Here is a 72,089-nt window from a genome sequence, read left to right as displayed (position 1 = left end):
CACTTCGGCCGCCCCTCCCACGACGATGGCCAGCGCCTGACCGCCCTTCGGGTGCGACTTCAGGTGCCACTCCACGCTCTCCTTGGCAACGTCCACGGCGCCTTCAAGGTCAAGGTCAAAAGTCAAGGTCAAAGGTCAAGGTCAAGTTACAGGTTGATGTTATACTACAATAACTATAACTTTGGATGCTTATTCAGTGACATTTGCAAGCTCACCTCGGCAATGGTCATGATGTATGACAAGGTCAAGGTCAAAAGTCGGGGTCAAGCATAATGCCATGCATTTTGCAAGTCAATTGGTCCTAAGACAGTAAAGTTGAAAGGAAGCTTTGGTAAGCTTCTTGAGTCAGTGCATTTAAGTGACCGGCAGTTACTTTCACGAACCCAGTGACTGGTAACTCTCTATTGAGATATTGGTTGTTTGCTTTTGACGTCCTTTCAACCGGAGTGGCTATGCGGAACTGCTTTATTGAGAGAACAGATTAAGCTGCTTCTGATGCAGAAGACTGATCAACACTCCACCGTAATGAAATAGAAAAGTCCCCATACTCACCAGAACACATCATGTACTCTCTGAACAGAGGGTACTTGTACTGAATGCTCAGCGTCATCAGATGGGGCTCAAGGCCGGGGAAAGTCTTGGAGAAGCCACTGGCTTCCGTGGAAAAGTTGAGGAATGGCGCGAAGCACATGATCCCGTGGGGGTGACACGGGAAAATGTAGTTCCGGTTGGGGTCAAGGTCGCAGGTCTTGACGAGCTTGACGGGGAAGTAGTCTCGGTAATAGTCCCAGATCCTCCACCTCCTGACTGAGTCTTTGCCGCGACCGCCCTGTTGGAATATTGAAAAACAATTGTGTTTTTTATGAGTCCAAGAACATTGTCTTTTTGAGTAAAAAAACAAACGACCTTTCTCTCTTTGAGTCTAAGAAGATTGTTGTTTCTGTCCATCACCCCTTCTCTCGCTCCCTCGTCCCCTCGCCCCTCCCCCAGTCTCTCTCACACTCCAAACACCACCCCCAGTCTCTCGCTCCCTCGTCCCCTCGCCCCACCCCCCCCCCCAGTCTCTCTCACACTCCAAACACCACCCCCAGTCTCTCGCTCCCTCGTCCCCTCGCCCCCCCCCCCCCAGTCTCTCTCACACTCCAAACACCACCCCCAGTCTCTCGCTCCCTCGTCCCCTCGCCCCCCCCCCCCCCCCAGTCTCTCTCACACTCCAAACACCACCCCCAGTCTCTCGCTCCCTCGTCCCCTCGCCCCCCCCCCCCCCGCCCCCCAGTCTCTCTCACACTCCAAACACCACCCCCAGTCTCTCGCTCCCTCGTCCCCTCGCCCCTCCCCCCCCCGCCCCCCAGTCTCTCTCACACTCCAAACACCACCCCCAGTCTCTCGCTCCCTCGTCCCCTCGCCCCCCCCCCCCCGCCCCCCAGTCTCTCTCACACTCCAAACACCACCCCCAGTCTCTCGCTCCCTCGTCCCCTCGCCCCCCCCCCCCCCCGCCCCCCAGTCTCTCTCACACTCCAAACACCACCCCCAGTCTCTCGCTCCCTCGTCCCCTCGCCCCCCCCCCCCCCAGTCTCTCTCACACTCCAAACACCACCCCCAGTCTCTCGCTCCCTCGTCCCCTCGCCCCCCCCCCCCCCCCCGCCCCCCAGTCTCTCTCACACTCCAAACACCACCCCCAGTCTCTCGCTCCCTCGTCCCCTCGCCCCCCCCCCCCCCCCAGTCTCTCTCACACTCCAAACACCACCCCCAGTCTCTCTCACACTCCAAACACCACCCCCAGTCTCTCGCTCCCTCGTCCCCTCGCCCCTCCCCCAGTCTCTCTCACACTCCAAACACCACCCCCACCCCTACTCAACCTACCGTCAGGTGAGTCTTCCTGTCGTAGTAGTACCAGGCGCCGTAGAGCAGCGAGAGGTACCAGTACTCGGTGAAGAGCAGGTAGAGGATGAGGAAGACGCCGGTCCAGCCGCCGAACATGAAGAGAATGGAGAAGTGACTGACTCCCACCGTCTGTTTCACCGCACTGCCGTAGTCACCCAGCAGCTGCTTCCTTATCATTATGGTCGTCATCTGAAAGTGGAAGAAAACGTTTTGTTCTTCAGTATACTGGTGATCAGAAAGGGGGGAGACTGGTCAAAATTCAAATCTCTAGTTTTGTTTTTGAAATATAGCTTTTCATAAAGCAGAAATACTGTAGTATCTGATTTACAAAAGAAAAAATCACTGGTTCACATGGTTCTTACATAATCTAACTTTTAAAGCTTGTTCCTGTGTGTGTGTGTGTGTGTGTGTGTGTGTGTATGATGACGATAGGATCCGAAATGGCTGCACGGACTGAGACGGGAATTGCAGAGAATGTTCTTTGCCACTGACTCGAGTCGTGTCATTGGGTACTTTTGGAATAGCAAATTTGAAAGGATTCTTTAAAAAAACGGCGGAAAACATTATTTATTCTATGAGCCATCGAAGATCCTCCCCGTTTGGGCTGTCGAGCTGACCCCCACTTGTCACCAGTAGCCGAGAACAACTCAAATATATCAATTTATGTTTTAGATCGAAAGACTGCTCTGGCTAATTCATTTATTTAAGCACAAAGTGACCGTCCAACCTAAATAATGTAGGAGTTACGCTCCGATGTTATTATACATGTAACTCTACCTAAACTTAACTGGGTAAAGTCAATTTCGCCACTGCTCTGATTGTACCGATAGCGCAACTGACCGACCTACAGCCAATCGTCAGCCAGTCAACTTTCACCTAATGTAAGATTTCATTCAGTAGTCTGCAAGTAATTTCCGCGTCCCGTTTTGGCATTTGTTTTAAAAGTGAACAGGTCGACTAGATTATGATAGCAGATGGAAGATATAGCACATGTGTGCCCTAATAAAGTTTCACGGTCAATAGGTTATATCAGATAAATAGACTTTAACACTACAAAGACCAAGACTAAACACTCTCTGTTTAGAATCTTTGGTGCAACAGGAGTGGTAAAACGAGAGAAATACTGTTTATACGATACACTCGGTCTCACATTCGAATATTAAAACCCCAGGATAGATACTTCGACGCATGGTTAAAATCGGGCTTACTCTACCATCAGAGCAACACTTACAAAACACTATAACGTCATTCTGGAAAAGTCGGTCACTTCAAGCATTTTACCGACTTCCTGTCAGACAACTTGTTTTGATCATCATAATTAAACAAACTAGTACAAATAAAAGTCGCGTGAAGCGATATGAAAGTATTCAGTAAACCTCAGTGTCGGCCTAAAGAATTTTAAGCCCTTGGCTTGCCAAACCCGAGACGACGCTGATTGGTTTCAGCAACAGCAGCAAACAGTGAACCTAATTGGCATAAAACGACAGACAGACCCGAAAAACAGAAAGGGAAACTAGTGCGAGCACACGTATGTGTGTATGTGTATGTGTGTGTGTGTGTGTGTGTGTGTGTGCCAGTGTGCCGCGGTGTATGTGTGTGTGTACCAGTGTGCGTGTGTGTGCGTGTGTGTGTGTGTGTGTGTGTGTGCGCGCGAGAAAATCAGTGAGTGAAAGAAACAGCAAAACAGAACTTTTGGTCTGATATGGTTTTTAAATATGTGGGGTCTAAACGAAATTTTAATAATTCAAGTTATCACCATCACTCCCAAGCAAGGTTCGACTAATCTTTCTAGTTTTTACACCCCCGGTATAGGGGTGTGTATAGGTTTCGCTCGATGTGTTTGTTTGTTTGTTTGTTTGTTTGTTTGTTTGTTTGTGTTCGCATATAGATCTCAAGAATGAACGGACCGATCGTCACCAAACTTGGTGAACAGGTTCTATACATTCCTGAGACGGTCCTTACAAAAATTGGGACCAGTCAAACACACGGTTAGGGAGTTATTGGTGGATTAAGATTATACAAGGACTTATAGAGGGACATCTTCATGGTCAAAGGGAAATAACCATTCTCACTCAGTCACTGCCACCAACTGAGAAGGTTATTTCCCTTTGACGGGGGTGTTTTTCCTACCTCGGAGGAATTTCTTGTTGTTACTGACCTCGCATCTCAAACCTAGAGCTTTTCGGTCCCATACGGTTGTCACGTTATGATCTTGAATTTCAAGAATACGGAACGCGGATCGTATCAACTGATGCATCAAATTGATGCATCCAAAACCAAGAATTTGATGCATCATTTTCACAATTTGATGCATCGTTTGGATGCATCAGAATTTTCGGGTTTTCCCGTAAAGTGCCGGGCAAAAAGCAAAAATTGAACCGGAATACGAAGCGAAACGAACGTCGGAAAACGAAAGTTTGAGTCGAAGGTCAAGGGCGTCGAAACTTCGTGTGCACAGAAAACAAACCACAAACAAAACAAAAAATGCATTAAAATGCATAATGCCGTGACTTTGACTTGTTCCCTATTTAATGGTATGTTGAAGGGGAAGGGCTGCTAATATGGACCACTTTTTGTTTTTTGCTGATAACTAGCTTGTTTCTTTGCGAAGAAGTTTCATTTTGTGTTTGGTAGTCCTTCTCTCTTAGGTTAACTGTTAGGCCTACTTAGAGTGAAATAGCTTTGATAGGCATTCAGCAAAAATTAAATACAGACAAAATCACAAATGGTCCATATTAGGAGCCTGGGCGCCCAATGTGGACCGGTGAAGAGGCCTTCGCGAATTACTGTAAAAAGGACCCTATACTTCAAAATAACATGATAAAACTTAGTGTGCAAGTCAGACTAATTAAAATATGCTTTAGATTTATCTGTTTTGGGTTGATGAGAGCATTATTTGAAGCACACCAGGAAACTAAAGAAGCTTATCAAAAACAGAGCGAAAATAAGTGAAATTATCAACTACCACGAAAATGAGACAATTTGATATATTTTTTTGAAATTTTGAGGGCTAGTTAAGTTTTTTTCAGCAAGCTTCTGAATAAATTAATGAAAATAGCCTTTAGATTTGATTTTCTTCGATTTTTTTAAGGCGGTCCATATTAGGGGACACACACATACTTTGATATGTTGCTATTATTTTTTGTTTGCAGTAGAAACTCGGGGTCAACACTGCTAAAATGTAACAAATACGGTCTTAGCTGTCAAATATAACAATTTTTGTGTGATAACAGCTTTGGCTGTGGACAGAAACGAGTCCGTTTTAGGCGGCAAATTTAGAGTGAACGCTGCCAAAAGTGAAAAAAAGAGAAAAAGCCTAACGGGTTTGAGGTTTGTGTTTCTACAACTGTTTTGACATGTGCAAGTTATCCAGAGAGGGTGAATACAACGAACGAAATTTTTTTGAGCGCTCTAGCGCCGTTAGTTTGTCAGAACAGGAGGTGGTCCATATTAGGAGCCGGTCCATATTAGGAGCCCTTCCCCTACGTTTATTTTTGTTATATCTAACCAATCTGTTTATATTCGTCAAAATGTCATTTCAAGTTTTTCCGTGCTCAGGCATTTCTTACGGAAAGACCGGAAATGAATGATCTTTCGCATGCACACAAAACCGAAAGTGATGCATCAAAATGATGCATCGAAAGTGATGCATCAAAATGATCATTTTCTAAAAGGATGCATCAGTTTGTATCGGATGCATCAGTTTTGGAAAATGATGCATCCTTTTTGAAAATGATGCATCAAATTGTGAAAATGATGCATCAAATTGTGAAAATGATGCATCAAATCTTGGTTTTGGATGCATCAATTTGATGCATCAGTTGATACGATCCGCGTTCCGTACAAGAATCCCCCGAAGCGATCGGGCAAACCATAGCAAGTCTCGACTAACCTTTGTAGTTTATTTTTGTCGCGTCCCGCCTTTTCGCAGCCGCAGTCTTGGAGACGGTTTTGGTTGAAGACGCGATGAAACAATTCTAGAAAATGTCCAGTCTTCTTCCTCTCTCTTGCAGCTTCACTTGCAAATCGGGGCGGGGATGTAGCTCAGGCGGTAGCGCGCTGGATTTGTATCCAGTTGGCCGCTGTCAGCGTGAGTTCGTCCCCACGTTCGGCGAGAGATTTATTTCTGAGTCAACTTTGTGTGCAGACTCTCCTCGGTGTCCGAACACTGACCCCCGTGTGTACACGCAAGCACAAGACCAAGTGCGCACGAACAAATCCTGTAATCCATGTCAGAGTTCGGTGGGTTATAGAAACACGAAAATACCCAGCATGCTTCCTCCGAAAGCGGCGTATGGCTGCCTAAATGGCGGGGTAAAAACGGTCATACACGTAAAAGCCGTGGGATAATCAGCCCATGAACGAACAAACAAAAAATTTGCAAATCGAATTACCACGTGCGCAGTTGGCTATCCACTGGTCATAATTATGGCTGCCTGGCAAACTGAAATTAGGAGAAATTAACTTGTATACATATATTCAGTTTTTATCGCTGTACGATAGTTTTTGTCGGTCATACGGAGATAGATAGATAGCCTAGATAGAGAGAGATAGAGAGCGAGAGAGAGAACAACTGACTTGAAGGGAGAGACAGAGAGAGAGAGATAGGGGGAGAGGGAATATTACCGTTGACACACACACATACACACACACACATCAATAGTCCATATTATCACCACTTTCCCAAACACAGCCACGAAACGGCTGACCAACGTATTTCAACTGAAACGACTCCAGCGATCACTATGAAATCAAACTTACTGATCACCCAAATCTCCCAATGTGACAAGCTTAACCACACCCCTCAACAAATCCAAAACAACAACAGAAGCAGCAGTAACAGCTTAGTGACCACAACTGACAACAACAACAACAACAACAACAACAAAGCACTTACGTGTAAGAGGCTAAATCACACACAGATGGTACTGTAAACCACAGACACACGTTTTCACTGGACCATCTGGTTCCAGCTTCCACAGTGGCTTGGCATGACCTAGAGACTGAGAGACAGAGTCGATATAGTCAGAAAGATCATCAGGTACATGTTTGTGTCAATGTGTGTGCGCGCCGAGAGAGAGAGAGAGAGAGAGAGAGAGAGAGAGAGAGAGAGAGAGAGAGAGAGCGAGTGGGGGACCTAGAGAGATGGTCAAAAAGATCAGAGATACGTGTTTGTTTTAGTGTGAATGTGTGTGTGCCGGTGTACCGGCCTTGTGTGTGTGTGTGGGTGTATGTGTGTGTCTGTGTGTGTGTGTATGTGTGTGTGTTTGCCGGTGTGTGTTTGTGAGAGAGAGAGCGAGCGAGAGCGGAGAGGGGGGGGGGGGTGGATAGGCAGAGCCTACGGTGAGAGACTCAGACAAAAAACAAAAAAGGAAGAGAGACAGACGGACACAATACAGGACGCGGTAACAAACTCAAGCATGAATTTATACAAGGGGAGCGAAAGATTGGAAGGAAATGTATTCCCTTGCCTGTAGTCTGGTCACTAGTGGAACTTGACCCCGACCCGGAACTTGACGTTTAAGGCCGTTTTATAGGGAGTTAAAACTCACGACGCGCGTAGACTAACCGGATTGTCACTCTTCACCCGATGACTGATGGTTCACGAGAGAGAGAGAGCGAGAGAGAGAGAGAGAGAGAGAGAGAGAGAGAGAGAGAGAGAGAGAGAGAAAGAGGAAGAGTGTGAGAAAGAGAGAGAGAGGGAGAGAAAGAGACTGAGAGAGAGAGATACTGCCGCACGTCAATCAATGTCCACTCCAAATCAATCATCCCCGGGTTCGATTTAATCATCGAAGTCTCACTGAGTAGTGGCCGTAGAGTTAACTTCAAGTTCTGGTGGTAGCCGTACTTCGTCTTGGGTCTGGGCCTGGGGGTGTCGGGTGTCGGGGCAATTTTCCTGGGAAATCCTAGGAACAACCACACCAAAAGTTTCACTGGGAGTATTTAGAAACATGCAGTGCTATATTCAGTACTGCAGTGGCTTTGGGCTGTACAGACCAGTGTTTTCAGCCTGCAAAAAAACTAAACAAAACAGAACAACCACAGACCTTTAAAAAGTGATCTCGGGTGCAGGTTGTGTCTTTGCTACATTTCTGTGGCTGTTTTTTTTTTTAAACGATCGTTTCACCAGAATGCATATTTTTACCGACGCTGCAAGGAAGCAAAACACAGCAGCGACAATCGACAGATTACGTTTTATAACAGGCCAAAAAAATAGTCCAGTCTTTAATACGTACTTGCATGCCTGGATGACTTGAAGCCCTATATGATGATCCACATAACGTTCAAGTTCGCTGCGAACGAATAGAGACAACAACATGGAATGCACAAGTCAATGGCGAACGCCAAATAAAATATCACATTGATAAAAACACTTGCACCCACAGACACACAAACCTCAACATGTTGAACAATTTCCAAATCTTTTTACAAAAAGAGAACACGACAGCAACTAGGTTTGGTACATTCTTAATCAATAGTTTGACAGCTTTCCGCTGCCTTCTTCAGGATGGTAAAAAGTAAGGAGTGACGGCACGTGATGTACAGCCAGCGTATTGTCAAGATGGGTATTACCAAATCGTCAGAAACTGCTCAAACGTCCCAAATTAGCCTTGTGACTATTAGGCCTACATTTTGAGGACAAAATGGACTACAGGCCGGCTGCCTATACCACAGCATCCATTCCAACACGGGCTAGTTCTTGTGAAGCTTGTACAAGAGATATCCAGGTTCCTTGGTGTGACCGGAGCATTCGGCCGTCGACATGAATAATTCACACCGGGTCATTATCGAGCCTTTCTGGGGTTTGTAGCCTACGAAGGCGCAGAGGCTCTCTTTAAAACACTCGTTGTGACAAGCCACGCGAGATTTCAGGAGCCTCTCGGCGGGCAAGGTCATAGGTCGTTGGTCACGTGCCACCAGATACGCTTTGCCGTCCTTGATTGGCCGCTCTGGAAAAATATTGTTGAAACATGTGGAATAAGTGAGAGGAAGCGAAAGAAAGAAAACGCGGAGTGTGTGAATGTGTATCAAATTATAATATGCTTGATTGGATTAGTGCCGCGTGCGCGTGCGCATGTGTGTGTGTATTTGTGTGTGTGTGTATGTGTGTGTGTGTGTGTGTGTGTGTGTGTGTGTGTGGATGAGACAGAGAGTGCGAGACAGACAGACACAGACGGAGACAGAGCCCAGAAAGACAAACAGGCCTGACAGTGCGTTCGAGTGTTGCCAGGTTTAAGACTGCAGCAATTTTGCAAGAATATATAATGTGACCTTCTTTTCCGTAAAACTGGTTATTTACACTGAATACAACTGAGTCCTACCTTCAGTGCTGGTCGTGGTGGGTAGAGTCCACTGCATGGTCTGTATGGACACAAATTCGCTATTATTTTGCATAGAGCTATACGGAGGTAACCATGCCAACATATCAGCAAAAGCCTCACTATGTTTCTCTCAGTCTCGGTCTCAGTGTCTATCTCCCTCTGACACACACACACTCACACACTGTGACACACACACAGATAAGCGCGCCGAACGCACGCACATACACACGAACGCACGTACACACATGTGCATTCAAGCACACAGACACAAGCATACATACAAACACACACACACATGTACAATCATGAATAGACATAATGAAGACAGCATACGCATGCACATAACAACACAGCTACAAACATCCTCATCCACTTACACTCACACATATCCGAGTCCAGTCGCAACCATACAAAATAAGCATGAACACAACTTGGGGATTCGAACCCACCGATTTCCCGCTTGTCCACTGAAGCCCCAAGGGAGCAGCGTAGGCCTGGTTGGGACCCATCCCGAAGAAGAACCCACCCACGGTGACATTCGCATCGTCCTTCACCTCTCCCGAACTCAGCATGGCTATGGTGACGAAGCCGGTGTTGACCTTGACCTCTGTAGTCACGTAGCTGCTGCTGCCAACGCGTTTCCATCGCGATAGTGAGGTCACAAACTGGTGGCGGCGAGGGTCAAGGTCACTCTCAAGGACGACGCGGTCAGCATAGCAGACGTGTGTGATGAGAACGATGTAGTTTTCAAAACCTGGATTGGCCTGAAATGGTATTGCCATACGTGAGCAAAACATAATCAGGCAATTTGTGCTCTATGATTTTTACTGAACCTTTAAACAAACGTAACACTTAATATGACGCATTTATGAGTTGGCTTTTCTTCCTTTTCTCTTCAAAGTATGCGGTAAATACATTTTAGTTTACTTGCACACCCTCAAGTGCTACCAATAAGATTCAATGGCAATTAGCTCAGCCTGCCGCATGGAAAAAAACAAGCGGAGTCACGCCAAGTTTGTTTACAAGAGGGGAGGGGTAATGTCTTTTCAATGTAGTGCAAGTGTTCCTTGCAGCTGCCTGGTTTGGCTTCTTCCAACGCTGGATACTGTGATATTTTAAACTCTTAGAAATTAAAGTTTCAGATAACGCCGATTTAACGCGCGATTTGGCGGTTCTCGCCTATTGTGTAAGTCAGCAGTCGGGCGGCTACCGGACCACCCCATAACAGACCTTTCTCAGCCCAGCTAATCACAGGACTTAGACGGGGGTTGAAGATGGTGGGCACAGTGCATCAATCAATCAACCAATATGAGGCTTATATCGCGCGTATTCCGTGGGTACAGTTCTAAGCGCAGGGATTTATTTATTTTTATTTTAAATTTTTTATTTTTTTAATTTTTTTTTATTTTTATGCAATTTTTATCGCGCACATATTCAAGGCGCAGGGAATTATTTATGCTGTGTGAGATGGCATTTTTTTTTACACAATACATCACGCATTCACATCGGCCAGCAGATCGCAGCCATTTCGGCGCATATCCTACTTTTCACGGCCTATTATTCCAAGTCACACGGGTATTTTGGTGGACATTTTTATCAATGCCTATACAATTTTGTCAATCGTGGGATCTTTAACGTGCACACCCCAATGTAGTGTACACGAAGGGACCTCAGTTTTTCGTCTCATCCGAAAGACTAGCACTTGAATCCACCACCTAGGTTAAGAAAGGGGGCAGAAAATTGGTAACGCCCTGACCCAGGGTTGAACTCGCAACCTCTCGCTTCCGAGCGCAAGTGCGTTACCACTCGGCCACCCAGCCGTTACCACTCGGCCACCGAGTCCGTTACCACTCGGCCACCCAGTCGTTACCACTCGGCCACCCAGTCCGTTACCACTCGGCCACCCAGTCCGTTACCACTCGGCCACCCAGTCCGTTACCACTCGGCCACCCAGTCCGTTACCACTCGGCCACCCAGTCCGTTACCACTCGGCCACCCAGTACGTTACCACTCGGCCACCCAGTCCATTACCACTCGGCCACCCAGTCCGTTACCTCTCGCCTACACGGGGGTTGAAGATGGTGGGCACAGTGTAGATTCTATCATTCCAGTGTATCATATTATGACTTAGACGGGGGTTGAAGATGATGGGAACTCTATCATTCCAGTTAATCAAATGACTCACACGGGGGTTGAAGATGACGGGCACAGTGTTGACTCTATCATTCCAGTGTATCACATGACTTAGACGGGGGTTGAAGATGATGGGAACTCTATCATTCCAGTTAATCAAATGGCTCACACGGGGGTTGAACGGATGGTGGGCAGAGTGTAGATTCTATCATTCCAGTGTATCACATGACTTAGACGGGGGTTGAAGATGATGGGAACTCTATCATTCCAGTTAATCACATGACTTACACGGGGGTTGAAGATGACGGGCACAATGTAGACTCTATCAGTCCAGCTAATCACATGACTTACACGGGGGTTGAAGATGACGGGCACAATGTAGACTCTATCAGTCCAGCTAATCACATGACTTACACGGGGGTTGAAGATGGTGGGCACAGTGTAGACTGACTCTATCAGTCCAGCTAATCACATGACTTACACGGGGGGGGGGGGGGGGGGGGTTTGAAGATGATGGGCACAGTGTAGACCCTATCAGTCTAGTTTATCAATTGACTCACATCGGGGTTGAAGATAATGGGCACAGTGTAGATGTTGTCGTAACTCTCCACAGCAGGCACGTGAAACATGAAGGGAGCAGAGTCGGCCATGAACTGGTAACGATACTGGATCACCTGAAATTTAAATAACTTTCACTTGCTGTTGTTTTCAATAGTTAGAGCGCTTGCTAATCTTTGTTTCTTACGCCACGAGTTTAAAGAAAAATCAGCGGTTACAGATTTGGGTTTTAGCTTGTATTTGCCTTCTTTGTTGACATTTATCAAGCGCAGAGGGCATGCAAGGACTTTGTCATGCCGAACTGCGAACACGCCAGTACAGCCGGTAACACTTTTCTGATAATCTGACTGTACAATGTGAACAGAATTTTATATAACAAGATAACAATGAAAATGTACTCACCAGAAAACAGCAACATGAACAAATAATCTATCTTATAATATCTAAGCAGGGCCGGACTAGGCTAAGAGGAGGGGGGGGGGTTGCCAGTGGGGGTCAGGGGGCGAAGCCCCCTGAAGCTGATGGGTAGGTCATATTCTGAGATAGCAAAATGGTCGCTCCTTGCATGAAACGGCATAAAATAAACAATAATAAAAAATGTTTTAAATAAGTGAGGTACATGTTTAGGCTAGGGGGGGGGCGCAACCCCCATAACCCCCCCGGTAGTCCGGCCCTGCTAAGCCTCAAGTATCATTGTTCCATTTCCATTTCAGAATGTTATATGTCACGTTACGCGAAGGAAACATAACAGAAAGCCAAAAGCGGACCACACAAAAAGAAGTGTTTTTTTCACTGTAACAACCACACAGGCGTCATTTTCGAAGCCAGGCGTCATTTTCACAGCTCCCACCTGGATTGGTTTGTCAGCCTGGAGAAGAACGCTCGATTTAGGCAGAAGCTCATCCTCGACGAAGTCACCGATATTTTGCAGATTGCGAACAACGCCGAGGGAGGACCAAATGTTGGTGTTGGCTTGTGCGGCCATGACACGTATGTAGTCTCCCCTCGATGTAGAGGGCGTTGCTGTCACCACGAAGGTTCTGCCCCAGGACCTGGTTTATACAATAGACACAGGGTCATGGTGTACTACAGTTGCACCTGTCTGTAACGACCACTCAAGAGACCGACTACAAATGGTCGCAAAAGACAGGTTGCGGCCTCGGCCAATAGAGACGAAACAGAAGACGATATGCTCCCCTCGGAGCGCCAACAAAAACTGGTCTGACAACACAGCAAGCCATCAAATATGTTATAATGTCGATACGATTGAAAGAAACAGCAACTGTCAAATCAGTGCACTTAAAACTTGCAGAATTAACCGTCTAGTGATTTTTCTTTTCGGGTGGGTGGGGGGGGTGGGGGGGTGGGGGGATAATTTAAAATAAAACAAAACGGAACAGGGAAGTTCTGGTGTCTGTTTTTATGAAACCTCACTATGATCAAGGCCTTCAAGTCACTGGTTAATCTTGATTAAGGCGTCGTATTGTTTTTGTGTGAAAACTAGCTTTAATTCAGATAAAGTAATGAACAGCCTGGGCCACAAAATCCTTAGGAAAGTTTAAAGCAGCCTTCCCGAATGAATTTAATGCTACAATAACAAATGTGAGAAACTATCTTTCATTGGTCTATCCTCACGCATCAGTCGAGCTACTTTAAAACAGTTTCCTAGAACAAAATGATATCCAGACACCAAAGAAATTGTGACAATGCCATGGCCTACCCGACGGGTGGGATGTTTTCAATAGTGATGTCCTTGTTCTCCCTGAACGCGGGTGGAATTCCGTTAAAGGGTGGCGGGTAGAAGACGGAAGCGCTGAACACTGCAATGGGCTTCTGTGACATGATCTGGGTACCCGTCAAATCCCCCGTGCCTTTCCTGCAAAAACAAACTGTGCTGATAGCTTTGTACTTCGAGAAAGCGACCCGAATTTCACAGCAATGGGATAATCCACAAGCCGGTCAACTTATTTTATTGATGACTTTCTCGATCATTAAGTAACGAAAATGAACACTTGTTTCCAAAGTCTTCGCCCCAACTCACCCATCCTGCTGTCGGATGTCGGCCACCTCGTTGTGGTTCATGATTATCTTGAAGGTCTGGCCAGGTCCGTGGTCCGAGTGCTTCCACCGCAGGCTAGGGGATCCGCCGGATCCCGCACTGCGCGGCAAGGTCACCACGATCTCATTCCGCCCAGGCGCTGGATTCCCGATCAGGATGGAGGACTGGGTATGTGAGACAGAGGGCTGAGGTTAAAAAAGAAAAAACAATCTAGATCTATGTATGTGAGACAGAGGGCTGAGGTTAAAAAGGAAAACAATCTAGATCTATGTATGTGAGACAGAGGGCTGAGGTTAAAAAGGAAAACAATCTAGATCTATGTATGTGAGACAGAGGGCTGAGGTTAAAAATGAAAAACAATCTAGATCTATGTATGTGAGACAGAGGGCTGAGGTTAAAAATGAAAAACAATCTAGATCTATGTATGTGAGACAGAGGGCTGAGGTTAAAAAGGAAAAACAATCTAGATCTATGTATGTGAGACAGAGGGCTGAGGTTAAAAAGGAAAAACAATCTAGATCTATGTATGTGAGACAGAGGGCTGAGGTTAAAAATGAAAAACAATCTAGATCTATGTATGTGAGACAGAGGGCTGAGGTTAAAAAGGAAAAACAATCTAGATCTATGTATGTGAGACAGAGGGCTGAGGTTAAAAAGGAAAACAATCTAGATCTATGTATGTGAGACAGAGGGCTGAGGTTAAAAAGGGAAACAATCTAGATCTATGTATGTGAGACAGAGGGCTGAGGTTAAAAATGAAAAACAATCTAGATCTATGTATGTGAGACAGAGGGCTGAGGTTGAAAAGGGAAACAATCTAGATCTATGTATGTGAGACAGAGGGCTGAGGTTAAAAAGGGAAACAATCTAGATCTATGTATGTGAGACAGAGGGCTGAGGTTAAAAAGGAAAAACAATCTAGATCTATGTATGTGAGACAGAAGGCTGAGGTTAAAAATGAAAAACAATCTAGATCTATGTATGTGAGACAGAGTGCTGAGGTTAAAAATGAAAAACAATCTAGATCTATGTATGTGAGACAGGGCTGAGGTTAAAAAGGAAAAACAATCTAGATCTATGTATGTGAGACAGAGGGCTGAAGTTAAAAAGGAAAAACAATCTAGATCTATGTATGTGAGACAGAGGGCTGAGGTTAAAAAGGAAAAACAATCTAGATCTATGTATGTGAGACAGAGGGCTGAGGTTAAAAAGGAAAAACAATCTAGATCTATGTATGTGAGACAGAGGGCTGAGGTTAAAAATGAAAAACAATCTAGATCTATGTATGTGAGACAGAGGGCTGAGATTGAAAAGGAAAAGTCTAGATCTATGGGTTTTCGTTATAAGAGGAATAAACTGCAAAATGGTATGAACTAACTATAACCCGCTGAGGTTCTTCTTCTTCTTCTTCTTCTTCTTCTTCTTCTTCTTCTTCTGCTTCTTCTTCTTCTTCTTCTTCTTCTTCTTCTTCTTCTTCGTTCATGGGCTGACACTCCCACGTTCACTAACGGTTTTGCATGAGTGGGGTTTTACGTGTATGACCGTTTTTACCGCCGAGGGGAAGAAAACCCTCATATGACCCGCTAAAGTTGAAAAAGGAAAAGTCTACGTGTATGGGTTTTCGTTGAAGAGGAATAGGTTGCAAAATGACATGAACGTACTATGACCCGCTGGGGTTGATACTGAAAAGTCTAGAGCTATGGGTTTTCGTAGAGGAAGAGATTGCATAATGACATGAACTCATATGACCTGAAGCTGATAAATGACAAGTCTACATGTATGGGTTTTCGTTGAAGAGGAATATGTTGGACTTACTATGAAGTCCCAAGTGTACATTTGACATAGTCAGTCTTGAAGTCAGTCATGAAGGTTAGGAAATGGAGACAGTCAACCTGGATTTATTACCCTGAAGAAACCTCCGACAACTAGTATTTAGCAGTCACCCAACATACGACAAATCATACAGGTGAAGTCAATCTCACAACACCTATCTCACCTGGGCATCGTACGTTCTCTCAATGCTGGGGAACAGGTAGGCGGTGCTCAATGAATCGTAGGACAGGATTGACGTCACACCGGAAGCGTTGGAGCTGGGGTTGTTGACGAAGACGGAAATGTCGTAACTAGCCATGACGTTGATTCCGTCATGTAGGATGTCGATCTGTGAGCTGATGACCCCAATCACTTCTTGCGTCACGGGGTGGGAGCGGTTGACAGTCAGAGAGATTTTCACCCCTGCAGGCGCTGTGGCGCCACCCAGCATTGGGGTGATGATTTTCACCTGGTGTGGAAACACAGGTAGAAGTTTTACTTAATATGTATCTTCTTCTTCTTGTCGATCACTACTTAATATGTATGAACCGCTGCTTTAAAACATTTGATGGATTTTATAGATTTGAGACTCTGGGGAAGAGAATTCCAGACTGAAGTTCCAGAAAACGAAAAACTTGACTTGTAGAGGTCTTCTTCTTCTTCTGCGTTCCCGGACTTGTAGAGGTGAATGCGAGGAATATCTACACACTTTGATTTATGGAAAACAAAGGGCGGTAATTGCTCTAAATACTATAGATATTGAATGGCAAGAGCTCAAGGGGGAGGGGGTGGGGGGAGGGTGGGGGTCCTACCACGTTGAATGGCAAGAGTTCTACTCTTCTTCTTCTTCTTCTGCGTTCGTGGGTTGAAACTCCCACGTACACTCGTGTTTTTTGCACGAGTGGAATTTTACGTGTATGACCGTTTTTTACCCCGCCAAGAGTTCTACTAATTAATGACTGCTTCTGTCACAGTGTAAGTCATACAAGTGTAATAAAATAACGGAAATAAAATATTACTCCCCCCCCCCCCCCGCCCTAAGGTCAAACTAGGCAATTACAGAGAACAGGACAATAGATCAGCTGTCCTGGCATGAACGAAAAATAATTGTTTCCCTTGCATCTTTATCAGGTCTTATGGAGGTCAAACGGAACTTTGTTTTATACAATACAAGATGACACAAAGAAGATGATGTGAAAACGAATTTGACCTGAAAAACGGAACTTTGTTTTATAAAACACACAGCATGACACAAAGAAGATGGAGTGGAAACAAAATTGACCTGAAAAAAACGGAATTTTGCTTTATAAAAACACACAAGATGGCACAAAGAAGATGGAGTGGAAACAAAATTGACCTGAAAAAAACGGAATTTTGCTTTATAAAAACACACAAGATGGCACAAAGAAGATGAAGTGGAAACAAAATTGACCTGAACATTTGTGAGACACTGCGTGGTGATATAGAGCGTGATCCTGTCCCATAGACTGTCCAGTCTCGCAGGATACACAATGAATTTCTTGCCAGACGTCTTCAGCACGCTCACCGTGACCTGTGGGTACACAACACACACAACATTACAACACACACAACATTACAACACACACAACATTACAACAAGTCGCGTAAAGCGAAAGTAATTCATTAAGCTACTCAAGTCAAAGCAAAATCAATTTAACTTTATTAACAAATCCAAAACCAAAGAGACTGCCAACGTTCCAAAATTCAGAATCAAAAAACAAGAAAACAAACAAACGTTCCAACAACCTACCTTTCTTGTTGTTTGATTCTAACTTTATTAACTACAATCTGAGAAATTACATCTGTGTTCACTTATGGATGCGCTGTCACTCTGATTTTGACTGTTTGTAGAACTTTGGATTATTTTCATTTCGAAAAAAATTAATGTGACGGCCGTTGGAAGATTTTGCCCGTTCTTGACGTCACCTTTTCGCGCCGTAAAAAAGTTCGGCAGTTCTGCCGAAAAGACAGCCACATTTTTATCAATTTGAAATAATTTCCGGCGTTTCGTAGACTACAGACGGCTTGGAAAAAAAACCTGAGCAAAAAGCTTAGTTGTAAATGATTCAGTTGATATGAGGTCACCCAGACTAACAGACACGCATTAACACTTTCTACCCCACCTATGTTGACCAAGTTTTTTTTTAGCCGCGACCTGCTGTGCTGCAGCAGGTCACTCAGAATTGTAGTAACTGTGTAGAAACTGTGTATCAACACGCTGGAATGCAGACGTTAGATGGACGTTACAGGATGCGACAGAAGCTAACAGTCTGAGCGGATATATCCATACGTGGTCAGACATAGCCATATGAGTGGGTACGGATATATCCGTACCTGGGAGACAATGAGTTAAGACAATAATTGTTTTCAATATACTCTACCTGATTCATGGCAGGCGGGAGGTCAGCACAAATGAGCACCTGTCGAGATGTAACGAGAAATATTCAATAGGAATAAAGGCAATGAGCACCTGTCGAGATGTAACGAGACATATGCAATAGGAATAATAAAGGCAATGATGAGACTATCGTGCTGAAGTAGGTTGTGTGAATGAAATGCATGTTAGTGTGTAGAATGTGCTTGATACAAGACATGTCTTCATCTTTTTTTCTCAGTAAAACAGAAAACAATTTCATAAAAGAATATTATTCCTTTTGAGTGTGTGCGTGTGTTTGTGTTGGTTGGAGGGTTTTTTAACGTATGTGTGTGTGTGTGTGTGTGTGAGTGTCTATCTGGCAGTTCAGCTACCCTGCGAGCAACATTGCATATGTTCAGCTATATACACAAACTGATATTTTGGCACTACTGATCAAGAAAAAAATCAATCATTCAGACATTGTACTTACTGCAAAGAACACGGCCAATACAGTGGGCGCCATGTTGGTAGTCAAAAGCACCTCAGAGCCTCTCCCCTAAGAAAGACATTCGCTTTGCAGACTGACTTCACGATGCCCACGTCAGAACTTTGGTTTGACAGTCTGTGCCACGTAACAGATACTTTCTTTCTTTATTTGGTGTTTAACGTCGTTTTCAACCACGAAGGTTATATCGCGACGGGGAAAGGGGTGAGATGGGATAGAGCCACTTGTCAATTGTTTCTTGTTCACAAAAGCACTAATCAAAAATTTGCTCCAGGGGCTTGCAACGTAGTACAATATATTATCTTACTGAGAGAATGCAAGTTTCCAGTACAAAGGACTTAACATTTCTTACATACTGCTTGACTAAAATCTTTACAAAAATTGACTATATTCTATACAAGAAACACTTAACAAGGGTAAAAGGAGAAACAAAATCCGTTAGTCGCCTCTTACGACATGCTGGGGAGCATCGGGTAAATTCTTCCCCCTAACCCGCGGGGGGAACAAAACAGATACGTTGTATGTCAATTACTAAGTGTCAAAGAAGCAGTGCAGTCTCAAATTCAACATATTCAAACTCAATCAGTGTTGATTCAAAAAGTAAAGTAATCTAACTAAACAAACCAAGAAACATAAAATCTGGAAAACTAATTCACGGTAGAAGAAACAAGTCGCGTAAGGCGAAAATACAATATTTAGTCAAGTAGCTGTCGAACTCACAGAATGAAACTGAACGCAATGCCATTTTTCAGCAAGACCGTATACTCGTAGCATCGTCAGTCCACCGCTCATGGCAAAGGCAGTGAAATTGACAAGAAGAGCGGGGTAGTAGTTGCGCTAAGAAGGATAGCACGCTTTTTTGTACCTCTCTTTGTTTTAACTTTCTGAGCGTGTTTTTAATCCAAACATATCATATCTATATGTTTTTTGAATCAGGAACCGACACGGAATAAGATGAAAGTGTTTTTAAATTGATTTCGAAAATTTAATTTTGATAATAATTTTTATATATTTAATTTTCAGAGCTTGTTTTTAATCCGAATATAACATATTTATATGTTTTTGGAATCAGCAAATGATGGAGAATAAGGTAAACGTAAATTTGGATCGTTTTATAAATTTTTATTTTTTTTTACAATTTTCCGATTTTTAATGACCAAAGTCATTAATTAATTTTTAAGCCACCAAGCTGAAATGCAATACCGAAGTCCGGGCTTCGTCGAAGATTACTTGACCAAAATTTCAACCAATTTGGTTGAAAAATGAGGGCGTGACAGTGCCGCCTCAACTTTCACGAAAAGCCGGATATGACGTCATCAAAGACATTTATCAAAAAAATGAAAAAAAAATTCGGGGATTTCATACCCAGGAACTCTCATGTCAAATTTCATAAAGATCGGTCCAGTAGTTTAGTCTGAATCGCTCTACACACACACACAGACACACAGACACACGCACATACACCACGACCCTCGTTTCGATTCCCCCTCGATGTTAAAATATTTAGTCAAAACTTGACTAAATATAAAAACACCCCACCTACTAATAATCAGAATGACGCTTGTTTTTTTCAAACGAAGTCTTAACAAATTACCTTTGTAACACGAGCTACATTGTGTACGCCAAACTACTGTGCTGCTGAGGTAATACACTATTTTTTTTTTATTGAAAACGTCATTCATTTCAAGGCAATCTTACTTACGGCATTACATGCAATTCTATGGAAAAAGTGTCTCTATAGTACAAGTGTCTTAGCACAAAATTGAAGACTTCTTACCTGTGCCTGCAAAAATGACACCAGAGTGACTCGGTTCCTGACAAAGACGATGTCAACAGCTCGAAGCTATGTGACTGGCTGTCCTAAGATTAATTATTTTGCGCACACACGCACAGAGAGATTTTGATTAGTACAGTTGGCATGAGACTCACCGAACGGCGTCGCAGGCCCTAGGTAGAAGCTCCCCCCTCCCCCCCCCCTCCTCCCCCCTCCCAAACAAAAAAGTTGTCAAGGTTTTAGTTAGATTAAGGTCCACAGGGCTTGGAAGCAAATATTGTCATTTAGCAAGCAAAAAGTACTCCCACTGGTGGCATAACAACGTCTACAACAACACTGTAAACTAATATTAACACATTTTCAAACATTCTTACATGTTGCTTTGTTACTTTTTTGCAACTCACACCATCGGAGGTGCAACTCACACCATCGGAGGTGCAACTCACACCATCGGAGGTGCAACTCACACCATCGGAGGTGCAACTCACACCATCGGAGGTGCAACTCACACCATCGGAGGTGCAACTCACACCATCGGAGGTGCAACTCACACCATCGGAGGTGCAACTCACACCATCGGAGGTGCAACTCACATCATCGGAGGTGCAACTCACATCATCGGAGGTGCAACTCACACCATCGGAGGTGCAACTCACATCATCGGAGGTGCAACTCACACCATCGGAGGTGCAACTCACACCATCGGAGGTGCAACTCACACCATCGGAGGTGCAACTCACACCATCGGAGGTGCAACTCACACCATCGGAGGTGCAACTCACATCATCGGAGGTGCAACTCACATCATCGGAGGTGCAACTCACATCATCGGAGGTGCAACTCACACCATCGGAGGTGCAACTCACACCATCGGAGGTGCAACTCACACCATCGGAGGTGAAACTCACACCATCGGAGGTGCAACTCACATCATCGGAGGTGCAACTCACACCATCGGAGGTGCAACTCACACCATCGGAGGTGCAACTCACACCATCGGAGGTGCAACTCACACCATCGGAGGTGCAACTCACACCATCGGAGGTGCAACTCCACGCAACCGTGACAGACCCAGCAAAACAAACCTCTTTTTTCCCAGTGGACTTCAGTTCTTTTCCGTTTCTGACACTACCATCCGAGCCAATCCCAGCGTCACTGAACTTTGACTGTGTTCAACACACAGTGTTTTGCAGCCCTTAATACATCACTGGTGACATGGTACAACGCAATCGGTTCTACCCGCAGTGTAATTGCACGTGCATACTGTCAGAGCGCGGAATATGAATGGGGCCAAGCGGCGCTCTGTACACATGATGCTTCATGCTGACAGCCAAAACAGCGCAATTAGGGTGCACGTATAGCTTGGGAGCGTGTATATACATGTTTGTTGTGGTTGTTGTTAAACTCATAACATGGTGTATTATATGGATCAATCAAGGAATCAGTGTTTTCTCACGTTTTTCACTAAAACCATTTTTGACAACACAGTAACAACAGAACAGAACATGAATGTGTGTGTGTGTGTGTGTGTGTGTGTGTGTGTGTGTGTGTGTGTGTTAGTGTGTTTGTGTGTGCGTGCGTCCGTGTTTGCGTGCGTGCGTGTGTGTGTGAAGTTTGGTTACACAATTTAACAGAAAGCAAGAACAGCACAGAACAAGACATCAAACACAAAGCACAACTGGTGAGTGTGTAGTATGGTTCCCAGTTTGCGTTTAGTTGTGATGCACTGTCTTTGTTAAATGCACACTTTCCCGTGTACATGATTCTTCTTCTTCTTCTTCTTCGTTCATGGGCTGAAACTCCCACGTTCACTCATGCTTTTGCACGACTAGGTTTTATGTGTATGACCGTTTTTCCCCCGCCATTCAGGCAGCCATACGCCACTTTCGGGGGAAGCATGCCGAGTTCTTTCGTGTTTCTATAATCCACCGAACTCTGACGTGGATTACATGATCAGTTTTCCGTGCACATTTGGTCTTGTTCTTGCGTGTACACACGAAGGGGGATAAGTTAGTTAGTTACGGTTAGCTGTTGCTTTTCGGGTCCAGCGGACAGGGGGATAAGGCACTAGCAGGTCTGCACATGAGTTGATCTGGGAGATTGGAAAAATCCCCACCCTTAACCATGCGGCCGTTGCCAGGATTTGAACTCCCGACCTTCCGCATAGGAGACCGATGTCTTATTCACTACGCCACTGCGCCATTCGTACATGATTCGACTCCTCGTGTCTGATCTTGCCATGCGATAAGATTCGTGCTAATGAACTTGCCTCCACATGGTACGTAGTATGACAAAAGTATACAAACAGTGTGCTTTCTGTGCTGACTTGGAATTGTTTAAGGAATTATTTCTCAAGAGACATCAGTTACAATCTGTGAAATGTATTCATCTGAAAATTCTCACTCCGCACAGAACGCAGTGGGGATAATGTCTTATCCTTGTTTAAGGGCGGGGATGTAGCTCAGTCGGTAGCGCGCTGGATTTGTATCCAGTTGGCCGCTGTCAGCGTGAGTTCGTCCCCACATTCGGCTAGAGATTTATTTCTCAGAGTCAACTTTGTGTGCAGACTCTCCTCGGTGTCCGAACACCCCCGTGTGTACACGGCAAGCACAAGACCAAGTGCGCAACGAAAAAGATCCTGTAATCCATGTCAGAGTTCGATGGGTTATAGAAACACGAAAATACCCAGCATGCTTCCTCCGAAAACGGCGTATGGCTGCCTAAATGGCGGGGTAAAAACGGTCATACACGTAAAATTCCACTCGTGCAAAAAACACGAGTGTACGTGGGAGTTTCAGCCCACGAACGCAGAAGAAGAAGATCCTTGTTTAAAAAGCTTGGCCAGATCCGATATGGTGAGTCCAATCATTTACACGGGAAGAATTGTACCTTTCGGTACGTCAGGAGATAAAATCCACATATTTAGACAACAGCTGATCACTTGAAGTGACAAGCCAGAATAGCGCAGTAGCGTGAAGCGCTTTACAGGAAAGCGTGTTTTTACATTTAGTCAAGTTTTGACTAAATGTTTTGACATTGAGGGGGAATCGAGACGAGGGTCGTGGTGTATGTGTATGTGTGTGTGTGTAGAGCGATTCAGAGTAAACTACTGGACCGATTTTCATGAAACTTTACATGAGAGTTCCTGGGAATGATATCCCCAGACGTTTTTTCATTTTTTCGATATATGTCTTTGATGACGTCATATATCCGGCTTTTTGTAAAAGTTGAGGCGGCACTGTCACACTCTCATTTTTCAATGAAATTTATTGAAATTTTGACCAAGCAATCTTTGACAAAGGCCGGACTTTGGTATTGCATTTCAGCTTAGAGGCTTAAAACTTAATTGATGAATTTGGTCATTAAAAATCCAAATATTGTAATTAAAATAATGTTTTCATAAAACAATCCAAAAACAATTTTATCTTATTCTACATCATTTTCTGATTTTAAAAACATATAAATATGTTATATTCGGATAAAAAACAAGCTCTGAAAATTAAAAATATGAAAATTATGATTAAAATTAAATTTCCGAAATCGATTTTAAAAAAATGTCATCTTATTCCTTGTCGGTTCCTGATTCCAAAAACATATAGATATGATATCTTTGGATTCAAAACAAGCTCAGAAAGTAAAAAAGAATAGAAATACAGAAAAGCGTGCTATCCTGCTCAGCGCAACTACGATCGCGCTATTCTGGCTTGTAATTTTACTGCCATTGCCATGAGCGGTGCACTGACGATGCTACGAGGTCTTGGTGAAAAATGCAGTGCGTTCAGTTTCATTCTGTGAGTTCGACAGCTTGACTAAATGTTGTATTTTCGCCTTACGCGACTTGTTCTTTATTCATTTTAACTGTCTGAGCTTGTTTTTAATCTAAACATAACATATCTGTATGATTTTGGATTCAAGAAATGATAAAGAATAAGATGAAATCATTTTTAAATCGATTGTTATAGTTTTAATTTGAATTAGAATTGTGCGATTTTTAATGACCAAAATCATTAATTATTTTTGTCAGCTTACCAGTTGAAATGCAATCCCATTGTCTGGCTTGGTTGAAGATAGCTTGACCAAAATGTCAATCAAGTTGATCGAAAAATAAGGGCGTGAGAGTGCTTCCTCAACTTTCACTAAAAACCGGATATAACGTCATCAAAGACATTAATCGGAAAAAAACATGTCTTGGGGTGTCATCTGGAAGAATTTGTATGTAAAATTTCATGAAGATCGGTCCAGTAGTTTCCTCTGAATCGCTCTACACACTGACACACACACACACCGTCTATGTTAAAACATTTAGTTAAAACATGACCAAATGTAACAAGTCGCGTAAGGCGAAATTACTACATTTAGTCAAGCTGTCGAACTCACGGAATGAAACTGAACGCACTGTAATATTTCACCAAGACCAGCTTCGTCAATCCCCGCGAGAAGGAAATCGCTCACCTCCCACTTGCAAAACGCAGTGAAATTAACACGTCAGAATAGCGCGGTAGCGTATTGTGCTAAGCAGGAAAGCACGCTTTTCTGTATTCTTGTTAACTTTCTGAGCTTGTTTTGAATACAACCTATCATATCTATATGTTTTTGGAATCAGAAAATGATAAAGAATAAGATGAAATCATTTTTGGATCGATTTCTTAAATTTTAATCGTAAGACTAATTAATCTATTTTCGTTAATTGTGATCACATTTTAAGAGTAAACATGACATATGTATATATTTTTAGATTCAGAATGTGATGAAGAATACGATGCAATCAATTTTAAATCTGTTTGCGAAAAATCGATTTTAATGACAACTTTAATGAGCAAACTCATTAATTAATTTTTAATCCTCCAAGCTGAAATGAAGTCTGGGCTTCGTCGAAGATTCCTTGACCAAAATTTCAAACAATTTGGTTGAAAAATGAGAGCGTGACAGTGCCGCCTCAACTTTCACGGAAAGCCGGATATGACGTCATCAAAGACCTTTATCAAAAAAATGAAAAAAAGGTCTGGAGATACCATACTCAGGATCTCTCATGTCAAGTTTCATGAAGATCGGTCCAGTAGTTTTCTCTGAATCGCTCTACACACACACACACACACACACACACACACATACACCACGACCCTCGTCTCGATTCCCCCCTCTATGTTAAAACATTTAGTCAAAACTTGACTAAATGTAAAAAGTGGACCCTGGCAGAGAAAACAAAACAAATATGGTGCAGAAAAAATTGGAGAGTTTGTCTGGTTCTACCTTTATGTTGAGCGTTTTTGTGCAGTTAGTGCGAGGCATATCAGACGTCTATGGCCCTTCGTGGTCGGCTGGGCGTTAAAAAAAAAAAGAAAAAAAGAAAAAGATATCAGACGTCTGGTCGGCAAAATATTAATCGTTTCAGATCGATGTTTCTTCTCCGTGGACAATATTATACAGAGTACATGTACAACTCAAGTTTTTTGCTGAATCAATTTCGCAGACTTGCTGATAGCTGTCAATGACAAATTAATTCATCAAAAACACTTAAAAAGAAGTCCTGCTCTGCAGAGAAACCAGTCAAGCAGTAATGTTTTGGCATATGCCAAAGTGGTAACATGCTGCTACCCAATGAAAAGCCCAATCAGTGGTGGTTAACCACATGATGCAATAGGAAGGTATATACTGTACTATCCTGAATCCAACCCGGGTCCGTGTTTTAGTATAACTCATTTATATATTGTTTTTAAAATAATGTGTGTGTGTGTGTGTGGATCACTTTGTGAGTCAATGTCATTTTTGATAAATGTAGGTTGACATAAATGTGATTCAAAGAACAGCAAAGACACACTTATTGTTGGTGGAAGTTTGGGGGGGGGGGGGGATGGGGGGCAATTGTCCTACTATAGCGGGGGGTGGGCAGTTGTTATGGGGCCTGTTCTGGGGGAGGGGGCAATGAGCGCTTCTGGGGTGATAACATGAGACAACTCCTGTGATCTTGCCGCGAGATTCCACCTGTTACCATTGTCTTTTTACCGTATAAAATGCACGACTTACACACAAACTGTTACCAAAGCGACATGCTATTTGGGACCAATGCACGTTTTGTCCTTTCTCGTGTGATCTTGCCGTGAGGTTCCGCCTGTTACCAGCCGAAAGAAAGAAGGGGCATAACCTCACCAGAACCCCCCATTGGCCAGCTACTGTAAATCACATGTTATGAGACAACACGGATGACACACAGAACAAGATTGCAGAACATGAAGTCACAAATGTTCAATTTTAAATGTCAGATTTATTGAAATAAGTGTACATTAGATCAAATGAGTAAACACTACAGATGGGAGCATGCTTTTTTTCCACACCCCTTGTATCAATTTAAGTTATGACTGATTAACAAGAGTGCAGATATTGCACCATTTTGCAACTGTTGAACATGGAAGCTAATCATGCTAAGGCCTTGTACACAATACAAATCATGGCTATTTTAGATAATGGCCAACCTAGTTTCTTTGCTGTCATCAATAAATCAATCAAATCAACTCACACTCCAAAACTGTTTTTTTTCAGACACTTTTCTTTCTTTTCAAATTTGACTGGATGTTAAATGACACCCCCCCCCCCCCCCCCCTGTATTTTTTTTAAACTGACACACAAAATCACACTATTAGGTATCTTGGAACCATAAAAATACTCTCTGGAGCTTTGAAAATGCTGGAAAAATCTCATGCCTGGTTTATATTGCCTCAAGGACTGTACAATATCAATTGTCATGGGAACTAGTAAAAATTCATTACACTGTACACGTATACATAATGTTCATTCTGCATCCGCTTCTCTCCACCGAGTTGAAGCTGTTCTGAACATAGGCTGCACTCAGCAAAGCACAACTGCAGGCAGTGTAAACAAATGTACAGCGCGCGGCAAATTTGGATGCAGTTTTTGCTTTGAGCACAAGAATGTTGCATAGTCAACGTTGCCAGCTTGCAGGCAATAAATGACGCATTTAATTGACACTTTTAACCTTATGACGGCATCAAAAGTCTGACGATATCTTTCTTCAAAACTGGGTTCCACACAGTGCTTTGTGTTGCTTTTTGTGCAAATTCTTGTCCGATTACACAAAATGTGGCACATGAAGGATATATTTGTTCTGCTGGGGCTAAGTGAAATGAATGGCAGCTGTTCCTTTCAGTGATATGGCTAAACACTGAGCGCAGCAGTGTGAAGGTATATTTAGAAGCAAACAGCCATGTTTCCTGCATGCAGTGCAGCTGTGTTGTGTGGCACTGCGTCTATTAAGAACAGCCTTTACAGTTGGTTTAGCAAGATTTTATTCAAATAAACCATGATACATTGTACAGTCAAACTTCAAGCTTGACAAAACATTACAGAGCAGAAACTGTACAGAGCAGCCGTCATTTTCGATCACAGACAGAAAGCACAATTTGAAATAATTACATGTAGTAGTACAAACACTATTATATTTGTCATAAATAAAGCATACTGGCATGAACATATTTGGCAAGAAATAACTCATTATTGATTACAGATGAGAAGCATACTTCTACGCTGGGGCCAAGAGTGGATTTCACTCAGAAAACGCTTCAACTCAGCAAGACCAGACCAAATAATATTTGTTTTAAAGACTCCATTTTATTGTGAACACTAATAATGTCATCATGCAAGTACTTTTCTTGTTTCCTCTTCATGCACAATGTACAGCCATAAAGCCGTCACATGACAATAGTAGAAAGATAAATGAAGCTTTGTACAGAGGCGCTTTCATTTGGGTACAGTGGAACCCCCCTTTTAAGACCCCCCCCCCCTCCCCCCCCCCCTCCCCCCCCCCCCCCCCCCGGGCGGGGATGTAGCTCAGTCGGTAGCGCGCTGGATTTGTATCCAGTTGGCCGCTGTCAGCGTGAGTTCCTCCCCACGTTCGGCGAGAGATTTATTTCTCAGAGTCAACTTTGTGTGCAGACTCACAAGACCAAGTGCGCACGAAAAAGATCCTGTAATCCATGTCAGAGTTCGGTGGGTTATAGAAACACGAAAATACCCAGCATGCTTCCTCCAAAAACGGCGTATGGCTGCCTAAATGGCGGGGTAAAAACGGTCATACACGTAAAATTCCACTCGTGCAAAAAACATGAGTGTACGTGGGAGTTTCAGCCCACGAACGCAGAAGAAGAAGAAGAAGAAGAAGACCTCATTTTCTCAGATGTTGGGAGGTTAGTTATTTGTTAGTTTGTTTGCTTAACGCCCAGCCGAACACTAAGGGCCATATTTTTCTTCTTCTTCTGCGTTCGTGGGCTGAAACTCCCACGTACACTCGTGTTTTTTGCACGAGTGGAATTTTACGTGTATGACCGTTTTTTAGCCCCGCCATTTAGGCAGCCATACGCCGTTTTCGGAGGAAGCATGCTGGGTATTTTCGTGTTTCTATAACCCACCGAACTCTGACATGGATTACAGGATCTTTTTCGTGCGCACTTGGTCTTGTGCTTGCGTGTACACACGGGGGTGTTCGGACACCGAGGAGAGTCTGCACACAAAGTTGAGAAATAAATCTCTCGCCGAACGTGGGGACGAACTCACGCTGACAGCGGCCAACTGGATACAAATCCAGCGCGCTACCGACTGAGCTACATCCCCGCCCCCGACGGGCCATATCAGGGCAGTGCTGCTTTGACATATAACGTGCGCCACACACAAGACAGAAGTCGCAGCACAGGCTTCATGTCTCACCCAGTCACATTATTCTGACACCGGACCAACCAGTCCTAGCACTAACCCCATAATGCCAGATGCCAGGCGGAGCAGCCACTAGATTGCCAATTTTAAAGTCTTAGGTATGACCCGGCCGGGGTTCGAACCCACGACCTCCCGATCACGGGGCGGACGCCTTACCACTAGGCCAACCGTGCCGGTATTTTTTGTTTTTTTTGTTAGGAGGTCTTAAAAGGGGGGTTCCACTGTAGCAAGAGAAAAGCTAATGGAGGATTTCTGGTGATGAAAGCCAGGCAGAAAACATTCACATGATGAAGACAGTTGACAGGCAGAGCTACCAACCCCTATCAAGCATCTAGTGTAGCAATTTGGAGTATTTAATGCAGCAAATGATGTTTAAGACAGTAGCATAATCTTAAACTCAACCAAATTCCGCATGTACAGTATGCTATCTCAAACAAGAAAATATCAATCAATCAATCAATGAGGCTTATATCGCGCATATTCCATGGGTACAGTTCTAGGCGCTCTGCAGTGATGCCGTGTGAGATGAAATTTTATACGGCCAGTAATTGCAGCCATTTCGGCGCATATTTACCTTTCACGGCCTATTATTCCAAGTCACACGGGTATAGGTAGACAATTATTAACTGTGCCTAAGCAATTTTTGCCAGGAAAGACCCTTTTGTCAATCGTGGGATCTTTAACGTGCACACCCAATGTAGTGTACACGGGGGGGGGGGGGGGGGGGGGGGAGTTCGGACACCGAAGAGAGTCTGCACACAAATTTGACTCTGAAATAAATTTCCGCCGAACCTGGGATCGAACTTACGCTGACAGCGGCCAACTGAATACAAATCCAGCGCTGTCACGATCGGGTGACAGAGACCAAGAAAGCGTCACTCAGTGGAGTGCCTGTTCTGGGTCAATGTATGATAGAAAGCGCCTGTGCGTGATATTGGACACAGCAGAGTTTTTGCTGACAGTGCTCCCGAGCACGGATGTTTTGAAACGCACGAGCTTCACAGTGCAGGTTTCTGCTGTCATAGGGCTGACGGTTTTTTTCGCTGACAGCGCGCACGGGATTTTCAGGGATTGAGTTTCTCGTGTCTTTTTCCTGCTTGGGGAGGCAAAACTGTGTATAGCTGGACTGGTTTGGTGACAAGGTCAGTCACGTGTATTTGGCTAGGTGGTCTGTCAGAGACTCAAGGACGACACACTTGACACCCAGCGGCAGAAGGGGAAGGACCTAACACACAGTTACTAGAGTATGATGGTTTTTCACCGAGTATCATATTCGGCACTCTAGGGGAACTTCCACAAGTTATTCCTTTCCTCTGCCACGTATTTTGCTGAGGACAAGTCGTCACATTTCCTTCGTCGGCGATGGCTTTCGCATAAGGATTCGACAAGGGGTTCTGGACGTTTTGGGTCACTGTTGACGAACAGAGACTGTTCCAGGGAGGAGGCGGACTTTGCTTCCATTGAGAGTTACAATCATAGGCTTTTGAGGTAATAAATCATTATTTAACGCTGTTGATGAGTCTGTGTTGTGGAATGAAATACTCTCTGTTGTTCTTTCCAGGTTAGCGCATAATTTACTCTCTGTGACGCTAAAATACTAATCTGTATATGGTTTTTGCAGATAGGGAGAGAAGGACGGAAAATGGCTGTTTTGTTGTTGTAAAAAGTCAGTTTTGTGCAGGCCCACGTGCTCGATGAGATATTTAAAGATGACATGTTTTAAGGTGGTGGGTGAGGGGTAGCTGACATGTTTAGTGCACCGATGCTTTCTGTTTGCAGCCTTCCTTCGTTCGTTCGTTTCGTTCGTTCGTTACGTTCCCGTAACATCGGCACGGCTGACTCTGGCGGGAACTGTTGAGGCTACGCTAACCAGGAGACCGGCTAACCAGGAGACCGGCTAACCAGCGGACCGGCTAACCAGCGAACCGGCTAACCAGCGGACCGGCTAACCAGCGAACCGACTAACCAGCATACCGGCTAAGCAGCAGCAGCAGAGATAAAGCTAAGTGCACCATGTCGTACGCACCCCGTTGACCACCGTTGTCTTTTCGTATCTATGATTTCATTGGAGTAGTGACAACGTGGGGTGTGTGACACCTGCACGAACTAGAGCTTTTCGAACAGAACATTCTCATTTCGACTGTATTTACACGGGTTCAGCGTGTTACTATAATTTTCTACATAGTACTGGCATTTTGTCAGTGAACACTGGTTTTTTACGTGTTGAGAACGTAAAAGGAACATATTTTGAGTGAAGGCTCGAGGGAGGTGGAGAGTTTATACATAAACAGGCGTCTGAAACTTATACTTTTGTTGACTCTATTTAATTGTATGCCTGCGAGAGTGGATCGTGGTGTGGTTAGTTAATTAGTAGTAATTAACCGGTTCATAATCACCTTGAGTGATATATTGAAACGTGACACGTGGGGGCCAAGCCGGGATTTACTCAGTTAATTTCTGACTGATAAAGACCCACCAATTAAGGATAACTAAGAGCAGATAATCTCGTCAGTGCTCGACTTATTTTCTGCTTGGTGCTACCCTTTTTTGTATAGTTTTGATCATATACCACACCTTAAGCGATTCACATCTTGCAGGAAATGTAAATTGTAATTTGTGAGTTATTGTATGCGCTAACTGTGATTACTTCCCTTTCCTTTGTTTGTGAATCTTTGTTGTTGTACGTTCAGAGTTTTCCGTTGCAGAGAGCTGAGCGGGGTTAACGGATTTGTTGTTCGTTTTACTCAGTTTTCTCTACATTGTTGTTTTGCATTCTGTAACAGGTTACATTTCTACCGTCTTGTTTTACTTGGATTTTTCTCCATATTTTGACTTTGTTGGAATTTTGGGGGGGAAGGGTCCGAGGACTTCTGTCCTAACCAAGGCTGTGGGAGACACTCTGTTTCACCGCAAAAAGCAGCCGATAAAGTAGGCCACGGCTGTGGGAAACACTTTGTTTCACCGCAAAAAGCAGCCATAAAGTAGGCTACGCGATTTGTTCTACACCGTTTGGATTTTTCTTCTGCATTTTCTGGTTGCTGGATTTTTGTATCCACCGCTTTCATCACCGCGTGTTCTAGCTATAGCTGCGTTAGACTTATTTTGGTAATAAAGCTTTGCTAAAACTAACCATGGCTACAGGGGGATCTCCTACGAGGAGAATAACTTTCGAGACTCCTGGGAGCGAGCAACCGACTGAGCGAGACGCACGCGTTAGAGCCCGAAGCGTTCTAAAACGCTTAGAAGTAGAACGGAAGGAAGAATTTGAGCGACTGACAAGAAAAGAAGAACGTGACCGACAGGACAAGAAGGACGAACTTGACAGACAAGAAAGGGAACGACAGGCAGAACGACAGGCTGAACGAGACAGACAGGAAAGGAAAGAAGAACGTGACAGACAGGAAAAGAAAGACGAACTTGACAGACAAGAAAGGGAACGACAGGCAGAACGAGACAGACAGGAAAGGAAAGACGAACTTGACAGACAAGAAAGAGAACGAGACAGACAGGATAAGAAAGACGAGCTTGAGAGACAGGAACGACAGGCCGAACTTGACAGACAGGAAAAGAAAGACGAACGTGACAGACTAGACCGGAAGGAACAGGCGGATCGCGATCACCAGCTAGAGCTAGCTAGGCTACAGGCCGAGAAGGGTACGCTCACTCAGGCTAGCGCGCCGACGTTTGTTGCCGACCGTACGAGACTGCCGACGTTCGACGATGACAAGGACGAGCTCGACGACTTTTTACGCCGGTTTGAGCGCATTGCATCTGACCAGAAGTGGGAAGAGGCCACGTGGGCTAGCCGCCTTAGCACCTGCTTAAAGGGACGCGCATTGCAGCTCTACAACGCTTTGGAGGACGACGAGGCGAGAGACTATCAGGCACTTAAGAAGGCGTTACTCCAGCGCTTTAACCTGACTGCTGAAGCCTACAGACGACGTCTGCGTAACAGCAAGAGACTGAGCGGCGAGCTGAGTCATCAGTTTGTGGCACGCCTTAACCTCTACCTGCGGCGCTGGGTGGAGATGGCCGAAAAGGACTGGACCGTCAACGACCTTGCCGACCTCATAGTCATGGAACAACTGATGTCCAGCCTGCGACCTGAGGTGGTGACCTTCGTGCAGGAACACCAGCCAAAGACTACTCAGGAGGCAGCCGACTGGATCAGAGTGCACGAGGACGCCCAGGCGATCTCCGGCAAATCTTCAGGCTCACGGCCAGGAAAATCGGGAAATTCGGGTTCTTCAGGACCCAAGGACGGGAAGGACGATCAGGGACACAAGGGATCGAGTTCCAGAACTGACATCCAGTGTTACTACTGCAACAAGCGGGGCCACGTGAAGAAGGACTGCCACAGGAGACAGGCTGACCAGAAGGGCGTTCACTTTGTTGGCAGTGAGGAGTTAAGGGACGTCACGAGCTCATGCACCATTCCACAACTCTGCGTTCCGTGCTCCAGGAAACATTTCCAGCCCCACTGCAACGTCTACGTTAACGGAGTGAAGGGCGAAGGTCTGCGGGACACAGGGGCAGACATGATAGTGGTTCGGGCGAGTCTAGTTCCAGCTATGGCCTACACAGGAGACAGCATCAGGGTGAGAATGGCCGAGGCATCTCACGCTTACGACTTGAACACGGCAGTGATCAAGGTCGTAACCCCGTTGTTCACGGGGACCATTGTGGCCGTCGTCATGGACGATCCTCCATGCGACCTGCTCATTGGAAACCGGGTTCAGTTTGTGGACGGCGTCACCAGGGAGGTTCCCGTTTATCGGGCTCCCGACGTCATTTCAGTGCTCACGCGGGCACAGGCGGAGCGAGAGGACAAACCTCTCAAACCCCTACCTGCTGCACGAGCTGCCCTGGGGAACGTGACCCCCGCGCTTCTCGCGAAGGCTCAGGATTCTGACCCGACCTTAGCTACTCCTCGGGAGCATGCGAAGTCGGGGAAGGTGAAGCTGAGCGGGAAGCATGGGAGGTCAAGGTTCCTCAGGGACAAGAAGTTGCTCTACCGTGAGTTCAGCAACCAAGAAGGTACATTCAAACAGGTTGTCGTGCCTCGCGAGTTTCGCGAGGGTGTCATGGCAACGGCACACGACTCGATTCTGGGAGGTCATCTTGGCACCAAGAAGACCACGGATCGTGTCTGGCGCCACTTTTACTGGCCAGGCATCTGCACGGATGTCCGACGTTTCTGTGCGTCCTGCGATAAGTGCCAGAAGGTGGTTGCCAAAGGAAGGGTGAGGAAGGTCCCCTTAGAGAAGATGCCGCTCATCGACGAACCCTTTCGTCGGGTGGCAGTGGACATCATCGGGCCCATCTTGCCTGCGTCTGAGGACGGAAACAGATACATTTTGACCATGGTGGACTACGCTACTCGATACCCAGAGGCGATCCCTCTGAAATCGATTGAAGCCACGCGAGTAGCTGAGGCTCTGGTTACTATGTGGTCCCGGCTGGGAATTCCATCAGAGGTACTCACCGACAGAGGCACGCAGTTCACGGGAGGAGTGATGGCGGAGGCAGCACGACTGCTATCACTGGAGCAGCACTTCACCACTCCTTACCATGCTCAGTGCAACGGACTGGTGGAAAGGTTCAATGGCACCTTGAAGACCATGCTGAGGAAACTAGCTCAGGAGAAACCACGCACGTGGGACAGGTACATCCCAGCATTGCTTTTTGCATACCGCGAGGTTCCTCAGGAGAGCTTGGGTTTTTCCCCATTTGAGTTGTTGTACGGCAGACAGGTACGCGGTCCCATGGCTATCCTGCGTCAAGCTTGGACGGACGAAGAAGCTGACGAGGAGGTGCAGACGACAGCGACCTACATCGTAGAACTCAGGAACAGGATTGAAGAGACCTGCAAATTGGCTCAAGAGAACCTGGGAAGAGCAGCACAGCGTTACGCGCGAGGATTCGACCGCAAGGCACGGCCGCGCAGCTTCAAGATTGGAGAACGGGTGTTGCTACTTCTACCTGTCAAACACAACAAGCTACAACTGCAGTGGCAAGGACCTTTTGAGGTGACAGCGAAAGTGGGCCAAAACGACTACAGGATCGTCATGAACGGGAAAGCACGCCTGTACCACGCCAACCTGCTGCGCGCCTACATAGAGAGGACTGCCTACGGGGAAAAGGACAAAGTGACAGAAGCAGTTGCTGTCGTGATGGACGAGACAACGGAAGAACAGGGAGGAGGACGGGTACCAGTTTGTCCGCTGGAGGCTAGTGAGGATCACACGGACGTGCACATCTCGCCTGAACTTGGGGACGACCAGCAGGCGGACTTGCAAGAGATCCTGAAGGATGCAGCACGGGTCCTTACAGACATACCACTTCAGACGCATCTAGAGGAGTTTACCTTCGACTTGCTGGAGAAACAGCCAGTGAGGACGAAGCAGTATCCCATGCCTCATGCCCAGAAGGAGGTGGTCAGGAAGGAAATCGCCGACATGACGAAGTTGGGCGTCATCGAGCCAGCGAACTCTCCCTACAGTTCACCAATTGTGCTTGTAAAGAAGAAGGATGGACGCGTCAGGTTCTGTGTTGACTACCGGAAGCTGAACAAGATTACGGCGTTTGACGCGGAACCCATGCCTGATGTGGACTACCTCTTCAGTCACTTGGCCAAGGCCAAGTACTTTTCCAAACTGGACCTCACCAAGGGATACTGGCAAATCCCAGTTGCCGAGGAAGACCGCCCAAAGACTGCATTTACCACTCCATTCGGCCAGTTCCAGTGGACAGTCATGCCTTTTGGTCTACAGAATGCAGGTGCCGTCTTCACTCGCATGATGAGGAAACTTTTGGAACCATTGAAGCGCGAGGACATCAGCAGTTTCATCGACGATGTGCTGATCGCGACAGAGACATGGATTGAACATCTCGACGCCCTGCGCGACGTGTTCGGAAGGTTGAAGGACGGAAATCTGGGAGCTAAACCGTCCAAGTGCTACTTGGGATTTCGGGAATTGTCTTTCCTGGGTCATGTTGTCGGCGAGGGATTGCTCGTTCCAGAGGACGACAAGATCCAGAAGATTCGGGAGGCGGAGCCACCGCGCACGAAGAAAGAAGTCAGGTCTTTCCTGGGCCTAGCCAGCTTCTATAGACGCTTCATCCCGCACTTTGCCGAAATCGCTCTACCACTGACCAACCTTACCAAGAAACTACAACCGACCGTTGTAGTGTGGACTGAGGAATGTAGCTCCGCATTCAACACCCTGAAGAGGCGACTCACCAGTCAGCCTATTCTCCGACTACCAGACCTGAACAAGGACTTCGTGCTGAGGACAGACGCTTCAGGGAAGGGACTTGGGGCAGTGTTGCTTCAGGAGACAGAGGGGTTTTTGCACCCTGTTTGCTTCGCCAGCCGTAAGCTGACCTCGGCCGAGGCAGCGTATGCAACGGTTGAACGCGAGTGTCTCGCCATTGTCTGGGGCATCCAGAAGTTCGAAGCGTACCTGTACGGACGACCTTTCTGTCTGGAGACGGACCATCAACCTCTGCAATATCTTCAGGTTGCAAGGTTGGCAAACGCCAGACTTATGCGCTGGGCGTTGATTCTCCAACCGTACCAATTCACGGTACGCGTCATACCGGGCGCCAACAATGTTGGAGCTGACTTTCTCTCTCGGGCTGTAGAGGAGAACATGACTGTGAGCGAAACCGAGGTTTCGTCTTGAAGAGGGGAGGTGTGTCACGATCGGGTGACAGAGACCAAGAAAGCGTCACTCAGTGGAGTGCCTGTTCTGGGTCAATGTATGATAGAAAGCGCCTGTGCGTGATATTGGACACAGCAGAGTTTTTGCTGACAGTGCTCCCGAGCACGGATGTTTTGAAACGCACGAGCTTCACAGTGCAGGTTTCTGCTGTCATAGGGCTGACGGTTTTTTTCGCTGACAGCGCGCACGGGATTTTCAGGGATTGAGTTTCTCGTGTCTTTTTTCCTGCTTGGGGAGGCAAAACTGTGTATAGCTGGACTGGTTTGGTGACAAGGTCAGTCACGTGTATTTGGCTAGGTGGTCTGTCAGAGACTCAAGGACGACACACTTGACACCCAGCGGCAGAAGGGGAAGGACCTAACACACAGTTACTAGAGTATGATGGTTTTTCACCGAGTATCATATTCGGCACTCTAGGGGAACTTCCACAAGTTATTCCTTTCCTCTGCCACGTATTTTGCTGAGGACAAGTCGTCACATTTCCTTCGTCGGCGATGGCTTTCGCATAAGGATTCGACAAGGGGTTCTGGACGTTTTGGGTCACTGTTGACGAACAGAGACTGTTCCAGGGAGGAGGCGGACTTTGCTTCCATTGAGAGTTACAATCATAGGCTTTTGAGGTAATAAATCATTATTTAACGCTGTTGATGAGTCTGTGTTGTGGAATGAAATACTCTCTGTTGTTCTTTCCAGGTTAGCGCATAATTTACTCTCTGTGACGCTAAAATACTAATCTGTATATGGTTTTTGCAGATAGGGAGAGAAGGACGGAAAATGGCTGTTTTGTTGTTGTAAAAAGTCAGTTTTGTGCAGGCCCACGTGCTCGATGAGATATTTAAAGATGACATGTTTTAAGGTGGTGGGTGAGGGGTAGCTGACATGTTTAGTGCACCGATGCTTTCTGTTTGCAGCCTTCCTTCGTTCGTTCGTTTCGTTCGTTCGTTACGTTCCCGTAACATCGGCACGGCTGACTCTGGCGGGAACTGTTGAGGCTACGCTAACCAGGAGACCGGCTAACCAGGAGACCGGCTAACCAGCGGACCGGCTAACCAGCGAACCGGCTAACCAGCGGACCGGCTAACCAGCGAACCGACTAACCAGCATACCGGCTAAGCAGCAGCAGCAGAGATAAAGCTAAGTGCACCATGTCGTACGCACCCCGTTGACCACCGTTGTCTTTTCGTATCTATGATTTCATTGGAGTAGTGACAACGTGGGGTGTGTGACACCTGCACGAACTAGAGCTTTTCGAACAGAACATTCTCATTTCGACTGTATTTACACGGGTTCAGCGTGTTACTATAATTTTCTACATAGTACTGGCATTTTGTCAGTGAACACTGGTTTTTTACGTGTTGAGAACGTAAAAGGAACATATTTTGAGTGAAGGCTCGAGGGAGGTGGAGAGTTTATACATAAACAGGCGTCTGAAACTTATACTTTTGTTGACTCTATTTAATTGTATGCCTGCGAGAGTGGATCGTGGTGTGGTTAGTTAATTAGTAGTAATTAACCGGTTCATAATCACCTTGAGTGATATATTGAAACGTGACAAGCGCGTTACCAACTGAGCTATATCCCCGCCCCATATACATTTTTAATAACTTAAGTTTCACCAGAAAGAAGACGTAAGGGCTTACATGTTACTTAATATGAGTGTACATGTCCATTAAGGAGTATGTGCATTTTTCAGTGTGAACAATATTTTCTCTGACCCGTATTCTGACTGCTGACAAAGACTGGGACTCACAAGTATACAACTCTCCTGTGTTCACTTTCAAGTGAATAACTATCGTTCTGATATCATTTTAAAGTGAAGCTAAAGAAACCTGGTATCGGCACTGCTGTGCATCTCCTATGATCTCAATGGTATCAAGGCACGGGTCATAGAGATCAATTTAGATCTAGATCTATTTCCGGTTGTGTTATTTTCCTTCCACCATTCCTCGATGGAAAAGAGTTCGTGTTGTTTTTGTTTTAATTTTTGTCTTTGTCGTTGATCATTGTATACACAAATTACACAAACGTCATCTTGTGAGGGACCAAAAAATATTGAAACTCTCGGATGATTTTTTTTTTGTGGTATCAAACCACAAAAAAATCATCCTCGAGTTTCAATATTTTTCGGTCCCTCACTCGATGACGTTGTGTAATCTCTATAAACAGAACAGGCAATCTGAATATGATTCAAGGAAGAATGAGTTTCAAGGAAATAAATAACACCGAGCTGATTCCCACTAAAATAAACAAATAAAATAAAAAACCACACTGAGGGACCAGGGGCCACCCAGGTCCCCTGGCGGTGTCCAAGGGCTGGTAGGGATGTGGTGGCAACGCCCCCTGTAGCTCAATCATTTTGACCTTGTATGAATTTAACACCCTCTGGTGAAAGATAAATTGTGCATGTTGTCCCTCTCACCTGGGTTAAACTATAAAACATGTTAGTTACAGGCACGTGTTCAGTTCAAAAGTACATGCACTTTTTTGGTTTTGTTTTTGCTTTCGCGTAAATCCACAAAATCGCTGAGATTAGTACAGTTGAATGTTTGAGAGTATCGATTTTTTGCTTGGCATAACAGCTGAAACAAAGGGATGTGAACGCTCTAAATGCATACGGCATGTGCAACAAAAGTGTCAGTTATGCGAAACCAATCTCCTGGCAGAATAACAAGCATTGAAATGAACAAGCGAATAGCATCCACACACAAAAAGATGATCGCTGTAAGCTCATATGTTCCTCATTCAATTTACCTTAACTGTATATGTCCGCTACAACGCACCATGTTACGCTGAAAGTTTAACAGTTGACAGCTCTGCGCAGGTTAGGTGATGCTTGTGGTGTGAACATATAGCATTCATTCTGCAGCAAGAGATCGGTGGGTGGAAGACTTCCTGGTGATGAAGGTGCCGATGAAATGGGAGATGCCCACCAGGTGTTGTTGCTGCAAGAACTTCAGGTAAGCGTCCTTCACAGTCTGCACAACACAAGCATCATGAAAAACAGATTGAGCCAAGTGGGAATCAGAGCTATATACACTGATCTAAACACAATGGCTAGCGAGTCCCTTCTTATTGGCTATCACAACGTTGACGCCACTGGATCCGCCATCTTAGGACACCGTTCGATACCGTGAGAGAAGACTGATGTCAACTCGTGAAACTACGATTATTTCCCTTGGACCATGTTTGTTAGTGTGGAGGGGTATACAGGGATCGCGCTAGCTTTTTAAAAAACGCGTAAGTCATACGCAACGAAACGAAAAAAACGCGTCACGGACCAATATTTTTGCGTACTACGAAATCACGTACAGACACAAACAAAACACGCACGAAAGACTTAAAGACACTCCTTACCTAAATACGGCGAGTTTTCCTGTCGAACTCCGCGCACGCCTGTCGAATAACACCCCTGCTGTCTCCAACCTTCGGGCCTTGCGAGTTTGTTTCCCGCTCTAATACGACTAGACACACTTTCCGCCTTTTGGAAGCGCGAGATGGGAGAGCAGCTAATGTCTGTTTCATTATCCGACAAGACATTATCTGGTAATACCCTCGTTACGTTCGTTTGCGATACTTCGATGCAAAAAGAAACGGACTTTAGTTTTGATGCGCAGATTTCATGTGTGTCGTCACTTCTCGAGCCCTATAGTCAGTTTCAGGATCGGGTGATTATTAAGTCAGAGCAAAAGCGCTGCGTGAAGACAAGAAAAAGTTACAATATTTTTGCGTATGGCTTACGCGGCGCGGCGAAAAAAACGCGTCAGCGACTTTTAAAATGCGTCAAATACGCAAAAATCGTGCGTAAACGCGATCCCTGGGTATAGTAAGATGGCGGCACTCTGGTTAAGCTGTTTCATTGGCTGTGCGCTATCCATTACTTTTAGATCAGTGGCTATATATATATATGGCCAAAGGGAGACCACTGGTGGAACAGGAAGTACTGTATGTGGTTATGGTTGGGAGGAGTTCCCTTTCTTTAGCCTTGTTTTAACTTTGCAGCCTATGAGGCTTGCGTTTTACTGGGGTATGGGGATAATTTCATTTAGTTAATAAGAGGTAGAGTATCTGAAATATACAGAAACATCATGAGATGACTTCTTGAAATCTTGTGAGGTTTCCGGCTGGAAATGTCAGGCTGCTTCCTCCTTGAAAGAAATAAGCTAGTACAGCAGAACACCCCCCCTTTTAAGACCTCAAACAATCTCATCCAGTCTTTAAAAAAAAGTACAGTCTTAAAATATAGGTAAATAAACGGGTAAAAGTCTTTAATCTGGGAGGCGCCCACTGTGTATTTTTTTAAACTAATCGTACTGCTCGTATTCTAGACAATCAAGCGTACAAAATACGGCGAAATCGTATGGGTTCCCAGGTCTGTTCTTAACTCAGAAGCACAACTGATAGAGCAAACTGTCAAAATGATGGCTTCACATACTGCCACATGAATCCATAGAGATAAAGAAGAAGCTAGCAAATTGTCAAAATGATGGCTTCACATACTGCCACATGAATCCATAGAGATAAAGAAGAAGCTAGCAAATTGTCAAAATGATGGCTTCACATACTGCCACATGAATCCATAGAGATAAAGAAGAAGCTCTTCCACTCTCTCTTTGTCTTTGACATAAAACAAAGAGACAACATTCTGTTGTTCTGACAAACCTGAGACATGAATAACAGTTTGCATGATAAAGATTTGTGACAGTTTCTGTCAGAGAAGCTTGGTATGTTTTACAAAGCAAACATTTTATTTCACAAAACTGACTTACCTTCAACTGATTTGGATGAACCTTCTTCCCTGGGGGCTGAGTCTGAGGGCAAGAATGAAACAAGTATGTTTATCAATCAGCAAGCAGTAGACGTTAAATATTAAACAATAGCATATTAATAAATGCTTTCAACTGTAAACACTCATTCAGAATTTCACATCTTTCTACCTGCTCAAAGGCAACAGAAAAAGGATACTTATGTAAAAATAGATGCAGATGATGCACTGATGTGCACACACACACACACACACACACACACACACACACACACGCACACACACACACACACAAGCCTCACTCAGAAAATTTTGTCACACCACGAAAATTGAAGCCTTATTAAACAACCATAAAATTCAAATGATCGATTCATCCCACACTCACACACACACACACACACACACACACACACGCCTCACTCAGTAACTAAAAGCTTTGGCAATGACCCGTTTTAGCCCGTGTGAGTGTCACAGTTCCACTGAGTGAAACTCAAATGGTCGCTCTTCTTTCCCTATGTAACGTCACTTCCATGAGGTCAATGTTGGACTTGGCCAAAACTTTTCAGCACACCAATGAAGACTGAGCAAAGGATAAGGATAGGATAAGGATAAGAAAAGGATAAGATTTCATTTAGTCCTTTGAGGTTACCCTCATGGAAATTCGGGCTGCTTTCTCACTGGAGAAAGAGAGTTGCCATACAGTATACTGCGCTACCCATTTTGTATTCTATTTTTTTTTTATTCGTGTATTTGTTTGAGGTTGTAATGTTTGTGCGGGTGTTATAATGCAATATGTAGCCGTATGAGGGTTCCAGTCTGTGAGTTGTACATGGCCGGGTGCTAGAGAGCTGCATGAATGAGTAAGTGCATGTGGAGCTGTATGACTGGGTGAATTGTAGGTTGCGTACGTCCGAGGGGCACATGTAGCCTGTGTGTCTGAAGTAGTGGGTATGTTGCGTAAGGGTGTGCTGATATTGAACTTCAGTTGTGTTTTGTAAATGTCTATATATCAGTGTATCATGTCTTGCCACACACATGCCAAATTTCCTTGTATTGATGAGGATAATAAAACTTCTTGTATCTTGTATTTCCAAGCCCTGACATTTTCGCTGTCAACTTGGGTTCCTTATTTTGCGCATGCACGCACATGGGGGTTTTCGGCCACCTACTGACTGAGCAAATGACGATGATAGAGAGACCAAAACGCTGGATACACACCTTGCGAAAGAAATTCCAGGCTTGATCCAGAAAAGCCAGACCCTGGAAGATGGAGAAGCGGCTGCTTGGTTGCCAGACGCCCAGGTTTGCCAAAACGGGGACCACCGTTACCGACAGTGCCTTCAGCGAGCCTTGCTTAGGATTGCTGAAAGTTTTGTTTCGCCACAGAGTGTCGCACACATCCACCAGCATCTCGTTGAAAGCTGTCACGCTTTCTCGCTGTCGGCCCGGTATGTGGGCGAAAGCATCCTTGTACCTAATGAACAAAAATGTTTCCATGTTTAACAGAAATCTTTTGTTTTCTGTGTTTGTGGAGAAAACATCCCAGGCAGATCATAAAACCTACCAGTGTGTCAAATTTGGAGGCCCTAGCTTGAGAAATACCTGAGAAAACCTCAGGAGTCAGGGTAATTTTTTTAATATTTTTTTTTATAAACTGCTGACCAGCCTTACAGCACTGCTCACTCTCTTGATTGATCAGGTGAGTCAATACAGTGGAACCCCCCTTTTAAGACCTTACAAAATCTGAGAAAATCAGGTCGTAAAAAGAAAGGCAAAGCCCATACGACTCACATGCTTGACCTTGACCTTTACATGACATTGACCTTCAGGGTCAAGGTCAAATAACTAAACCTAGCAATGACATCATACACTAAGAACTGCTTTACACATTTTTCCTACCATAATACATGTGACCTTGACCCAAGGTCAAGGTCATCCAAGGTCATGCAACACAAAGCTGTTAATTCAAGACATAGGAAGTACAATGGTGCTTATTGGCTCTTTCTACCATGAGATATGGTCACTTTTAGTGGTTCACTACCTTATTTTGGTCACATTTCATAAGGGTCAAAGTGACCTTGACCTTGATCATATGTGACCAAATGTGTCTCATGATGAAAGCATAACATGTGCCCCACATAATTTTTAAGTTTGAAACAGTTATCTTCCATAGTTCAGGGTCAAGGTCACTTCAAAATATGTATACAATTCAACTTTGAAGAGCTCCTGTGACCTTGACCTTGAAGCAAGGTAAACCAAACTGGTATCAAAAGATGGGGCTTATTTTGCCCTATATATCATATATAGGTGAGGTATTGAATCTCAAAAACTTCAAAGAAAATGTGAAAAATAGCTGTTTTTTAGACATTTATGGCCCCTGCGACCTTGACCTTGAAGCAAGGTCAAGATGCTATGTATGTTTTTTGGGGCCTTGTCATCACACACCATCTTGCCAAATTTGGTACTGATAGACTGAATAGTGTCCAAGAAATATCCAACGTTAAAGTTTTCCGGACGGACGTCCGGACGGACGGGGGGGACGGACGGACGAACGACTCGGGTGAGTACATAGACTCACTTTTGCTTTGCATGTGAGTCAAAAAGGAGGTAGTCTTAAAATGGGGGTATATTAACAGAGGTTATGAACAGAAAGTCTGAAAAAACAGGATCTTAAAAGGGAGGAAGTCTTAAATTGGGGAGTCTTAAAAGGGGGGTTCCACTGTAATGGTTTAACACTTTCGCGACGGGAGGTGACTAAAGTAGTAACAGCGCTGACACGCCCACGGACGGGAAGTGACTATTTTAGTAACAGACATACAAGGTACACGACTCGTAATTGCTTCCCGGTTTTTGAAGCTTGCAATAAATTGAGTTGTTTCCCTTGATACACGTGACTTGCTCTCCGCCATCTGCAAATTAGAGAAGATTTGAGTGGTTTTTTCGAACAAAAAAAATGAATTGAAGGCGAGCCTTGTCACGGGAGGAGATTCTCCGGATGTTGGATCTTGAGGATCCTGTAGATCATAATTCCGACGTGTTGTTTTCGCCTCAAGAAAGCGATAATAGCAGTGATATTGAGGAAGAAACAGTCCTGTTGTTGCTAGTATGAGTCGGCAAACTACACGTGGTAGGGTGGTACTGCAAGAATCTTCGAATTGTGTGGTTGCAAGGGGGGCGTGGCAGCACTGATAACAATGGATGGCTGGAGCCTCCTAATCATTTTGGAAATGTTCATAGGTGTACAGTTGGGACTTTGTTGTGAAAATGTGACTTATATTCAATATGGATTACCTATATAGACATCATTTAGTGAGTGTCACAGTTTTGTTTCATTTGAGTCAGGATGCTGTGAGTGAATGCGGGATTTGCTTGTTTTTTTCTTTGTACTGTCTCCTTATTTCTGTGTAGAATTTTAACAATATTTCAGCTAATTCATAGGGTTTACACCTTGTTTGGTTATAAAATTATTTATAATACTTTCTGTTAAAAAATAACTTTCAAAAAAGCAGTGGAAAAGAAAACACACACAAAAAACCGTTAAAAAACACAAATTATCCCCCTTTCACCCCCCCTTTGCTAAAACAAATCGCGTGACAAACTTATAAATAGCACGACTGAACTGGGCATCCATTTTTTAATTAGTACACAAAATTTGGTGGTGATTGGACTTAATTCAAGCTTGCTAGACAGATTTCTTTACAGTTACTGTTTTTTGGGAAGTTTCTTGGTGGCAAGCTTGGGCAGGAAGGACGTTAACGCCGTGGCAATGCTAGTCACAATAGTGTTAAACATCTCACCTGCAGAAGGCAGCAGCCATTCTTGAGATGCAGGGAGCCGAGTTGGAGAAGAGAACGAAGCGGACAAGGTGCGGGCATGGTAGAATTATGTGTTCCACCCCTGGGTGTTCTGTCAAACTTGACAACTGCAAACACACAGCGAATAAACACAATTATACATACACCAGGATAATAAAATGCTTCTCAAATATATATATATATATAATACTAGATGAATACCCGCTTCGCCGGGTACGGCTGCGCCGGGAAAAAGTCGAGCCGAATACCCGGCTGTGCCGGGGACCCGGCTTTGCCGGGTGTACGCCGGTGCACCGCACGAAGGAAGGGAGATAAACGCGCAAAACACTGGAGAAGAGTAGTGACCTTCTAAAAATAGTATAACGGGAATATGGATTGAGCGTTGTCGACAGTGACCTTCTAAAAATAGAAACGGGAATATGGATTGACGCCACACGAAGGAAGGGAGGTAAACGCTGAAAACACTGGAGAAGATAAGGAAGAGTTACTGGAAATGGATCCAGAGAAAAACCAAAATCGGTTCAGCGCTGCGCGCTGAGAGCACGTGTTGAAAATTTTCATCGACCAGATTGTGTCCGGGGTCTCTCTGAATAAGCCCACCAAATTTGAAGCAGATCCATCGAGAACTTTGGCCGTGCATCGCGCACAGACACACAGACACTAGTCGTATATATATATAGATATATATTTTGTTACTACAGAAAAGGGCATTTTGTCGAGTAGACATTGCTGTTAATGCATATGGCGTTCGAGGTGCCCCATTGTCCGTTGGTCACTAAATTAACACTTTCTACACCACCTATGATGACCAAGTTTTTTTTAGCCGAGACAAGCTGTGCTGCAGCAGGTCACTCAGAATTGCAGTAACTGTGTAGAAACTGTATCAACACGCTTGAATGCAGGCGTTAGATGGACGTTACAGGAAGCGACTGAAGCTAACAGTCTGAGCGGATATATCCGTACCTGGTCAGATAGAGCCAGATGAGTGGGTACGTATATATCCGTACCTGGGATACAATGAGTTAAAAGGAAAGCAACAAAGTGAGCAGAGTGCCACTCACCACACTGATGTAGTTGACGACGACGTGAAGCAGAAGATCGTTCTCCCCCTCGGCCTGCAGCCCTACCACCGCCAACTTGTTGATAAAGGACGTCAAGTGTTGCAACACCGCTGATGGTTGTACCGTCTCATTCACCCGTTCTGGAAACAGTATGCCCCTGGAGAAACGCTAAGCACAGTTAAATCAGTATCATGGCGCGCAGCCGTTCTGGAAACAGTATGCCCCTGGAGAAACGCTAAGCACAGTTAAATCAGTACCATGGCGCCCAGCCGTTCTGGAAACAGTATGCCCCTGGAGAAACGCTAAGCACAGTTAAATCAGTACCATGGCGCCCAGCCGTTCTGGAAACAGTATGCCCCTGGAGAAACGCTAAGCACAGTTAAATCAGTATCATGGCGCGCAGCCGTTGTTTCTAATGTTCAGGCCGGAAAACTAGATAAAATATGACATGAATCAACCCTCAGACTGGTTGTCACGACATATGTCGTGCTACTTTACGTATACTGTCACCTGGTTGTCACGACATATGTTGCGCTACTGGCTCAGTCTGTTTGGTCGGTTCCGATTACCTCCCATGGATGCGAAAACCTATATGACCGATTTTCTTTATTTTTCTCTCTGTTAATTCACCAGTTGCTATGTAACATGTGTTGGAGAATTGCACCAGTGTAAGGGTTAACACAGCTCCCTACCTTACTTGACTTACCATCTTAGTCTAAGAATTCCTGAGTTACTGTTAAAAAATCTTTAACTGATAGTGAAAAACTTAATGTCGTATGCATTTAGAGCGCTTATTTTCCTTTGGCTATCAGATCTCCAGAGCTCTGCCAAATCTTGTTTAAGATTTTGTCTGAAACCACATTTCAGACTCTCACAAGAGCTTGATGTGTGGCGCCTATCAGGATGAAAACACTTACAAACTTGGCGCAGATTTTAAAGTCGTAGATGATGGGTCATCCAATGAAATAGCCGCTGTCCAGTCTTTGTGACGTACACACTCGTAGGCAGCGTAGTTTCGTAGCAACTCTGTCAATGTTATCAAACATTGGCACTGAAATTGAAAACAAGTATATTGCAGATGCTGATTGTGAACGTCAAGATATCCACGGAAACAAATGTTTTCTCCACACTGTAAGGACCTATCTACTCTGAATGCGTCTGTCACTCAACCGACATTATGATAATGAATATTAACCAGGGACGCATTTATACAAATGCTAATGTTATACTCTAACACTTCCAAGTTAAGGTTCTAGCAACCTCCAGAGGAATGGATCCACAGAGCCCTCCTGAGGAAACTACAACATTGTTGCTCGGACATGTTCTTCCATATTTTTGTTATTTTTTTTACTTCAGACAGGTGAGCATGAAATTGTACAAAATGTTAAAAAAGTTTAAAAAAGCATGCTTTCCAGAAACATTACAATAACAAAATAAATTCTAAATTGTGCAATCTGCGGATCTCAAGAATGATCTGTGGAGCTTGGAAAGTGGCAGAAATGAACTCTGTCAAGAGTTTATGCGTTGTGGAAGAGTTGGTTCCCCTGGTTTTTCCCTGGCTTTTTTATAGTAACACTGAGGCCAGCTACACATGACATTATTGGCAAATCACTAGCGAACGGTGTGTCTCTGCACGTGGCGGCGATCTCTGCCAGTGAAATCACGGACATCCCAATAGGATTAGCTCTGATTTGTGCTTTCTGCACTGTCCAGTCAATATAACATTATTTTCGTTCGAATGTACGCACATCAAAAATGACAATTGCCATTGCTGATGTGATTGCGATTCAGTGCAAAAATTGAGCAACGTGTGGAGACCTCCAGCTCGCTGATTATCTGCATACAATGTCATGTGTAGCTTGCCTTGATGTTTCAAGGAACACCAACTCTTACACAACCCATAAAAACCCAATGGAGTTATTTGCAGAATTCGTCTATTGAAGACTCCCTCCCTTTAACATCTGATTTTTTCAGATTTTTTCAAGTTGTAAAGGGGGGTTCCAGTGCATATGAATGAAACAACTAAGACACAGTGTTCACCAATACCTTGAAGTAGACAGAAGAAGAAAAGTACAGCTGCCTCAGAGGTTCCAGTATCAGGTCGTTCAAATCTGCAAGAAACAATACACAGCACTGAATCAAACTCTGTTGTTTGTGTTTGAGGACATCTAGAGTATTCAAGGCATGTTTACATGTAACTCACATTATTCAGCTTATTTATTTCATAAACCTCAAGACCTTCATAAACCTTGGGGGCCCGGTAGCTCAGTTGGTAGAGCACTGGACTTGTGATCGAAAGGTCGCAGGTTCGAATTCGGGCCGGGACGGACACGGGTCAACTTTATGTGCAGACCCAGAGACGGAAGCCATGTCCCACCCCCGTGTCATCACAATGGCACGTAAAAGACCTTGGTCATTCTGCCATAAGTGCAGGTGGCTGAATACACCTAAACACGCAGACACCTGGGTAGCGCGACTCCGTTGCTGCTAGCTTTCCACTGGGAGGAAGCGACCCGAATTTCCCAGCGATGGGACAATAAAGTAATGAGAAATGAGAGAAATGACAAAAATGAAACTTGATGTTCTGTACTTATTTCTAGTGTATACAAATAACAGATTAAATCATCCTCTTCTTCTTCTGCGTTCGTGGGCTGAAACTCCCAAGTACACTCGTGTTTTTTGCACGAGTGGAATTTTACGTGTATGACCGTTTTTTACCCCGCCATTTAGGCAGCCATACGCCGTTTTCGGAGGAAGCATGCTGGGTATTTTCGTGTTTCTATAACCCACCGAACTCTGACATGGATTACAGGATCTTTTTCGTGCGCACTTGGTCTTGTGCTTGCGTGTACACACGGGGGTGTTCGGACACCGAGGAGAGTCTGCACACAAAGTTGACTCTGAGAAATAAATCTCTCGCCGAACGTGGGGACGAACTCACGCTGACAGCGACCAACTGGATACAAATCCAGCGCCCTACCGACTGAGCTACATCCCCGCCCGATTTAATCATCAAATTTATGTAAGCGTTTTCCACTGGTACAAAATTGAGATGGTTCCAAAAAGTGTGTGTTATAGTTTCTTTGTCTCACCTTTCATAGTTTATAATACATTTATATAAAATCTACAGATTCAAAACAAACTTTTCCTGAAAAATGTATAAAAATGCACACATGCTTGTATGTTTGCCATACACATTTACACAAATAAAAACTTTCCCTAACAAATATATAAACATAAACCGACACACATGCATGCATAAATACAGACACATATATATATTTACACAAAGGAAACTAGCACATGTAGGTTTGTTTTTACCTTTACTTACACTTACACACACACAGGAACTTACCACTAATTGGGTACATCTGACACCTAGAAATGAGGCGGAAAATGAAAGGGCCATAATCCATGCCGTTCCAGGTATGCAAGAAGGATGCTAAAAAGTTGTCGATCACAGGCACACCCTCCTGCAGAAGACATAAGATTGATGGAAATTATGACAGATAATGACAGTCACACAGTATACATTTTAAATTTCACTTGCAGAAATTACTGACCACTGCCTTTTTGAGACTGAACCAGTGATGGCGCCAGTATTTTTTCAAACCGGTACACAAACTTTTATAATGCAAACAGTCCTGAAAAAACGGTAGGCTGGTCACTAGAACCAGTAAAAGTCCAACTGGCTTTGTTTTACCAGTGAAAAATTACGGTAGTTTAAAAATCAACCGGCAGGTCATACCGGCTGCCATTTTTGTTCCGGTATTTTCTCATTTCAACCGGTAAAATACCGGAAATTAACGGTTAACGCCAATACTGTGAACACCCCAAATAGCCAGACCCTGTCACTAGAGGTCAGTCATTAGATGTGTTTTACCCAATAGTGCTACCTCTCAATACAAAGAGATCAACACAGTCACATTCACAAAATCTACAACACAGATGTTGCTTTCATTTTTTAATGAGATCCACCAGCCACAGGCACACCTAAATGACTTTTTTTATTTTATCTATACTAAATAACACATAAAGACAAGAAGGGCAAAGCCCATACGACTCACATGCTTGACCTTGACCTTTACATGACCTTGACCTTCAGAGTCAAGGTCAAATAACTAAACCTAGCAATGACATCATACACTAAGAACTGCTTTACACATTTTTCCTACCAAAATACATGTGACCTTGACCCAAGGTCATCCAAGGTCATGCAACACAAAGCTGTTAATTCAAGACATAGGAAGTACAATGGTGCTTATTGGCTCTTTCTACCATGAGATATGGTCACTTTTAGTGGTTCACTACCTTATTTTGGTCACATTTCATAAGGGTCAAAGTGACCTTGACCTTGATCATATGTGACCAAATGTGTCTCATGATGAAAGCATAACATGTGCCCCACATAATTTTTAAGTTTGAAACAGTTATCTTCCATAGTTCAGGGTCAAGGTCACTTCAAAATATGTATACAATCCAACTTTGAAGAGCTCCTGTGACCTTGACCTTGAAGCAAGGTAAACCAAACTGGTATCAAAAGATGGGGCTTACTTTGCCCTATATATCATATATAGGTGAGGTATTCAATCTCAAAAACTTCAGAGAAAATGGGAAAAATGGGAAAAATAGCTGGTTTTTAGACAACATTTATGGCCCCTGCGACCTTGACCTTGAAGCAAGGTCAAGATGCTATGTATGTTTTTTGGGGACTTATCATACACCATCTTGCCAAATTTGGTACTGATAGACTGAATAGTGTCCAAGAAATATCCAACGTTAAAGTTTTCCGGACGGCCGGACGGCCGGACGACTCGGGTGAGTACATAGACTCACTTTTGCTTCGCATGTGAGTCAAAAAGCAACCAAACAACTCACCTGTAAGAAATCTGTAAGGTCTACTATCATTTTCAACAGCTTCTCATTTTCTTCCATGTTTGTTGGGGAGTGATTCAAAAACTCTGAAAGAAGAAAAGCAGAACATGGAGAGAGAAAGAGAGAGAGAGAGGAAGAGAGAGAGAGAGAGAGAGAGAGAGAGAGAGAGAGAGAGAGAGAGAGAGAGGAAGAGAGAGAGAGAGAGAGAGAGAGAGACTTGGCAGAACGACTCTTTAGGCCTTAGTAGCGAATACCTACTACTAGTGCGCCAGCATTAAGTACCTTCAGTAAGTTTGTTTAACACAGCCGTGAAATCTTGTACTCAACAAAGGAGTACGAGTTTAACTTATCAATGTGCTTGTGGAGAAAACATTATTATTATATCAAAATGAAGGACAATATTTTTCAAGAGAGAGAGAGAGAGAGAGAGAGAGAGAGAGAGAGAGAGAGAGAGAGAGAGAGAGAGAGAGAGAGAGAGAGAGAGAGAGAGAGAGAGAGAGAGAGAGAGAGAGAGAGAGAGAGAAAGAGAGAGAGATAGGGAGTTGGCAGAACGACTCTTAAGGCCTTAGTAGCGAACACCTACTCCTCGTGTGCCAGTATCAAGTACCTTCAGTAAGTGCGTGTTGGAGCCAGAAGGTGAATCGTGTGGTCACCACCCTGTCACCGGAGTAGGCCATCAAGTGCTGCAGAATGGGATCTCGCAAACAGGCCGCTATCTGGCTGGGGAACTGGTGGAAACGAGACAAGACGTTTTGTAAGTAACAAAGTGCACTCAAACCTGTTCACATTTTAAGTTTACTCCCTTGGCAACCACAAAACATAATTTCAGGTCAAGGTCAAGTTATTTTTGTGTAATACACATGTAGTGGTACCTGTCACCAAGTGCATTTTGCTCATTTATAACTGAATAGCCAGCATGTGATAAAATAAACAAAGCAGATGAGTTTCTATTTTCTTAAAAACACACACACACACACAGAAATGACAGTTGAACAAATATGTGACCCTCCACCACGAAATGAGTCGCATGTCACCTCGCGCGGTTCTGCGCAAGACTTGATATAAGTCCGGAGAGTGTATGGTAACAGCGTGAGGGTCACCTTAGTCACAGGCTTATAACTCAAACAGTTTTTGCTCTTTTCTAAAACGGGTTTCACCACTGGATAGAGCATAAAAAACTCTTTAGGAAAATGAAAAAATATGAAAATCATGCAAAGGTGACATGCGACTCATGCCGTGGTGGAGGGTCACATATGGACTTCTGTCCTTTTCAACACAACTCTAAAATCACCGAGTTTCATTGAAACAGCTGTTTGACACAGGATTCCAAACCGAAGTGAGAAAAACAAGACAGACACTGAGACAGACAGGGTAACAAAAAAGAGAAGAGAGAAGATAAGCACTTTCATACTTGTTTTTTTTATCCAGGCATCATCCTAACGCAGGATAGCTTTTATGATAACAACGAACAGTTTTACGAAAATGTCAACAAAATTTACACTGAATCAACATCGTTAGATAAGCAGACTCATTAGCTGAGTCCACACTCACAGTAACGCAGGTTACCTCTATCTTCTCCACATGTTGAAGCAGGTTGACAAAATTGTCTATCCGGACAAAGGGCACTTTCGTTGACTCGACAGACAGGGAAAACTTGTCAGTTGTTTCCTGTCGGTCTGTGCTGGCGGAGCTTGAGTGAGCTACTGGAACTTCCAGGCGCTGTTTCTTTCTTGGCTGTTAAGAAAAACAACAAATTCTTTACTAAGTGCGACTTTCTGTTCGAAGCAACAATCTAAATATGACATGTAGGCACAACATCACTAAACAAAATATGATAGAGACAACTTATGTTTTTATTATCTTGAGTGAGAAATTCAAACAGTGACATAGACAACTTTACGTCTTTATTATATTCAGTGATAAATTCATGTGTTGTGCATTCACAACTTCAAATAACATAAAAGCGTAACTTGTGACAGATGTCCGTAGTTTTGTGGTTGCACTAACACTACCGCACATGTCAATAACAAGAAGGGCAAAGCCCATACGACTCACATGCTTGACCTTGACATGACCTTGACCTTCAGAGTCAAGGTCAAATAACTAAACCTAGCAATGACATCATACACTAAGAACTGCTTTACACATTTTTCCTACCAAAATACATGTGACCTTGACTCAAGGTCAAGGTCATCCAAGGTCATGCAACACAAAGCTGTTAATTCAAGACATAGGAAGTACAATGGTGCTTATTGGCTCTTTCTACCATGAGATATGGTCACTTTTAGTGGTTCACTACCTTATTTTGGTCACATTTCATAAGGGTCAAAGTGACCTTGACCTTGATCATATGTGACCAAATGTGTCTCATGATGAAAGCATAACATGTGCCCCACATAATTTTTAAGTTTGAAACAGTTATCTTCCATAGTTCAGGGTCAAGGTCACTTCAAAATATGTATACAATCCAACTTTGAAGAGCTCCTGTGACCTTGAAGCAAGGTAAACCAAACTGGTATCAAAAGATGGGGATTACTTTGCCCTATATATCATATATAGGTGAGGTATTCAATCTCAAAAACTTCAGAGAAAATGGGAAAAATGTGAAAAATAGCTGTTTTTTAGACAACATTTATGGCCCCTGCGACCTTGACCTTGAAGCAAGGTCAAGATGCTATGTATGTTTTTTGGGGCCTTGTCATCATACACCATCTTGCCAAATTTGGTACTGATAGACTGAATAGTGTCCAAGAAATATCCAACGTTAAAGTTTTCCGGACGGCCGGACGGACGGACGACTCGGGTGAGTACATAGACTCACTTTTGCTTCGCATGTGAGTCAAAAATGGCTAGAGAGTAACATATCCACACCAAAACCTGAACAATTTAAAACAAATGATAATTTAATCAACTCAATCAAATCAGTTATTCATGTAAACACATCTTTTAGTTGTAAAGCAGTGGCTTTTATTTTCTGAACACAGGTAGCCTCTAACTCTAAGAAACAAAGCAACGTAAGCGCTCTTAATATGGACAACAACATAGAGAATTATGTGGAATCAGTCTTCTTGCACCTGAGAGAATAAGATTAATTGAATATTTCCGGTGTCAGGAGACTGGTTCCACACAACTCTTATTTACTGGTACAAACAGCATATATGTCACTCTCCACCACAGAATGAGTTGCATGTCACCTTTGCATGATTTTCATATTTTTACATTTTCTTAAAAAGTTTTTTTTATGTTCTATCCAGTGATGAAAACCGTTTTAGAAAAGAGCAAAAACTTTTCGAGTTATAGGCCTGTGACTAAGGTGACCCACACACTGATATCCAACACCCCCCGGATGTATTTTAGGCCTAGCGTAGAACTGCGCGAGGTGACATCCGAGTCATTCCGTGGTGGAGGGTCACATGTATGAAAACAGTTCAACAACCTATCACCCAAAATGTCCTTTTTTGGTCCCCCACACGCACACACACCACAAACACACAGACACACACAGACACACAGACGCACACAGACACACACACACACAGACACACACGATAACAAAAAACCTACTGGTGGCCGACTTGTAAGCTGTGTGGACCTAGACACACTGAGCTCTTTGGGATCCTTATTGTGCGAGTCTGAAAGGGATGCTCTCCCTTGGGCATCTGAAGCAGCTTTCTCCACGATCTCCCGAACCTGGCTCTTCCATTTGCGGTCGTAAGAGCCGAAAAACATCTGAAAATACAAACACAGGGTTACAATTACTCTTTACTGAATGGGACGGAGCAAAGATTTTTTTCACATGTGGCACATGGGAAGTAACTCTGTCAATTTCAAACTTAATATAAATCGTAGTAACCGCTTAAAGTTTTCTGAAACAGCTCAATCTTCGCAAAAAAAATCAGTAGAAAATGAAATAGATATGCGTTGAGCGGAGATCTTCGGCCCTCCAGAGGAGTAAAAAGGGGTAAAATAGACTTGAAAGCAAACAATAAACAAGCATACATGTATGTATATACGCACAGATTTCCAGACAAATATCAACATTACCCTGTTTGATGCAGGCAAGGCAAAAGACACCAGGTTGGGATAGTAGAGTTTGTAGATCGTCAGCAGTCCTGTGAGGCATGCTTGAGCACCCTGCACACATTACATAAGGTTATTAGCGCACAACAAAAGTTACTGCTTTACCTTTTGTTTCTATATCAGTATATGAGAGGCTGCAATACATTGTACAATGATAATAATGGTATTCCTATGGTGCAAAACTAATTATAGTTATAACTGTTTTACAAGTAATTAATGGTTTATAAACTACATACATAAGTAAACAACTCTGTCTACATAAAAATACTATCACAAAAAGTGTATCAAATACATCCAACAAAACCACTCATTCATGTACACTATGATGAGATGAAAAACCGAGGTCCCTTCGTGTACACTACATTGGGGTGTGCACGTTAAAGATCCCACGATTGACAAAAGGGTCTTTCCTGGCAAAATTGTATAGGCATAGATAAAAATGTCCACCAAAATACCCGTGTGACTTGGAATAATAGGCCGTGAAAAGTAGGATATGCGCCGAAATGACTGCAATCCGCTGGTCATGTGAATGCGTGATGTATTGTGTAAAAAAAAATCCATCTCACACGGCATAAATAAATCCCTGGACCTTGAATATGTGCGCGATATAAATTGCATAAAATAAAAATAAAAAAATAAAGAAATTAATAAATCCCTGCACTTGGAACTGTACCCACGGAAAACGCGCGATATAAGCCTCATATTGATTGATTGAGTGATGAATTAAACCAATACACACAAACATGCAGATATGCTTAGTCACATACAACAATATTCATGAATATAAAAGACTATTTACAAAAGTATACAAGTACATTTATAACACAGTCTTAAAAAAAAGCAATGCATGATTCAACAATCAAAATAAATTATTAACACTTTTAAACATTCTTTGTTATTTTAATTTGTGGCATTTTCAAATGTGGTAATAGACGAATTCTGAAAATAACTGTCGGGTTTTCATGGTTTGTGAAAGAGTGAATACCCTTGCTTTTACGGGGACAAATATTTGGGGGCCAATCACTAGCGAGAGGCCAATCACTAGCGAGGGGCCAATCACTAGCGAGGGGCCAATCACTAGCGACGGGCCAATCACTAGCGAGAGGTGTGTCTGAAACACGTGGACAGGAGCACGTGTGAATTTATTTATCCATGAAAAAGCAAGGGAACTCACTCTTTCACAACCCATACAAAGCCGACAGTTATTTCCAATTATTCCCCCCTCTGCTTCTTTACCTCTGTAAACTTGTAGAGCTAGTTATTTTTCGATAAACACCCAGCAACCAAACAAATAACGACCCAGCAACAGCCTGAATCCTTGATAGCGCAATGGGTTGAGAAGCTGTCCTGCGTCGGTACTACTTTTGCGCTAAAGCTCGCATTTTTCATGATCCGCTAACTTCGACCATTATTTTTTAATAATCACTGAGACTCGGCATGTAACCTCTACATATCGTCTATTACATAACATGTGTAAAATCACTCTCACTACACAGTGTACAAACCCTCAGCAGGTATTCAAGACAACATTGTCAAAATCCTAGCCAGATCTCTGCAGATATACTTTAACTCACACACTGACATTTAAAAATTAAGTGGTGCCTGTGATGTGAGGCCCCTCTGATGAGTGGACACCTCCAATGAAAGGAAACCTTCTAGAGTCCCTTTGTCTATTATATTGACCAAAATATACCTGTCATGACAGGCCACCTGCAATATAGGGACACTTTGAACTGGTCCCAAGGGCGTCCTTTCATCACAGGTACCCCTGTAACCAATACACGTAGTACCGTAACAATAATGATTTACAATCCACAAGGGTCCTTAGCGTCTTAGTTCTTACCACACGCCCTTTGATGAGGGAGAGGAGCTTGCGGACACGAAACATCTTGACGTCCTCTTTTCTAGTGAGGAGGAAGAGCAAGTGGCACACGTGTGGCATCTGAACCAACAGAAGAAAGAACAATAAGATGAGTACGCTCTCTTGGAGATGGAAACAAACAGCAAATGTCACACGTGTGGCATCTGAACCAACAGAAAAAAGAACAATAAGATGAGTACGCTCTCTTGGAGATGGAAACAAACAGCAAGTGACACACGTGTGGCATCTGAACCAACAGAAAAAAGAACAATAAGATGAGTACGCTCTCTTGGAGATGGAAACAAACAGCAAGTGGCACACGTGTGGCATCTGAACCAACAGAAGAAAGAACAATAAGATGAGTACGCTCTCTTGGAGATGGAAACAAACAGCAAATGTCAACAACAACAAAATCACAAAATCATACAAGAGAATCTTTGCAAGCATCAACCCCTAGGTTTGGAAGCCTGGAAAGACAGGAAAACACACAAAGCAGTCTGTGGACATTTAAATACATTCCTCCAGAAATATCGACAAATTTATAACATCATGCAAGAGATACTTTTCCGCCATTAAAATACAGACAGACAACACATGCATAGCATTAGCAAACAAAGCAAAGCTATTTGCATACATGTTCATATTCAAACAGTTTCACTCCAAAACAAAAATAGAGGAGGAGGCATCACACAACCCAAATAATTAATAAAAAAATATTAATGGTATATATTCCAAGGTACAAAACCTGTTACAGTTGTTAGTGCCTTACAAATACAATACTGAAAAACTAAAATTAACACAAATAATACAAGCATGTAAAACTAAAAGTAAAATACTAATTTACAAAACATCAACTTTACTTCACAATATAAACAGTGATGTGAACTAAATCTACACTGATAATTTAACAACACGCATAAAATATCACTCACACTACAGGATACATATTTACATATCACAACCACTTAATGTATGTAAGCAGAGCTATTTAAAAATAAATTCCCGAAGAAGATTATATCATTCAAGTTGATCTTAGCAGACTTTTTTGTTTTGTTCAAAAAGTACACCAAGACATACTGACCATAACTTGGCTGTCAAGGAAGAGAAAAAGAATTCCGTAAAGGCAGTGAAGTTTGTCATATCCATCAATGTAGTCATACACCACAAGTATCCAGCGAAGCAACAGAGCCTGGAGAAAAATTAATCATATATAGAAACATATGTACATGTACTTCTGACACACAGTGATGGTCCCGGAGCTATTATTTTTTCAAACCGGTACGCAAACTTTGATGATGCAAACAGTCCAGAAAAAAAAGGTAGGCTGGTCATTGGAACCAGTAAGAGTCCAACTCAGAGTACTGGTTTTGTTTGTTTTACCAGCGAAAAAAACGGTAGTTCTAAAAATCAACTGGTAGGTCATACCGGCAGCCAATTTTTTTTCTGGTATTCTCTCGTTTCAACCGGTAAAATACTGGTTATTACCGGTTAACGTCAATACTGGACACAGAGAGAAAAAGCCTGATATGTATTCATTTGGCAAAGTCAACTTCGCAAAGCGTTGGCACTACATTTTCCGCAAAAACAAGTTCATGCTCAATTAAGGATAGCCTTAAGTCTTAAAGGCATATTAACTCGATGAATATACACGCTAATTGCTTTACCAACAGCTGGAGACAGACTAAATTAAGTTCCCTGCAAAATATTGTGGTCTTGGACCCCTTAAATGATGAGATATTTGAATTTTCATTTTGATCTGGATCGTCCTATTTATAGATTTGGCAACACATGTAACGTTGATGCAAGGGAGAGAACACCGCGGCTTTGTTGACATCCTCACTTTTTCAGAGGCTAGAACAAGCTGTAATGCATGTATTATGGTCCGCGCATGGTGACGCATCGTCATTATATGGTCTTATGGTGCGTTTGACATCGATTGTGGGCAAACTACACTTTGTAAACACGGGAGCGCGTACATATGCCTTTAACAATACATCTTACATCAGGCAACATTACAGAATACAGAATGTTCTAAAACCCAAGACTGGGAAAGTCATCCTGCTTTTGCACTCAAATTAAAATTTAAAAGGCATCAACTCAAATCACGCAGACCCAAACATACACATGGATAACAAGTCTCAACAACAAAAATTACACATTCAAAAACAAGCAACATACCATCTCTTTCTCTCTCACAGACAGTCACACCGACACACACACAACTACACCCATATTCTTACACAGTCACCTCGTACAAACCTCCTGTCATTGTATACACAAATATTACAGTAGCAGTGGCATTGGTATTAAATTAAAATGAACACAGTACACAACAATAATCATTTTTTAATCAGAGTTTCAAACTACAAGTACAAATACAATGCAAATGTAACCAAAAGTTAATAAATTTACCTGAATAGCTACAGGTGGTTTATTGGTAGACATCCATGATATTGCCTTGACAACAGCTTCTTGGGGAACTTGTGATGTTGGGATCAGGCAACGGATCAACTGACGACTGACACTTTGAGCTGCAAAATGAAGTACTTGTAATTCATCACTTCACGCACAAGAACATACTCAAGAGTCAAATTCAACAAATGAAATCTGTTTTAGAGGAAATCAAAAAGATACAAGGTAGACAGATATTATGATTATATTTATTTGTGTCCAGGAATAAATGAAACATTAAAAAATAAACATCCAAGTACGAAAACATCCTATAGCATGAGTACCGGGTGCACATTCAACGCAAAGACAAAGCTTGCAAACAAAAGAACATTGACAAGAGGGTTGCTAAAGAGAATGATGATGTCCAAGTTTTCACCATGTATCTGCAGGTCGACTTGTTGGCCCTATGTACCTAAGGCCAAAAAAAAAAAAATTGTCTGTTTCTGGTCACCCGACCGACCCTAAATTTCGGCGCCGACCCTAAACTTTTTTTTTCCAAACTCAAAAAGTTGTTTGTTTTTTTTTGGTGGTAAAGGACAGGGTGAGAAAATGAACAACAAAAACGTGTGAAAACGAAAGTCCGCTGACGATTTGTAAATGTGTTGAGTGTCTTGTCTCTATTTAAAGTGAATCCAGTCTCTTTGCGCGATTTTTAAAGTTAGTTTTATTTATTGGTCTACATTTGGGGTAAAAAAAAAATAAAAAAAAATAAAATAAAAAAAATCCCGACCTACTGACCCTATTTTTTTTAGCCATGTTACCAGAAACAGACAATTTTTTTTTTTTGGCCTAAGCAAATGACAAATAGTGAAATACTTCAAGACCAAGCTGTGCTGCCACTACTGTCTTCACATTGTACAACTTGAGTGACACAGAGGTTGCTTGCTACTTTTGGGATGAGTCAAACAGAGAAGTCAAAAGCAACAGTTGGCGAAACAACCAAGGCAATCATTATCTACAAGGACTGCTGTGGGTACCAGAACCTCAGTGTGATAGTCTTGGGAAACGCCCATCTTTACTTTGCAGTCAGTCAATGAAAAGTCGCTTTCCAAAAGTTTCCTGAGAAAGGTCATACCTGTATTAAAGTGGACTCTGTACACCCAGCTATCAAAAACAAACTAAGGAGAAGGCAGATAGTCTGGCCAGCCGAATACGTCGAAGTCATCATCTCTGCAAGAAAAAGGCAACCTTACAAAGTTGCCCAGGTGGACCACACATTCTTGAACGACTTTCTTGATCTCAGACACTTCTGGGGATCCACAATTGGTGTATATTCGCAGTCAGAAGTACCTGCCTGGCGGTACTTGTCGCTACAAGCTCATCTTCTCTGAGGAGTGGCGGCCTTCTTCACAAAGAAGAAGGAGAATACATGGTGAGCCCAGTATCATCCCCCAGCTCTACAGAGTACGGCTGACCATCAAATACACAAAGTGGCAGCACCTTCAGCATGTCAAGGAGGTTTTTCCAGTAGATTCATACCAATACTATAATGGTCTGCCCCATGGTCGTTAAGCTCTGCATTCTCATGAGTGGTCATCCTGCATAACTACTAGCTGTTCAAGGACATTTAGATGACAATTGCTCTCAAACTAAGATATCTCATTGTTTTCAAGGAATACCCTGTTCTCTATGCATACACAAAAGGCTCTTGTATTGATGTTTACGCTATGTACTTATCAGCTTCAGTTTATACTTGTTTTTGTGTGTGTTGAAAAGGTTGCAAGGAGACTGTAAGGACATTTAACACAAGGATGAGTATACATTGGTTTGTACAATCAAAAAACAAATGACAATTGTGACAAAAGAACGATTGTGTGTTTACTGCGTTTTTTAAACATTGTTTTTGTCTTTTTTGTTCGTTGGCTATGATACAAAACCTTGTAAGTCTTTAAGTTTGGTCGGGTTTTAAAAAAAGAAAAACTCGTATCTTGCAATTTTGCTGAATATCGTGCGTTTTAATTTTGACCAACACTATTTAATTATACACAGTACTTTGTTTGTGTTTGTAGATCATATGCAGAAAAAAATGGCTTATTTTGATGACAAGTTATTTTGTAAAGACGTTTTTTGTGTTTTTCTCGAAACGCTAAAAATCTATTTACGAGGTTTCAATCGGACAAGGGCGATATATATATATATATATATCTATATATATAGATACATGTATTCATGACTAAGATAAGAATTAGAATTCGCCAATTGATTGTTCACAAGATGATAAACTACACTGTAGCTCTAAATTAATGTTATAACCCTCAGTATACACTACTCACCAAAGTATCCACTGGAAGCAGCGTCCAGCAATGCTGTGATGTGCTGAGGATCCAATCCACTTTCTTCTGCAGCACTTTTGACTGTCTCCAGTGACATCTGTAGCTCCACATTGCCTCTCACAACAACTTTTGATTTGCCTAGAAGAAGTCAAATAACATGCATTTTGGTCCATGTATAATATATGCATGATCCATTCCCCGTGATCTAAGTGTTTTCTGCAATCAAATCAAGATACAGTAACCCCACAAGCTCGTTAACGCCTCCTTTGAGTTTGATATCAACATGGCGATGTCAGATTCAGAACCAAGCTATCCTGCCAAACTGTCCCTTAGTTGTGGTGCTTTCAAATGAAACGCTGAGTTTCTGCATTACACGTTACGTATATTGCCCTTTCACGTATGTATTTGTAATGCTGCATGTATGAGCATTGAGCCGTTTTAGTTTCAGATTACGTTGGTTCGATTGTCGAAGCAGACGACACTTCAGTCTTCGGTCATCACTATCATGAGTCGACTATGAACCTTTTACCCCGTTTGGAATAGAATCAAGTTCAGAATTGTAGTTATTTATTGTGTACGTACATTTTGAAAAGTATCGGACAGCCTCTTCCAAAGTCCGTTTTCTGCGATCGCTTTTCTTCGTACTCATAATTATTTGTAAACATGTGCAGGAGAGCCTCCGCCAAATTTTTGAACAGGACGTCTCAACAAATCTCGGCGATTCTCGTTCGCTTTTCGTCGCGCTGTTTGCAGATAATTCATTTGGTCTTGTATAATTTCAGGATTTCAACTTTTAAGAATACTTTTAAGTTGTTACGTTATTAGTTTACAGTATTTTATTTTTGCTGCTCTCGTCTTAGAAGAACCCGATGAAAGTGTAACGTTCTTTCTGGAAATCTGAAGGACTGCCTGCACTACTTAACCAAAGAGAAAGCGAGAGAGAGAGAGAGAGAGAGAGAGAGAGAGAGAGAGAGGGGGGGGGGGTATTTTTGTTTTTTTGTTGGCGTTTTGAGCTGAAAGTTGTAAGTCTGTTAAGGATTGCTTTCTTGAAGTTGAAGTGTACACATCTAACCGAGTAGTCATCCAAACAGTGAGAAGAAGGATAGGATAGCTGTTGAAGACAAAAAATATGCATGATATATACACACACACAAAAAAAAATGAAATATTAGATATCTTGATGCTTGGCTTTAATCATATTTGTTTTATTAAAATTAGTGTACAATACAGGGATACAAAACCGGGCACTAATGAATGTCATTCATTGACTGCTGACAATTAGTCCTCAAATATAATAAAATATCATAATACTGTATATATATATTAAAATATCATTTACTGCTTTTATAGCTTTTACATGAACTCAAGAAAAAAAGCATTTGAAACATTAATCTGATCAATTTCTGAGTTCAAACAAATAAAATAATCTGTTCCAACAACAAATAGTGACCAAAATAAATCTTTGAATCTTCTTCTTGTTTTGCCTGTCTACATAGAGTAGTTGTTGTTTTTCTGAATTGTTCTTGCTTTTGTTTTGGAATGAAAATTGTGAGCAGACTGCAGCTGCCAACACAAACACACACACACACACATCAAGGCAAAACATCAAATAAACGTTATTCTGAATTTAATAAGCATCTCTCAAAGTGATACTCATGGCCCAAAATACGGCCTCAAATCACTCAGCTACACAGACGGATAAGACATCGGCCCCCTCATCGGAAGGTCGTCAGTTCAATTCCCGGCCGTGGGCGCCTCGTGGGTTAAGGGTGGAGATGTTTCCGATCTCCCAGGTCAACTAATGTGCACACCTGCTAGTGCCTTATCCCCCTTCGTGTGTACACGCAAGCACAAGACTAAGTGTGCACGGAAAAGATCCTGTAATCCATGTCAGAGTTCAGTGGGTTATAGAAACATGAAAATACCCAGCATGTTTCCCCCGAAGGCGGCGTATGGCTGCCTAAATGGCGGGGTAAAAACTGTCATACACGTAAAAGCCGTGGGAGTTTCAGCCCATGAACGAACAAACAAGAACAAACTCAGCTACACAGTTTGTGTTGTGGTTTGTAATTATGACACCATATACCAAAAATACCGTAATTAGTTTTCGAAAGTTCAGTTATTCAAATTTTAAATGAAATGTTGGGGTAATCAGTAATTTCTCCATGCGCTTTCCTATCTTTATTTTTGTCCTACTTTATCATTTGTGAGACTAAAAAAAATAAGTAGATGAACAGAATAAGTTAAAGTTTAATCAACTAATTAGCATAGTTACAGATCTTATCTTCTTCTTCTTCTGTGTTCATGGGCTGAAACTCCCACGTACACTCGTGTTTTTTGCATGAGTGGAATTTTACATGTATGACCGTTTTTTACCCCGCCATTTAGGCAGCCATACACCGTTTTCGGAGGAAGCATGCTGGGTATTTTCGTGTTTCTATAATCCACCGAACTCTGACATGGATTACAGGATCTTTTTCGTGCGCACTTGGTCTTGTGCTTGCGTGTACACACGGGGGTGTTCGGACACCGAGGAGAGTCTGCACACAAAGTTGACTCTGAGAAATAAATCTCTCGCCGAACGTGGGGACAAACTCACGTTGACAGCGGCCAACTGGATACAAATCCAGCGCGCTACCGACTGAGCTACATCCCCGCCCCACAGATCTTATTATATCAGCACATACTTTTAACTAATAAATAGCCCGTTTCAACACCAAAAAGTATCCAAGAATTCTTCAATATCATGTTTATCCTGCTTTTTGTTAATAATAATAATAATAATAACGGGCATTTATAAAGCGCCTTATCAGAAGTTCAAAGCGCGTGACAACAATACATGTATACAAAAATCATACAATCACTGTCAGATTCAAACAACACATCATGCACATCTCACATCCCCAGACTCTATATACTAAGGAACTATCCGTAGTGTTGTTGGAACAAGTGAGTTTTCAAATTGGACTTAAAAGATGAAATGGATGGAGAGTGACGTAATTGAAAGGGGAGTGAATTCCATAACTGAGGTCCATAATACGAAAACGTGCGGAAGCCATGAGCCTTGCGTTTAAAGCGACCTTGACAGAGAAGTCGAGCATCATCAGAAGAACGAAGGGTGCGAGAGGGAGTGTAGAGAGAGACCAGTTCAGAAAGATAGGCAGGTGCCGATTCAGAGATGATATTGTAGCAGAAGCAGGCAGCTTTATACCTAATACGTTCAGATACAGGAAGCCAGTGAAGTTCTTTCATGAGAGGAGTGCAGGGTTGTCGATGCTGTGCTCTGAAAATGAGACGTGCAGCAGAGTGTTGTACTTTTTGCAAGGGTTGGAGAGTGGAGTCAGGGCAGCCTATGAGAAGGGAGTTGCAGTAATCTAATCTGGACAGAATGCAGGATGTAACGAGAGTTTTAGTGGCATCAACAGTGAGAAATTTTCTTATGGAACCTATTCTTCTGATCTCAAAGTAACATGTCTGACAGACTTTTTTGATGTGTTGTTTCATTGAGAGGTGGGAGTCCATGATGAACCCAAGATTCCTAGCACTATCAGAGAGAGAAATGTCACTAGAACCTACTGTGATGGAGGCTGGAAGGGAAGTGGTCGAAGAGGAAGCTCCAGAGAAAAGAAGAAATTCAGTCTTGTCATCATTTAACTTGAGCATATTGTTTGTCATCCATGATTTAATGTCTGAAGTGCAGTTTTGGAGAGTGTGCGTCACCGCTTGGATCGTTGCACAAATAGCACTTTGTTTTTGTTTTTGCTCTCTCAGTATTCAGGTTTCTTGTTTTAGAATGAAACATGTGAGCGAACTGCTGCCAAAACACACACACCCACACACACACACACACACACACACATCAAAGCAAACTATATACACTTTCCTTCTGAATTTATAAAGCATCATTTTAAGCAACACATCTCAGTCATCTGGAAACAATCGCAACTCAAAATAACAGACATTATGTTCATTCTGGATTTTTTCAACATGATTACTTTTCAGAAGCCGACAGGAAACACACCCACACCCACACACAAACACACACATAATATGCCAGTCTTACTATTGACAAGTTCATTCACGCAAGCACCTGTTAACATCCCCTTCCCACCCAGCCACCCCCCCCCCCCCCACCCTTTTATTCCCCATCCTCATACTGAATCTCCTATCTACTATGCCAGTCTGCCAATTCCTGGAAGCAAGGTCAACAACCCCCCCTCCCCCCCCCCCCCCCCCCCCAACACATCCCTTCCAACATTAATCTCACTACACAAGTAACCTTCACCAACCCCCCCCCCCCATTCAAAATGCCACAACATGTTTTCTTCCACTACTTGATATTTCGAGCAATTCTCCTGCAGTACGGTGATTTCATCTCTTGGAGGGCAGCGTCGAGAACCTGTGTGAGGTGAAGGAGATTGACGGGATCCGTCTGTAGCAAGTGCGTGTCCATCGTCTCCCCATCCTTTGTCTCCAGCTTGAGGAGAACCTGAGGTGTTGTCTGGTGGTGCAGGGAACGACTGGCAATCTGTGTGACCAAAAAGCAAGCATAAAAGACAATTTTTCAGAAAAACTCTTTCACGATTTTCAGCGGTTTGGAAGAGTAAGACTCAAGTTAGTAAGAGCCCCTTTACCTTGGACAAGCTTTTTACAACATCCGGAGCATGTTCCATGCTTCTGATCGGCTTTACTACATGTACTGCGATCGGGACAAACAATTAACTCTGATGTGTATGTAATAATATGATACCCCTTTCTTTCCAAAAACACAATTTGTTGCTGAAATTATCGCTGGCACGTAGTCATGACTTACAATGTGTTTTGATCGCTGTCACATGGGTTTGGCTTTAATTTAGGAAAACACATGTGCCTAGCCAGCCATCGGTGGCGATTCGTGCATGGCTCCGATGTTTATATTATTGAAAAAAAATGGCATCCTATTTAGCGCACGCTGCATAGCATACACATCAGAGTTAGTTGTTTGTCCCAATCACAGGAGTAAAGCTGATCGGAAGTGTGGAACATGTGCCATATGTTGTGAAAAGCTCGTCTGAGGTAAAGGGGCTCTTAGGCCAACAAAAAAAAAGTCTGTTTACGGTAACATAGGCCCAAAAAATAGGGTCGGTAGGTCGGGATATTTTTTTTTTTTCCCCCCCAAAAAACATATTTTTACGTTATTTTGCCCAAAAAACAAGATTTTTTTTTTTTCCAAATGCCAAAAAAAAGTCTAGGGTCGCGCGAAAAAACTAGGGTCGGTCGGGTTACCGTAAACAGACCTTTTTTTTGGGGGGGGCCTTACTATTCAAGACAGCGATACAGTGGAACCTGTCGGTAACTACCACCAAAGGGACCGACCAAAAGAGGTTGTTTAAACACGGTGGTTGCTAGGGAGATATGTGAATTTGTATAAAATATGTCTGGAATCTTTTCGAGTGGTCATTGTGGGCAGGTGGTCTTTATCAAGAGGTGGTCGCTTTGGAGGGTCCGACTGTATCTAAGGCGACTGAACACCTCCACAACAAACTTTGAACTAAGGTGTACAAAAAACAATGAAGAGTTTTCACTTCACCAACCAATCCTGTTTTTCCTGTTTTCCCAACCCTGGAATTATTTGTAACCTAAACAATTAAAATACATAAAAAAAAATCATTTGGCAGGCTGCAGAAACAGAGGGTCATAACTGGCAAGAGTTCTGGTCAATGAAAAGCCACATGCACCTGGGTTGGAAGGAAGAGACAGGAAGGATAAAGAAGGAAGAAAAAACAACTTTGACTTTGAGAGAGAGAGAGAAAGAGAAAGAGAGAGAGAGGGGGAGAAAGAGAGGGAGAGAGAGAGACGGAGAGAGAGAGAGAGAGAGAGAGAGAGATGGAGAGAGAGAGACAGAGAGAGAGAGAGGCAGACAGAGAGACACACTGATCGTACCTGTACATCAAACCGCCACTGCAGACTGTGGTAGTGCGGGAGGTCCATGGACATGTGAGAGAGAATGGCGCGGATCTCATTACGATTGGCCAAATATAGCTCTAACAGCAGACTGCATAGTTCCTCTGAGAACCCAAGAGTGATGATCGAGTCTTGGAAGTCAATCTCACTCAGCTGAAACAGAGGAGAAAAATACAGAGAAGGTAAAAATAAAACAATGAAATAAGCGTGAACAAATGCTTCAAGTACACACACACACACTCACACACACATATACATACGCGTGCAAACATATATGTACGGGCGCCAACACACACACATGCACAAACACACGGACTGAAATAAATTATAAGCATAGGTTCCTCTTGAATTACACATGTATATTTACACAGAAAAAAAAAAGAAATCAGCTCAGTCGCTAGAAGCGTATGTGCATTCAATGCTTTAACTCTGCAGACAAACGATTTGCAATATAAAACGGTAACATTCCTCCTGAAAATGCTCTTCTTCTACGTTACAGCATTCGATGGTTATGTCACTCATGTAACATCTAATAAATCATTGTGCTGCTGAAACAGTGAATTGTATAATCCTTTGTAAAATAAAGGTCAGGAAAATATAAAGCTTTGAACGTCCTTGCAGCGGTCTGCAGCATAATCATAATTGTTGGTGGTATTGACAATGGCACTTAACTTTGGGGACCAGCTGACTCACCATGAGTTTGGAACTTTCTGACAGCAAATACATCATGCCTTCCACTCCATGCTGAACTGTCTGTGCCTCTACACCCAACTTCTCTGCAATACAATAGTGAATACAAAGCAAAACAAACTTCTTCTTCTTCTTCTTCGTTCATGGGCTTAGACTCCCACGTTCACTCATGTTTTCAGCACGAGTGGATTTTTACGTGTATGACCGTTTTTTACCCCGCCATTCAGGCAGCCATACGCCGATTTCGGGGGAGGCATGCTGGGTGTTTTCGTGTTTTTATAACCCACCGAACTCTGACATGGATTACAGGATCTTTTCTGTGCACACTTTGTCTTGTGCTTGCGTGTACACACGAAGGGGGTTAAGACACTAGCAGGTCTGTACATAAGTTGACCTGGGAGATCGGAAAAATCTCCACTCTTAACCCACCAGGCGGCAGCGACCGGGATTCGAACTCACGACCTCCCGATTAGGAGGCCGACGTCTTACCACCACGCCACTGCGCCCGTCAGCAAAACAAACAAAATGTATCGAAATGTTAACTGAAGTAAAGTATACACAGGAACACAGACTGACGTACACAGAGAAACAGACAATCAGACAGTCAGACAGACAGACAGACAGACAGACACACACACACACACACACACACACACACACACACACACACACACACACACACCAGCATGCACATGAACACAACCATATGCGCGTACACACACTTTGGAAATAAAACTCACGGGCTGCACTCTGGTACACTTTAGGATTTGAACCTTTCCTAATGAACTCCATGCTGATCCTGCAAAATTCTCGTACCACTGCAAACAAACAACAGTTTCAGCACCAGTTATTTGTTGTACGTACAAATCAATCTCACCTACAAGCACAACCAATTATAAATTATTATTTGCAGGTGAAGAATTCAGAGTTATGACCAAATTAATTACATATGCTTAATTTTGGGGCTCAATCTGTCAATTTATTTCACAAGAAGTATTCTTTGCTTTGATATAATGCTATTGCGAGACAGAATATTGTCACCAGATCGGAGTGACAACATATATCGTGATCCAAACAGCACCAAAAGGACTCAAAAATGCTTGCACAGGTGGGCGGAACTGTCGACAGCATTTTGAAATGCAACTGTCCCAAAACTAGTTACTTACCATCGACGTCAACTTGACTAAGAAACGCCAGATGTTTTTTGTGCGAATCTTCCAGTACCAACAACATTTTGGGCGTAGAATAAACTGCAGAAAACACACAATAGTTATGTTATTACTGTTAACGCTGCGTCGTCTGTATCACGGGAGCTGCCGGAAGTGGCTGAAGCTAACTTGATTTTTTCCCCCCCGCGCATTGGACAGTTTGAGAACAAACTATTCACTGACTGCAGTATGCAGCAGTATATTTTCTCCCTTTTTAATTTCTAGATTTTGTTATTGGCAAAAGGGTTGTGGTGACAAAGTGTATTAGTTGGGAATGAGACACGGGACTTATAACTACCAAATAACATGTTTTATTCCTCACACACACACACGCTCTCTCTTGAGAAGTGCTATATATAAATGTTCCATTATTTTTATTTGTGTATACATGCTCTTTCTCTCTCTCTGTAAAATTGTTTTCATGAGATGAAAATTTCTGTTTGTTACACTCAGACAATAAAGTTTTATTGAATTGAATTGAATTGAATTGAATCATGTCTGTCAGCTGTCATACACACACACACACACACACACACACACACACACACACACACACACACACTCCCACACACGCACCCAAGAATCAAAAAGCCATCGCTTATTCTCAATGGTCATAATTTATTTGTATTAAAAAAACCAGTGATAATGTGAAAACAAACAAAACATGCGATAAAAAAAGTTATGTAATATCAATAATTTCTTCCTGAAAGGATGAAAAATACTTTTAATTACTTCTTTCATGTTTCGTTTTGTTCTGAAACTGTGCAGAAACTGGCTAAAATATGGGATGATGGCATAATTCACACACTGACAAAATCTGAACATTTTGTGCGCACCAGTTCAAAACAAAGCAAAGCAAAGCAAGCGAACAAATACAATGGTACCTGTGATGAAAGGACACCCGTGGGACCAGTCAAAACCGTTCCATCATTGCAGGTGGCCTTTTGCAACAGGTTTATTTCAGTCAAAGTAACAGACAACAGAAGCTCGCCTTTCTTTGGAGAAGTCCACTCATTAGGGCGGGGGGAGGGTGTCTCACACCAAAGGTACCACTGTACATTCATGATCATAAGAACGCACATGTAAAGGCACCAACAAGAACAGGTTATACCTGCTTGCACAACTGCAAATATCACACGAACATGCGTCAAATAAAAAATAACAAAATCTGAAACCTGGGTAAAGAAAAGTCTGACTGCTATATCAGTTCAAAGAAACTACGACAAATATTGTACATGCATGCATTTCCATCTGTACATAAGAAAAAATCTTTTTAGCTGCAGAACACAAAGTATGGTATACTACACAAACAAAATATTGATCACAGGATTGCTTTAAAGTTTCGGGGCACACAATCACGCTGCTTATAAAAACGGTAACAATTGAACACTGATTAATTTTGTCAAGAGAGAGAGAGAGAGAGAGAGAGAGAGAGAGAGAGAGAGAGAGAGAGAGAGAGAGAGAGAGAGAGAGAGAGAGAGAGAGAGAGAGAGAGAGAGAGAGAGAGAGAGAGAGAGAGAGAGAGAGAGAGAGAGAGAGAGAGAGAGAGAGAGAGAGAGAGAGAGTGAACTAGAAAGAATTGACTTTTTGAATTAGGGAGGAGGTAGAGAGAGAGAGACAGAAAGAGAAAAATAGTGTGCGTGTGTGTGTGTGTGTGTGTGTGCATGCATGCGTGTGAGTGTGTGTGCGTGCACATGTTTGTATGTGTGTGCATGCACAGGTTTCATAAGACATACAATATATGTGTGTGTTTTGGAGCATATTTATATATATACACTGTACATTCATACATGACTGTGTACAGCCAAACACTTTAACAATCATATTTTTTATACTTATATTCCAGAGACACAGCTGGGACTGACCTTCACCAACAGAGAAAATACTTGAGTCTTTGAAAACAAAGGAACTACAGACTCTTCAATTTCTTGCTCTCCTTAGAATCACTGTCACAAACGTGTGTTTTACAATGAATAAGGGGAGTTCTAATGATGCCCTGAACATTAGCAATAACTCTCAACATCCATGTAATGTGCATTAGATGCATTCATGTCTATGTCAAGTGTTATGGTGGTGTAAAATACTGCTGCAATGATGATGATGATAATTAGTTTTAACGTCCTCTTAGAACCATTTGGCCTATCTTGGGACAGGTAGAGTTAATATGCTTTATGTGGGGACAAGACACTGGACAAACA

The 72,089-nt window shown here is 43.2% G+C and overlaps 4 protein-coding genes across 4 annotated transcripts in view; all 4 read right to left on the bottom strand.

Annotated features, from left to right (window-relative positions):
* Positions 1 to 2,292, bottom strand: part of LOC138946025 (2-acylglycerol O-acyltransferase 2-like) — a 4,501-nt gene extending 2,209 nt beyond the window's left edge. Inside the window, exons 1-3 of the mRNA XM_070317556.1 lie at positions 1,864 to 2,292; positions 553 to 829; positions 1 to 101 (exon numbers count right to left, since the gene is read on the bottom strand). The exon at positions 1 to 101 is cut by the window's left edge and continues 77 nt beyond it. Of these exons, the coding sequence (XP_070173657.1) occupies positions 1 to 101; positions 553 to 829; positions 1,864 to 2,073 (588 nt within the window). The 5' untranslated portion in view covers positions 2,074 to 2,292. The remainder of the gene's footprint in view (positions 102 to 552; positions 830 to 1,863) is intronic.
* A 5,392-nt stretch (positions 2,293 to 7,684) lies between these two features.
* Positions 7,685 to 19,155, bottom strand: LOC138946272 (IgGFc-binding protein-like). The gene is made up of 11 exons (XM_070317814.1): positions 18,636 to 19,155; positions 18,171 to 18,209; positions 17,201 to 17,320; positions 15,953 to 16,237; positions 13,939 to 14,120; positions 13,618 to 13,773; positions 12,748 to 12,949; positions 11,900 to 12,013; positions 9,656 to 9,970; positions 9,207 to 9,246; positions 7,685 to 8,834 (listed from the first exon to the last, which is right to left on the bottom strand). Exons 1-11 carry the CDS (start codon positions 18,666 to 18,668, stop codon positions 8,578 to 8,580), a joined length of 1,743 nt encoding a protein of 580 aa, XP_070173915.1. The 5' UTR covers positions 18,669 to 19,155; the 3' UTR covers positions 7,685 to 8,577.
* Positions 19,156 to 39,032: 19,877 nt separating this feature from the next.
* LOC138946259 (centromere protein I-like) lies at positions 39,033 to 62,743 on the bottom strand. The gene is made up of 18 exons (XM_070317796.1): positions 62,633 to 62,743; positions 62,051 to 62,188; positions 59,739 to 59,857; positions 58,408 to 58,515; positions 57,309 to 57,407; positions 55,430 to 55,519; positions 54,950 to 55,114; positions 52,952 to 53,119; positions 51,993 to 52,113; positions 51,389 to 51,471; positions 49,866 to 49,983; positions 48,557 to 48,621; positions 47,428 to 47,561; positions 46,511 to 46,667; positions 45,432 to 45,556; positions 42,853 to 43,108; positions 41,639 to 41,680; positions 39,033 to 39,847 (listed from the first exon to the last, which is right to left on the bottom strand). The coding sequence occupies exons 1-18, from the start codon at positions 62,697 to 62,699 to the stop codon at positions 39,728 to 39,730; spliced, it is 2,175 nt and encodes a 724-aa protein (XP_070173897.1). The 5' UTR covers positions 62,700 to 62,743; the 3' UTR covers positions 39,033 to 39,727.
* Positions 62,744 to 66,331: 3,588 nt separating this feature from the next.
* LOC138946024 (COMM domain-containing protein 2-like) lies at positions 66,332 to 70,016 on the bottom strand. The gene is made up of 5 exons (XM_070317555.1): positions 69,850 to 70,016; positions 69,424 to 69,501; positions 68,687 to 68,769; positions 67,973 to 68,146; positions 66,332 to 66,578 (listed from the first exon to the last, which is right to left on the bottom strand). Exons 1-5 carry the CDS (start codon positions 69,914 to 69,916, stop codon positions 66,381 to 66,383), a joined length of 600 nt encoding a protein of 199 aa, XP_070173656.1. The 5' UTR covers positions 69,917 to 70,016; the 3' UTR covers positions 66,332 to 66,380.
* Positions 70,017 to 72,089: the final 2,073 nt, after the last annotated feature.

Source organism: Littorina saxatilis, linkage group LG13 (genome assembly GCF_037325665.1).
Source record: "Littorina saxatilis isolate snail1 linkage group LG13, US_GU_Lsax_2.0, whole genome shotgun sequence".
NCBI classification, from domain to species: domain Eukaryota; kingdom Metazoa; phylum Mollusca; class Gastropoda; order Littorinimorpha; family Littorinidae; genus Littorina; species Littorina saxatilis.
Note: the sequence above shows the minus strand (reverse complement) of the source record. Positions and strands in the feature narration are given on the sequence as shown.

Excerpts from the sequence above, each read along its gene's own strand:
- LOC138946024 (XM_070317555.1), bottom strand. The coding sequence starts at position 69,916 with ATGTTGTTGGTACTGGAAGATTCGCACAAAAAACATCTGGCGTTTCTT. Across the intron at positions 68,770-69,423 it reads AGTGTACCAGAGTGCAGCCC|AGAAGTTGGGTGTAGAGGCA; the intron begins GTGAGTTTTATT and ends ATTGTATTGCAG. Across the intron at positions 66,579-67,972 it reads AGTGGCGGTTTGATGTACAG|ATTGCCAGTCGTTCCCTGCA; the intron begins GTACGATCAGTG and ends TTGGTCACACAG.
- LOC138946259 (XM_070317796.1), bottom strand. The coding sequence starts at position 62,699 with ATGAGTACGAAGAAAAGCGATCGCAGAAAACGGACTTTGGAAGAGGCT. Across the intron at positions 62,189-62,632 it reads TGTCCGATACTTTTCAAAAT|GCAAATCAAAAGTTGTTGTG; the intron begins GTACGTACACAA and ends GACTTCTTCTAG. Across the intron at positions 48,622-49,865 it reads TCAGATGTACCCAATTAGTG|ATTTGAACGACCTGATACTG; the intron begins GTAAGTTCCTGT and ends TGTTTCTTGCAG.
- LOC138946272 (XM_070317814.1), bottom strand. The coding sequence starts at position 18,668 with ATGGCGCCCACTGTATTGGCCGTGTTCTTTGCA. Across the intron at positions 17,321-18,170 it reads TCCCGCCTGCCATGAATCAG|GTCACGGTGAGCGTGCTGAA; the intron begins GTAGAGTATATT and ends GTGTACCCACAG. Across the intron at positions 8,835-9,206 it reads CACCACGACCAGCACTGAAG|AGCGGCCAATCAAGGACGGC; the intron begins GTAGGACTCAGT and ends ATATTTTTCCAG.